Source organism: Mus musculus, chromosome 5, assembly GCF_000001635.26.
Source record: "Mus musculus strain C57BL/6J chromosome 5, GRCm38.p6 C57BL/6J".
In the NCBI taxonomy this organism is placed as follows: Eukaryota; Metazoa; Chordata; class Mammalia; order Rodentia; family Muridae; genus Mus; species Mus musculus.
In genome coordinates this window covers 64,687,672-64,759,588 of record NC_000071.6, presented here as the reverse complement: position 1 = coordinate 64,759,588, position 71,917 = coordinate 64,687,672, and the positions used below count along the sequence as shown (strand labels likewise).

Sequence of the window (71,917 nt, the reverse complement as noted above, 5' to 3'; positions counted from 1 at the left end):
CCGGGTGGGCTCTCCCTCCTCAGTATGAGAGTTAGCACCTCTCCGGAGATGCTAACGGGTGTGCTCAGAGTTGTGTCTCCTCAGTGGTTCCAAATCCAGTTGAGTTGTTGGTGATGACTGAGCATCATATTAATTATTCAGCTGGAAAAGTGGCAGTTTGTGCCTGGCTCGATGCTTTGTCTAAAATAATACCCCTTGTTCTTGACGTGTTTTTATTTTTCAGTTAGATCTTAGCGATTCGTATAACTTGATAGCCAGCATTCAGCCTTCCCCAGCTCTGAGTTTTAACCTTTGTTCCTATTTTTGTGATTTCGTCTCAATTTCAGTTCCTGAGACTGAGCCACTGTAGGGCACAAACAGTGCATTGGAAAGTTGTCGGGTTCATGTTCGGCTCTGAGTGCTTCTGCAAGCTCGGGCTGGAGGTCAGGTGTCTTTGTTTTCTGAGGTTTGGTTTTTTTTTTTTTTTTGCTTTTGATACAGGGTCTCATGTAGCTCAGGCTGGACTTGAACTCTGATTCTCCTGCCTGACCTCCCAGATGCTGGGATTTACAGGAGTGTTGTTCCCATGCCTGTCTTGGGACATCAGAGACCCTTGGTCACTGCTCTATTCCTAACCCTAAGGTAGCTGGAATTATAGCTTAGTGGTAGCATACTTGTCTGGTATGCATAAGGACCTGGATTGAAGCCCCTGTAGTGCAGATCAAGCAGGCAAGCAAGCAAGCAAGCAAGCAAGCAAGCCTCAAGAGAGTGAACAGATAACCATTACTTAGTAACTATTGCCTTTGTGAGTGCATTAAGATGCAAAGTCTCTATTTCATGTCTGTACGTCTCTGTCATCGTGTGTTTGATGTGCCCTTTGGCTGGCATCTACCCAGTTTAAAACTCGAAGAGCCTGGCGTTCCTCGCCCTCTCTTAATAACTGTAGCTTTGACAGTCTGTTGCAGAGTGCTTCCCAAGTCGGATGTCTATTCTCCACTGTGCTCATTTCCCCGTCAGCAAACATGAGACCACTAACTGGTAGCCAGGAGCTGGCCCATGTGTTGTTGAAAGTTTCTAAGTTTTCAAATCAACCAGATTTTACAGCTATCACCAAACAGCTTATTTTTAAAACACGCTATACTTTTAAAGCAATATTTTCCATAAGAATTGCTGGTTTCTGGTATGTGTTCCAGAAGTCAGAGAAAAAATGGTGATAATATATGCTAAGCTTAAAATTAGTGCGCTGCCTTTTAAATGAGAACTATGTCACTTGGGAGTTAGCATGCCGCTTAGGGAGGAGGCTCAGAATGGAGTTCTGTGCTCACTTACGCTACCTGTCCCCAGCTTTGTTTTTTTTTTTTCCTGCTTATCTTCCTTTGTTGATTTTTGAGGCAGGGTCTTGCTATGTAGCTGGTGTCTTGCTTGGTACTCTCAATACAGCCCAGACTGACCTCAGACCTTCAGCAATCCCCCTGCTTCTGCTACTCCTGCTGGCGTGGCAGGAACACTCCACCATCTCTAGCTTTGACTTCGGTTTCCTGAGGGAGCTACATCATCCGTTCCCTTTGCTACTTTGCTCTTTCAACTTCTTTAAATTAGAATCGTGTTTTGTTGAAAGTGGCCTCACGTTCTTTTCGATATGCGTAAAATTATCATTTAATGAGAACAGCTTAAAAAACAAAACAAAACACGGGTCTTCTCAGGAGCTTTGAAGGCCTGGCTCCCAACATACTGTCGCATCTTCTTGTGAGTCACTGGGTAGGAACCCTCTCAGGAGTGCCTTGTGCGTTATTTCATCAGTCCTGGGAAATAGGCAGGTCTTGCCAGTATCAGAGAGAGCTCAGAGGGTACTGGGTTTGGGGTCTGCCCTGCAGGTTCTTGGTATATTTTTTGAGCATCACTGGCCTGACCCTTCGCCTAGTCATTGTATCTCAGGATTATCTCTTCACTTAGGTGTAAAATCCGACGCCATTCTTATATCTGTGTTTTATGAAGATGAGAGGATGGATGTCAGCGAGGTCTATAAACATTACTGCTGTCCACGTGTGTCTTCCACAGATGTGTAATGAAATAACTGCGTCACAGATTTAAAATGTTGTATTGTATTTCATTTGTTCAGGATGCACATGTACAGGCTTGTGCCAGAGCACAAGTGTGGAGGTCAACAGATAACTTTCAGAAGGCAGATCTCTCCTTCCACCATGTAACACACCATGGAGGGTAAAGGGTTTGAACTCAAGCCCTCAGGGTTGAGGCACCTTACCTACTGAGCCATCTTGCTTGCTGCCTCAGCTATTTTATCTGTTTCCCCCAGACTCTGGTTTATCGACCTAAGCTAGCCAGTTTGTCCTGGAGCTGACTATGTACACCAGGCAAGCCTTGAACTCACAAAGGTCTGCAAGGCCTCTGCCTCCCAAGTGTTGAGGTTAAAGGCCTGCATCATCATGCCCAGCTGAGCAGACACTAAAGATGGCTGAGACAAGTCTTGTCATTTCTCTCAGAAGAGTGTTCTGCTGGTGGTTGTTCATTAACAAGCCAATTTATTGGTCAGCTAGCCTGAACTAAGACCCTCTGTGTACTCTCCAACATTGGGGTTGTCTTCGGGTTACTATGGCTGTGACGAAACACATGACGAAACAAAAGTTAGGGAGGAAAGGGTTTATTTGGCTTACTCTTCCATACCGTTTACTTATCTTAATGGAGTTTCTCTCCTCTCCGATGACTTCCGCTTGTGTCAAGTTGACATAAAACCATCCCACACAACTGATGTGTGATTTAACCTTTCCTCTCTCATTCATCCCCAAGATCACATGTTATTATCAATATCATAATATGAAACGTTTTACACACTTAAAAAGTCCCACAGTTTTTACAAATTTAAACACTTTAAAATTCAGTATCTTTTTTAAAAATCCAATGTAAAAAAAACAAAAAAATAAAAGCCGGGCAGTGGTGGCGCACCCCTTTAATCCCAGCACTTGGGAGGCAGAGCCAGGCGGATTTCTGAGTTTGAGGCCAGCCTGGTCTACAGAGTGAGTTCCAGGACAGCCAGGGCTACAGAGAGAAACCCTGTCTCAAAAAACCAAACCAAAAAAACCAACCAACCAAACAAACAAAATCCAATGTTTCTTTTAAAACTTTTAAAATTCAGTCTCTCAACTGTGGGCTCCTGCTTTTAAAAAAACAAAAAACAAAACAAAACAAAAAACAAAACTAAATACTTCCATACTTTAAGAAGGACTTTTGCAATCAGATCAAAGCAAAGCCAAATTCCAATAGTGTAAATTACTCAGTGTTCAATATCTGATGTTCACTTATGATCTTCTGGGCTCCTGCAAGGGTCACCTCTCTGGCTCTGCTCTCTGGAGCACACACAGCTTGTCCTCTAAGCTTGGGTGGGCTCCACTCTGCCACTGTTGCTGTACTTGGCGGTCATCCCATGATACTGTTATCTCCAAAATACGGGGGTCTTCTACTGTAACTGGGCTTACTTTCACTAATAGCCTCTTCTAAGCTTTTTTCATGGTGTTAAGCCTCAACTTCTCTATGTGACTCCTTTAAGTCTTGGCTTTCAACTACCACTGAGGCTTCACCTTTGTCAATGGCTTCCCCTGACCTCTCACAGTGCCAAGCCTCAGTTGCTCTTCATGACTCCTTCATGACTTCAAAACCAGTACCACCTGTGTGACTCTTATGTTACCACATTTGGCTTTCAGAATAAGGTACAACCTGGATTGCCTCTGGAACACACCTTCTGTGTGCCAGCCGACTCTCAGAAAACACTCTCAGAAGGTTTTATCTCAGTGAAGCTGGTCTCTTCTTAATAATTGCTAACTTCTCAGCTCCAGCTAGCAGACATCAACAATCTCAGTAAATCAGAGATTTCACTTTATTTATTGTTGTTTTTTTTTCTTTCCCCAGGCAGAGTTTCTCTGTGTGATAGCCCTGGCTGTCCTGGAATGGCTCTGTAGATCAGGCAGACCCAGAACTCACAGAGATCTGCCTACCTTTGTCTCCAAGAGCTGGGATTAAAGGCATGCACTGCCATGCCCGGATCTGCATTTCTTTCAACATTCTCTTTCTTCCAAGCTCCCAATGAACAGCTCACCAAGCCTTGAATACTCAATGGCTTTTCTTCCCCAAAGATGCCAAGTTCTTCCACAATCCTCCCCAAAACAACATGGTCCGAGTCTGTGTAGAGAGAATCTAATTTCCTGTGTTCTGTGTGGAAGCATCACCTGTCAATAAAAAGCTAATGGCATATTAGCTGAGGCAGGAAGCTCCAGCTGAGGTGGCAGTTCCAGCAGGGAGAGAGGAATTCTGGGAGAGAGGCAGGCAGAAGGGATTTGCCACAATGCTGATAGAGAGATGGAACTAAGGAGAGATAACCAACCATATGGCAGCATATAGAATAACCAGGTTAATTAAGTTACAAGCTAGCAGGAACAAGCCAAATCTTTAGGCCCAGATATTCATTTATAAATAATTCAGTTTCAAAGTCATTATTTTGGGAACTTGGGCATGGGCAGTAAAGTCCACAGTTACAGGTCTGCCATGTCAATACCCCACTTCTGGTACCAATTTCTGTCTTTGTCAGGGTTATTATTTCAGTGATAAAACACCATGATCAAAAAAGCAAGTTGAGCAAGAGATGGTTTATTTTTCTTATACTTCCATATCACTTGTTCATCTTATGAGGTTCCTTCCTTTCAGATGACTTTAGCTCGTGTCAGGTTGACATAAAACTATCCAGCACAGGTTGTTCACTGAGGAATAAGCACAAACAATAAACAGAAAAGTAGTAATACTGACATCATAGATCCAGCCATGCCAGAGGCCACACTGTGGAAACTAAAGGGCTCTGTTTGCCTTTAGATGTACCTTCCTTGGCTGGGGCACTAATATTCTCTGTGTGTTTGTATATGGAGGCCAGAGGTCAGTCTTGGGTATAATTTCTCAGAGACTTACACTTAGGCTAGGTTGGTTGTTCAGAGAGCAGCAGGGAACCATCTCTGACTCCCCAGCAAGGGACTTGCAGATGCACATCATGGTGCTAGTTTTTGATGTGGATATGGGCGTGTGTGTGTGTGTGTGTGTGTGTGAAAATATGCTTATACAGCAAGCACTTTACAGGACAAGTTCCTCAGCTCTTAATACTAATATTTTAAAGTGGAAACCAACTATTTAAAGTCTAGCGATCAGGAGGCTGGAGAGATGGGGTTAAAAGTGATTGCTACTCTTGTAGAGGACTGGAGTCTGGATCCTTACACCCACAACAGGCAAGGCAACTCATGAATACCTGTAACTCTAGCCCCAGGGGATCCAACCTCTGAGGACCTTTGCATATGCACACACACATAATACAAATAAGATCTTTCTCTCTCTCTTTTTTAATCTAGAGATTAGGATTTTGCCACTTGAAAACAGGAAGAACTGGTCACATTGGGCCACATTCCTTAAGGGGACAACTGGCCAGTATAGTATATCTGTAGCCGCTAAAGCACACCTTCTCTGATTACCACAGAGAGAGCCCCCATCTCCTTATGGTCTCCCAAACCTTGAAGCAGATGGGAACCAACATCTAATGTCACATACAATAGGACTTACTGTCCTCCGGGCACTGGTCTAAACACCTTAGCAAAGCATTCTTCCATCAATCCAGCCACCCGTCCACCCATCCATCTGTCAAATGCAAGGGAAGAAAGCAAATGCCAAGTGTCCAACTCTCTCCCTCTAGTACTCTGGGTTTTGCTCTTGACCACTCCATTGTATCACCTGGTACTGAGTATATTTGAGGTAGTGGGGGAGGAGGCAAGATACCCAAAATCAGATGGTACCAAAGTACAGAGGCTCATGTCCAGGACATTGTGTTTTGTTTAATTAGAGAAGGAGCCACACCAAAAAAGGGGGGGGGTGATTTTTGTAGTTTTAAAGATCAGAAAGTCCAGGCAGGTCAACCCCCCATGTGAAGGCCCTTGGAGAGCAATGCCTATTGGAGGAAAGCAGGTTGATGTCATCCATTGGACCGGATGCAGACAAAAGACATGCAATAGAAGAGGCCCTGCTGGGAGGTTGCCCAGGCTTGCCACGGATACCAGGGGCAGGGAGAATGACCTGGGTATTGGGGTCAGGAAGGTGGCCAGAGGTGTCTTTTGACCAGTGTGGTGTGGGATGAAGCCATCTGTCCAGGAGTCCCTCTGAACTTCATTCATTGATTTCACAATAGAAGAAAGTGGGTTTTGTAACCCGGGCATCCCTGTAGTGCTGGCCTGACTGTTTACTTCTGCCTCGGCCCCCGAGCCTATGAGCAAATACTTCAGGCACTGTTAACGAGCAGAAACTTGAGACAGAACTTATCTTGTAATGCTGGAGTTTGCATCATATCCAGGGCGTGGTGCTATTTTAGAAGGCAAGTTAAATAATTACATGTTTACAGGTTGAGCAAACAATGTGTGTGGCCCAAGAGGGCTCAGGATCTGTTCCCTGAATGCCCAGTGAACTAACTTGTTCAGCTGAAGGGGAGACTTGGAGGTATCAGGTGGTTTCAATGTGATACACATATATAAATGCACACGTATGCTTATATTACATAAGCATATATGTGTGTATGGGCTTATATTGAATATCAGTGTATCACCTTGTAATGGAGTAGGGAAGATTAGAGATATTATAATTCAACTGAGGCTAATTAGACAAGCTCAGGTCATTGATCCATCTCTGTACCATGTGTATTATATGTGACATACTCAATATATGACTTTATGGTTTTGGTGTTTCCTACATAAATGATAAATTGACAGAAGTTAACACTACCATCATAGGTCCATCATAAGCTCCACTCTTTTTAAATATTTTCAAATGTATTTAATCTTAATTAATTAACTAATTAATTAATTAATGTGAGTCTATGTGAGTATATGGCTTGTATGTATAGGTACCCAAAAATGTTAGAAGTGTGGGTCAGGGGGTTGTGAGTCACCTGATGTGGGTCCTGGGGACAGAACTCAAGGTGTCATGTAAGCCATTTTTCTAACCTCTAAACTACTTTCTTTAGAGAAAAACAAATAAACAAACAAAACTACAGTTAAACAACTATGTGCTATGTTCTCCTATTCCAGTGTTATGTCCCCTAGGAGAGGGGATAGAACCTTGTTTGTTTCGGTATTAGTGTGGTTTGGTTGTTGTTTCAGCAGACATGGTCTTGCAATGTTGTCTACCTAGCCTCAGACTTTTGTTGTTTGTTTGTTTCTTTGTTTGTGTATTTGAGGTTTCTCTGGGTAGCCCTGGCTGTCCTGGAACTCACTCTGTAGACCAGGCTGGCCTCAAACTCACAGAGACCTGCCTGCCTCTGCCTCCCAAATGCTGGGATTAAAAGTGTTTGCCACCACTCCCTGGTATGGTCTCAGACTCTAATATGCAATCCTTCTGTCTCAGCCTCCTGAGTAGCTGGGGCTACAGGTGCTGGACCATGCGGTGGGTTGGCTTTGTTTTGCTTTTGCTTTGCTGAGCCTGAGCATCAGGCCCGGGTGCTCAGGCATGCCAGCTTTCTTTCTCAGTTTGTCATCTACTGTCATTCAGTGAGGAGTCATGAGTGGCATTAGTCAGGAGCCACAGGTCACACCCTCACCCGATCTCTTTCCCTGGTTTGTTTCTCTCAGATGATCTCCCTCTCTCTTCTATGTTTGCTTTTCAGGGACAATGAAAACCCCGAGAGCGGTCCTCAGGCTGAGGACAGTTTAAATGCATTGGAAACAGGGCAGTCACTCATCCTTCCAGCTTGATAAGACAAAAAGGTGACTGCTTGGGGGCAGGGTCTCTCCTTTCTCTCCCTACTTTAGGCAGGCTTTAGGATGAGTTGCCCCTGGCGTTCTTAGAGGTAGGTAGCGTCAGGGCACAGGTTTGGTTTCCTGGCCTCCTTTGGGGTGACTTTAAATATGATGTCTTGTTAGTTTTGTGGACCAGGCTTCCCCCTTTGGAGTGAGGGGAAGCTCATTTGGGTGCCTCTGCTTCTATGACAATGACACCAGGGTTTGGCACTCCTTGTCTCTGGCCGTTCTGTCCTGGACTAATGTCACTGTCTCTCGAGCTGTTGTCACCAAAGCCTGTGTGGTGACTTTGGTGCACTTTGAGCCAGGGCAGCGTGGAATAACTTCCTGAAGGATTGCTTCCTTCCCCCGGGGAAGGGTACAGCTGTGCCAGTACCCTGTATCATCCAAGTCTCATTTCCTTATTTATAAATCAGCCTCTGATTGCCTCTGAAATGCCTCCTGCTTGCATAGCCTGTGAGCTAAAGGAGGCTAAAGCACAGGTATGCTGGTGGATATCTGAATTCCCAATACTGGGGAGGGAGTCAGAGGCAAGGGAGATTGTTGTGAGTTCCAGGCTGGCCATGAACATGATTTGATCCTACCTCAAAACCACGAGTAAGAAGTTTCAAAACCATGTCCATGGGATGTTTAAAGTGCCGTGTGTATGACTACCACAGATCAGTCACTGTGCAAATGTACAAGTTATTGTGAGGACAGAAATTTTTGGACTGTGGCCAGGAGGCTTGCAAAAGATTAGATAGATCCCAGGAAAATGACACTTGCTCCCTTCGTGTTTGTGTGTGTGTGTGTGTGTGTGTGTGTGTGTGTGTGTGTGTGTGTGTGTGTGTGAGAGAGAGAGAGAGAGAGAGAGAGAGAGAGAGAGAGAGAGAGAGATCTTTGAAGTTGATGAAGGGCTAAGAATGCCTGGTACACTGGAAGCAATAAGCAGTGTGTGATGTCAAGATCAAGGGCTCTGATGGGCAGGGCCCTTCATTTACCTGTTTCTGGTACTTGATGCTGGTATATGGGTTTTTGATGAGAACTTCTTATTATCAGTAAGTCTTGTGACTTGGCATTACCTCAAGGACACCATCATATGCTGTATGTAATAACAGTGTATTGATGACATACTCTTGTTTCCCATAATAGATTTGGGCGTGTCTGATAAGGACTGACTCAGGATGGGCAGGTCTTTCTCTATTACCCAGATACTGAGACTGGCTTTGGTCTGCAGTTGCTATACAGGTTCATCGCACCTGCCGTCTCTCTGATTCTATTACATGTGGATTCTTGGCAGTGCCATCTCAGTTTAGGGCTTCTCAATCTGGCTTCTCTGGGTCTCTCTGGGTATTTGAGAAATCCTTGCAGATCCTTGCAGAATTAGATATATATGAGTGCATTTCCATAGGAGCAAGGCCAGCCAGAACAAAGGGATAAAAGGGATGCAGCTGGAAGTGGTAACATGTATATAATCACAGCACTGGGAAGACTGAGGCAGGAGGATGGTTCTGAGTTTGAGGTCAGCCTGAGTTACCATGTGCTCCAGGCATCTTGGGTTACAGAGTAAGATCTTATCTCAAAGTGAACAACAAAACAACAATGAATAAAAAACAAAACAAAATGGCAAGAACAATGCCACCGAAGGTGTCCCCAGCTAGGGAGGAATGGAAGGGACTTCATAAGATTAAAATATAAAGGTTTAACCTTAACACAGACATCCCCAGCACTGATAGAGCGATCACAGCACTTACACACACACACACACACACACACACACACACACACACACACACCCGCTCCTCCGGTAACTAGCAATGCAATGGTTTTCATGGTTTCAGAGCAGCTGTCTAGGACTGAGCCCAGGGTAGCTGAGGCCTAAGCATGCTTGATGAGTAACTGTGAAGACTCGGCACGTTCTTTGTCCTTAGAAAGGGGGACTGTTTTGGTTTTCCCCCTCAAGAAACGTACGCGTCATAGGACAGTTTCCAGGGAAAGAGAGAAACCGACTTTAACGGCAGCAATGTAAGAGTATCAAGTCAAAGTTTCAGGGTGCGACTTTAAAATTATTTTCATTAAGACTTTTTTTTTTTTTTAAGGAAAAGGAAAAAGGGCTTCTTTCCCAGCTTTTGTTTGTGAGAGAATAACTCCTTTATGCCTGGCTTTGCCTCTAGGCTAGCACGGGGCTGCAGTGCCACACCCTAGGGCGGGTTTTGGCTCAGGTCAGTCTTCCTCCTTCTCTTTCTTTCTCTTCTTCCTTTTCTTCCTGCTTCTCCACCCCTCCCCCTCAAAACACTTCTCTCTCTCTCTCTATCTCTCTCTCTCTCTCTCTCTCTCTTTCTTCAATCTCCCACCCCCCATCTTTAACAAGTATAATCTTTATTTATCACTAGTGTAGAATCTGGAACATCTGAAGGAGATACTTGTCACCATGAATCTATCTGGGAAAGGAAGAGGACTTCCGATGAATCTGACTTTGACTCTACAGAACCTCTCTTTAACAAGGGTGACTGAGCTGGGCATGGTAGAATGCCTGTCACATGTTTAAGGATGTTTAAGGATCTGAGTTTGTATCCCAGAATCCACAAAAGAAAAAAAAAAAAGAAATGGCGATGTCTGTAATCCCAGTGTTAAGGAAGAAGAGACAGATGGTTCTCTGGGGGCTCACTGGTCAGAAAGCCTGGCTTAGTCTGGGAGCTTCAGGTTCAGTGAGAGATGCTGTCTCAAAACATTAAGGGGAACAGCAATTGAGAAAGACAGCCTAGAGCATGGCCTACACATGCATGTACACACACTTGCACATACATAAATGCACACACAGAGAAGGCAACAGGTGACTTATACATACATACATATCTAGACGGGTAAAGTGCACAATCTTGGCTGCTATTTTCATGAGGGAGTTAGAAAACCCAACGTCCACTCATCAAGATATAGTATGGTACCTGTAAGATGCTGGCCTGTAGTTTTAAAAACTTACCTTTTGGTGTTTGACATGCATGGAAAATTAACAACGAGAATCCATGGTCAGACTTCTGAAAAGGAAAGGCCAAAGTGACTGGGGGAATATACCAGATCATCCACAGAGTGATACTCACTGTCACTTAAAATACAGGTGGTAGGTCCAAGGGAAGCAATATGATACTGCTCAGCAGTCAAGTTTAATTGGGAACTGCATCCATTGGGTCTTCAAGGATAAATACCAACTTAAGTGCTAAATAAAGAAAACAAGTCTCAGGACATGCGCAAGATTTACTCTGTGTGTGTGTTGGCCCCTTAAAGTGCGTGTCTTTGCTTTTGATAATCTGGGGGGAAATACACGTCATAGACAGGATGACCATGAGAGAGACAGCCTCTGTGTTACCTGTTTGTGCTGGCTCTGTTGATGGTCTCTGGATGACCAGCTCTCTTCTAAAGAAACCATATGGCATTTTGTGAACATCCTGCCTTCTTCTAATGGGTCGTATGACTTCCCAGATCCAGAGAGCTATCTCTTCTCTTCTCTTCTCTTCTCTTCTCTTCTCTTCTCTCCCTCCCTCCCTCCCTCCCTCCCTCCCTCCCTCTCTCTCTCTCCATTTCAGTTTAATTATAAATAACTAAATACATAACCAAAAAAAAATGCAGAAATGCTAAAAGATGCTATAGTCAGCACAGTATATTTTCAGAATTTGGAATTTGCCCTTCACAGCGTATGAGTCCTCCTACCTCAGATCCCACCCAAAGTCCTGTGCCAATGGCCTGCCAGCTACATCTCTGCAGCTGGCAGCATGGCCCTGAGAGGGTCAGAGAAGGCAAGGACTGCTGCCCTTTCTCAAAGGAAGGTCTTCCTCCCAGGTTGGACAGGGGGACCTGTAGTTTCTCTTCTGCGGTGTAGGTCAGGCTTCATACCGTGCATTTGTCCTACAACAGGGAGTGAAGATAAAAATTTACCTTCCAGGTGGGTAGGGGAGGGGAGGGGGGGCCTGGGGGACTTTTGGGATAGCATTTGAAATGTAAATGAAGAAAATACCTAATTAAAAAAGATAAATAAATAAAAATCTTTAAAAAAATGTACCTTCCCAGCCATCTTCCCTGTGCTCAAAGCAGGGCATTTAAGGTCAAACAGTCTTTGAGGGTACACCCTGTGCCAGCTGGGCCCCACCCAGGAAGAGAATTGGAGCCAGATATATGGCTACAGTTTAACAGTCCTGTAAAGTGTTCAGCCATATTTGTTTTTAAAAGAAAAAAATGTCCAGCTCTAAGAAAAAGCTGCAAAGAGGCATACTTTATGCAGAACGGGAATCTCTTTTTCTCTATTGGAGGGAAAAGGGTGTTGGGCTAAAGTTGTTACTTGGGGCTTGGTGAAATTCCTGCATAAATGGCTATAGAAGTTAATTGCTTCAGCCAATTAGGAGGGCACTTTGGAAACCGTCTGAAGTCTTGTAGCTCCACCTCCTTTGTTTTAATATTCATTTATTAAGTTTCCGAATACTCTAAAGCATTCTCATTGTGAACCACTGGACGCTGTAAGGAAAGAACACATTCATTTCAACAAATATACCCCAACGCAACCACAGGCTAACGCACATTTTAGAGAATCAAAAGGCAAACAATAGAATTAGGCATCAATTTCAGGGACTCCAGAGTAGTAAATCCACGCTTGCACCAGAGCCCTGGGCAAGGTTGGTAGGTTAGCCATTTACAAATCCAATTTTCTCAGCTTGCGGAGAAGAGCTGAGGGTGACTCCCCAGACAGATGAACAAGGGGGAACAGTGCCTACTGGTTCCCTTTCCTTCTTTCCAGATCTTGGCTAAGGGCACACTGAACGAGCAGGTTCACCTGGAAGCTGATGGGCGCTCTCTGCCAGGTGCATTTCCTTTGTACAGAGTCATAACTTTTCTGAAGTTTTGATATAGTAGTGACACCGTGTTTTAGAATGTATTCCCCGGGGCCTGCTTTCCTCTGCTGCCATTAGATGGGTTTCAAAGCTGAATTTCCACTTTAGACAGTTCTCATGCTTTTAAACACGCCATGGGGACCACTGGCAACTGATAAAAGAAATCTGGAGGTGAAGAGAAGTTTCTTTGTCACTTGTAATTCCCAAATTTTGCTTTGCAGAAGAAAATGAAAAAATAAAATTGAAAATGTTTTTTTGTTTAGAGCAGACAATACTTTAAAATTACTGCTAACTCGTGGGGCTGGAAAGGCAGTTCAGTGGTTAAAACCACTTGCTCTCATAGAGGACCCAAATTCTATTCCCAGCATCCACACAGGACGGCTCACAACTCCAAGTCCTGGGGATCTCATGCCCTCTTTGGACCTCTGAGGGTACCTATACCCATGTGTACAAATCTGCACGCACGCACACAAACACACACACACAGAGGCACACAAGTTAAGAATAAGAACAGATCATTAAAAACTATTTCTAATTCAATGTTAAATTCTGTTTAACTTTGGACACATTAAAAAAGTACATAAATGTTGCTCCAGCAATTCTTTCCTTACTTTTTTTTTTCTTCTTTGAGACAGGGTTTCTCTGTGTAGCTCTGGCTATCCTGGAACTCACTCTGTAGACCAGGCTGGCCTTGAACTCACAGAGATCTACCTGTGAGCACTGGGATTAAAGAAGTGCACCACCATCACTGAGACCAGCAATTATTTCCTTATAATAAAGACTAAAATCCGACCACAAGCTGTGTTGTTGTTTGCTCCTTTGTCACGAAGCCATGCAAGGGTTAGGTACCCTGTCCTCTCTCCCTCTGTGCTACTTCCTCCTTTTTCTCTCTTGTTTTCCTTTTCTTTTTCTTTTTTTCTTTTTCTTTTTTTGAGACAAGGTTTCTCTGTATAGCCCTGGCTGTCCTGGAACTCACTCTGTAGACCAGGCTGGCCTCGAACTCAGAAATCCGCCTGCCTCTGCCTCCCGAGTGCTGGGATTAAAGGCGTGCGCCAACGCGCCCTGCTTCCTTTTCTCTTTTAATTCGAGACAGGGTCTTACGTTTCTATTGCTGAGATAAAACACTGTGAGCAAGGCAGCCTATGGAGCAGTGGCTCTCAACCTGCCTAACACTGTGACCCATCCTCACATTGTGGCGACCTCTATAAAATTATTTTTTGTTGCTACTTCATAACTGTAATTTTGCTACTGTTATGGATTGTAATATCTGATAGGCAGGATGTCTATTACACGAGAACAGGGGTCACAACCCACAGGTTGAGAATGCCTCTCTAGAAGGACAGTTTCCTAGAGCTTCCGGTTCCAGAGGTTAAGATTCCATGATGGCCAAGTAAAGGTAGGATGGAGTCGCTGAGGATCAACCTCTTGAACCACAAGACGAAGCAGAGAAAATGAACTCAAAATAGCATGAGTCTTCAAACTCTGAAAGCCCACCTCGAGTGATACCCTTGCTCTAAGAAAGCCACATCTCCTAAAACTCCATAAACAATGTCCTCAGTTAGGAACTAAGTATTTAAATCCTGGGACTAGACGGCGCCATTTCTCATTCAAAACATCACATTCACTGTTAGAAAGATGCAAAACACCTTCAGTCCAACTTTAAAACTCCCCATAGTCTTCTATAGTTGCAACACTGTTTGAAAACCCAAGGTTCAAAGTCTCTTCTGAGACTCAAAGGCAATCACTTATCTATAACCTCCAGCTAAACAAACAAACAAACAAACAAAAGTTTCATGCTTCCAAAGGTACATTGGCATAGAATATACATATTAGCATTCTACAAAGGAGGAATGGGGCACAGTGAAGAAATACTGAAGCAAAGAAAGACTGAAGGCCAGCAAGGCAAACTCTAAGTCCTGTAGCTCCCTGTCTGGTGTCAACAGGCTTAGATATTTTGCCTGAAAGGCACTTCAGGTGTTGTCCGCTGTAACACTACTGTGCCCAGCTCCCCTTGGCAGAGATCTCAAAGCTCCTGGCATCGCCAACATCTTGGGGTCTTCCCTTCAACCAGGTTTCATGTCAACAGTGTGACTTCTCAGGGTCTCTCTCTATGTAGAAATTCCCCCCTACCCCCCAGACCCCCATTATCTGGCCTTGGGAGTTGTCAAAAACATGGATGGAGAGTTCACCACCTGTTTACTTGTGCTTGCATTCTTCCCACAAGGTTAACAGTGCCAAGTTCAGCGGCCAGGTTGAGATGGACCCTGGCCCCCTTGAGTCACGTTTGCAGCAACTTTTGTTTGTTGTTCCTTTCTAGGGACAGGTAACTTCTCAGATCTTCCTTTCACAAGGGAGCGGGTTAGGTGAGTGGGGTTTTGCCCGGAGGGCAGCCTTTTCTTTATTTTTCTGCAGATTTGGTCTTTACTTATCGACAGTAATCTCATCAGCTGCAGCCTCTCTTCCAGAATGAACCTTGGCTGTAACACTAAGCTTAGCAGTGTCCCTTTCCTTTCCAAACAGTACATATTGTATTTTTCCTTCTCCATTTGTAGTTCTCACTATAGACCTGTATAACAGTGATTACTAATAACCACATGACATAGTCAGTCCTAGGCTTTCTTAAAATCTCCTCCACCAAACAGGTTAGACTGCTTTTTACATTTAGTCTCAGACATTCTTAGGACACTGGCAGAAGGGATCTGTATTCTTTGCCAAGATTTCACAAGAACGGTCTCTCTCCCCGTGGCTGATATCGATCTCTATGAAGCCTTCTGAGCTAGCCTTGGCTCTCAGCAAGCACTACTGTATTTCAAGCTCCTGCTATGGCGGCTTATTAGGCTCTCTGTGTTGTGCCCAACTGGTCTTTCTAGTTCAAGGTTCCAAAGTATCTTAGAGTTTCTACTGCTATATTAGAACACCATGACTGAAAATCAGTTTGGAGAGGACAGGGTTTATTTCACTTATCTTTCCAGGTACTCTATCACGGAGGGACTCAGGACAGGAGCTCAAGCAGGGCAAGAACATGGAGGCCAGAGCTGATGCAGAAGCTATGGAGGGGTGCTGCTTACTAGTGCTCAGCCTGCTTTCTTTCTCTTTTTTTTCCCATAGTACTTGCTTTTTATTTTTATTTGTCTTAATTTACATTTCAAATGTTATCCCCTTTCCCTGCTTCCCCCTCCCAATCCAACTTATCCAATCCCCCCTCCCCCTGCTTCTATGAGGGTGTTCCCCCACCCAGCCACCCACTCCTGCCTCCCCGCCTCACATTCCCCTACACTGGGGCATCAAGTCTTCACAGGACCAAGAGCCTCTTCTCCCATTGAAGCCTGACAATGTCATCCTCTGCAACATATGTGACTGGAGCTATGGGTCCCTCCATGTGCACTCTTTTCAGCCTGCTTTCTTATAGTGCCCAAGACCACCATCCCAGGGTTGTACTGACTAAAGTGAGCTGGGCATATCAGTCATCCATCAAGAAATTGCACCATGGGCTTGCCCATAAGCTAATTTAGTAGGGGCATTTTCTCAGTTGAGATTCCCTCTTCCCAAATGACTTCACCTTGTGTCAAGATGACACAATTAGCCAGCACAGAAGACCTTCTACATTCCTCCTAAAAAACACGTGGTTGGGTCATCACAGCAATAACCTACCCTCTGTTACCAACTTCTGTATTAGTTATTTTCTGTTGCTGTGGCAAAAAATACACTGTCATCAAATCAGCTTACGGAAGAAAAGGTTATTTGGTATACTTCTCTTCCAGAGGTTTAGCGTCCATGGTAGCTGAGCATAGGGCACAGGGTCAGGGGCAGGAAGCTGAGGCCTCACATCTTGAGCCACAAGCATAAAGCTGAGAGAGAAAATATGAGATGGCGTAAGTCTTTAAATTCTCAAAGCTTACCTTCACTGTCATACCTCCTCCAACAGGGCTGTTTCCTAAATCTCTCAATCAATTGGAAACCAAGTATTCAAATGTCTGAGACTATGGGGGACATTTCTCACTGAAACCATTATGGCTACCCAGGCTGCCTTGAACTCCCTGTAGCCCAGGCAGCCATTGATCTTCCAAGTAGTAGGGATTATGGGTATGTACCTCCAGGTTTGTCTGGCCTCACCTCACTTTGACAAGGTTCCAGTCAATACCCAGTGGTACATTGTATTCTTTGTGATAATAATATAGTTTGTGAATATATGGGGAGGGCTCTCTGAATGTGGCAAAAAAGAATCCTATAAATAAGGGCTTAGATCTTGTCTCTGCCTTTTGCTAGTTGTGTAATCTTGGGAGCATTATATAGCCACTCTGAGCTTGGGTCTATCTCTGTAAAATAGAAATATTAATACTCTATTCACAGTGCTGCTATGAGGGTTACAGGTGTCTGTAAGAGATCCCAGGAGGGCCTATATGGCTTGTAATGGCTTAAGGATTTATTAATTCATTTCTCATCTTCCTTCATTTATCCCACCAGTACAAGTCAATCTTGGAGATTAAAATAGATAAAAACTGATGTGACTTCAGATGGTGTTGTTTCAGCATTAGAGTATTTCTGGGCACTCCATGTGTTATGTGTCCTTTTCACATACACATTTCTGAAAATATTCCTTAACCCAAATAAACCTGTTTTTATTTTGATGATCACGTGACTGACTCAGATCTATTTGGAGAACTCAATTATTATATGCAGAAGAAAGTTGTCTTAGTTAGGGTTTCTATTGCTGCAATGAAACCCTGTAACCAAAAAGCAACTAGGGTGTGGGGGAAGGGTTGATCCAGCTTACACTTCCATATTGCTGTCTATCACCAAAGGAAGTCAAGACAAGAACTCAAACAGGGCAGGAACCTGGAGGCAGGGGCTGATGCAGAGGCCATGGAGGTATGTTGCTTACTGGCTTGTTCCCTATGGCTTGCCCAGCCTGCTTTCTTATAGAGCCAGGACCATCAGCCCAGGAGTGGAACCACCCACAATGGACTGGGCCCTCTCCTGTCGATCACTAACTAAAAAAATGTACCACAGCCAGATCTTATGGAGCCATTGTCTCAATCAACTTTTTCTCCTTTCAGATAACTGTGGTTTGTGTGTGTGCTGACATTAGACTAGCCGGCACAAATGTCACTTCTGGAAAGCCAGCTCTATCTAGAAGTGTTCTCCTTAAGAAGAAAGTAACATGCGTTCAGCATTTTAATCAACTCCTGAAGAAAACAGCCACAACTCTGTTTTCCTACCTGAAGGCTCCTGTAAAGCTTGGACTTCAACTTTAAACCGTGTTCCTTCAGCTGAGATTTGATGTGTCCTTGGCATGTGCCCACCCCAGAACTTCTCACGGGTGAGCAGCACTGTGGTACCTCCAGGCCTTGCAGGTAAGGATGCTGGCAGTGTTCATCGAGATGCAGGAGGGGGCCTTGGGATGCTGCAGTTTCTTCTGTAGCTCTTTAAAAGTGTCTCTTCCCCCCAGTGCTGGCAATTCACCCTTTCTCTGAGGGCTCTAAGAGCCATGGGAAGCCTGGGGCCTGTCATTTGCATTTTAGTTGGAAAGAAGCAGAATTCTCTTTTCCTCCTTTTCTGGTGCCATGACAAACAAAAGGATATGAGGCGGATTTTTTCCCCCACTTTGGAAAAACACACAAATGCCAATTCCAGAAGCAGAGTTTCCCTCATTTTCACTTGTAGTCATTTTTGTGCAGTGTCCCCCACTTTAACAGAGAATTATTTAATCAGATGGAGGATGGTGCTTGTCTGTGGCATGAAAAATATACTTTTTTTTCCCTCCCCTTCGGCTTTCCTCAGGCATTCAGCTCCTGTACCCTTACAACAGCCGGTAAAATTGCTTGGTTGGGCCAGCAAGATGGCTCAGTGTGTAAAGGTGGTTGTGGCAGAAGTTTTACTACCAGAGTTCAATCCTGGGGACCCACACAGTAGAAGGAGAAAACCATGTTCACAAGTTGTTCTCTGATCATACATCCACCATGCCCCCAAAGACACTTGGCCTGGACAAAAACTAAAATGTAATAAAAACTTTTTAAAAATTTAGTGTTCAGGGCCTAGACTGTGGTCTGTGTGATGCAGGCCTCTGGAAGTAGCCTTCTCAATCTTGGCTTCTGGGGTTCTGCCCCCTGCACAGTACACACACTCCAGGTGACTGTGGTTCCTGAAGGAAAGTTATTTGATGAAGACATGCCGGCATATACCTGCAATCGCATCAGTCTGGGGGCAGGGAAAGGAAGACTGTTGCGAGTTTGAGGCTAGCCTGGTCTACAAAGCAAGACTCTGTCTTAAAAAGAAAGAAAGAAAGAAAGAAAAGAGAGAGGGAGAGAGAGAGAGAGTGAGAGAGAGAGAGAGAAGGAAGGAAGGAAGGAAAGGAAGGAAGGAAGGAAGGAAGGAAGGAAGGAAGGAAGGAAGGAAGGAAGGAAAGGAAGGAAGGAAGGAAGGAAGAAAGGAAGAAAGGAAGGAAGGAAGGAAGGAAGGAAGAAAGGAAGAAAGGAAGAAAGGAAGAAAGGAAGAAAGGAAGGAAGGAAGGAAGGAAGGAAGGAAGGAAGAAAGAAAGAAAGAAAGAAAGAAAGAAAGAAAGAAAGAAAGAAAGAAAGAAAGAAAGAAAGAAAGAAAGATTCGGCTGTTATGAGCACTGGCTGCTCTTCCAGAGGACCGGGTTAAGCTCTTAGCACCTATACAGAGTCTGACAATTCCAGTTCCAAGGGACCTAGTGCCCTTGTCTTTACAGAGCTGTGTGGAAAGTTGTATTCAGGAGAGAGTCTCAGCTAGATGGGCAGACTGTACTACTGGCGGCCAGAGGTGCGTTTCCTTCGTGTCTTATATTTGTTCTCTGACTCTTACCCAGGAAAGCCGGAGCCTCCCAGGCTAGTATACTGCTGAGTCTGCAGAAAGGCCTCATTATCAAGAAATCAACAGCATACTTAGCCCTGCAGCCCAGGGCAGACCTGGGCCCGGGGGTGGGGGTGGGGGTGGGGGTGGGGGTGGGGGTGACAGGACTGTTTCTTGCAGGCTTAAAGAGGACAAGCCAGGAGTGGCCGGAAGAAGAAAGGTGACTCCCAGGGCCTGGGCCAGAGAAGGGTTTTGGACAGGAAAGAGGCCTCATAACACAGCACACTTGACAGGAATTGTTTAAGGCTTTAAACCTTTGCCAAGTAACGCGAGACAGGCCCTATAAGTATTTTAGCTATATATAGGGTGTAACCTGAAAGTGCCTCCCTCTGCAGAGGCTTTTGAACTGACAGTGCCTCCCTCCTGGGAGGACAGAGTGGGGGGAAGGGGTCCTGCTAGAGACACACAAAAGTAGGGGAGCACTGCCTTTGAAGAATTTCCTCCCTTTTCATGCCTGGGGTGTAACCAGAGACCAGTGTCAACAAAGAATCCCGCTTGGGAAAGCTTTTGTGCTCTGCTCTCTTTCGGGGGGCGTGACTCGGTTTTTCAGAGGTCAATGAATTGTAAATTGTATAAGTTTATGTTCTCCTGGACTCCGGTGGGGGTGGGGGTGGGCTTCTGAGGGTGTGTGAGTGGAAGAGGGGTGGGTGGTGTCACTCCAACATCCTGGAAACTTGCTGTATGGTAAGACCAGATCTGGCCGCAAGAAATCCTCCCACTTGGAAGAGAGCAGGAAGCGTATGTGGGTTTGGATGCTCACATCTGAATTTGCTCTAGCAAATAAATCCATAGTAAAACTTGAAAATAAGGTACCATAGCACGTGCAGAGATGGTGATAGTAATACAGTCAGTTATTTGGTTGGTCTGATTGCTTTCCTGCACTTAGGACTACTTGTGTGCCTCCCAGTAGCACCTACTCTGTGCTGTGCTCTCATAGGTTGGGGCTAGTTGTTAATCACTTTGTGTGTGTGTGTGTGTGTGTGTGTGTGTGCGTGCATTGATATCTCCATTGTTCTTCTCCTTATTCACTGAGGGTCTCACAGTTGAACCCAGAGCTCGCTGAAACGGCTAGTCTAGTTAGCAAGCTTGCCCCGAAGTTCCTTTCTCCCCTTTCCAAACGCTAAGATCATACTTAGGCAGGCCCCCATGCCCATCTGCATTGACCTGGGTTCTGAGGAGCTGAAACCCAGTTTTCCAGCTTTGCACACACAGCAAACACTTTGTTCATGAGCCACGTCCCTGCCTGCTCCGTGACTCGTTTTGATCGATATTTCTTATCCCTCCAAACTCCTACAACCCTCTGGCTCTACAAAAACACATTAGTGCTTGATGGGTGCTTGTCCCATTCCAGACCCTGTACTGAGTAGTGGACAGAGTGAATGGGCTTTCACTTTCTCAGAATGTGTAATCTGTGTTGGAGGAAAGCAGACACTGAAACGAGCAAGTGATGTAATGTATCGGCAGTTGATGCATAATAAAAAGAAACATTAGGGACACCCAGGAGGCAGCTGGTGGCGTCTCTCAGGAAAACGGGGCTCCAGGGGGAGCATGTCTTGCTTCCCACTGAAGGCTGCTCTAGACAAGGTGGGTGGGGTGAAGGGACAGGGGCGGGAAATATAGTTGATGGGAACCCATTGCTGCAGACCTGGGGGCCTTGTGGGTCACTGCAAAGTCTGAATTTCCTTGTGGGTGAGGTGGGAAGCCTCTAGAATGTCTTTAGAAGTGAGACAAACATTCTGGCCACTGCTTTAAAAATAAATCCTAAGGGCAAAGGTGGGAGCCGAGAAACACGATCCGGTGATCTGCGCAAGAGGGGATGGTGGCTTGCTGTAAGGATTTTCCAGACTTGAAGTCTCTGGGAGGGCCGGAGGGCTGGCAAGATTTCCTGCTGAGTGGAATTCTAGGCTGGAAAGAGGCAAAGGTACGCAGCCTTCTTCCCCTGGGCCCTCTGAGCAGAGCAGGGTGGGGACTGACCCCTACAAGTTGGTCTGGGGTGGTATCCTTTTTTTGTTTTTTGTTTTTCCTCGTGGTCACTGGCAGCAAGCCAGTTTCACCCAGATCTGGAGAAGAAAATGAGAGCAACATTTGGGCTAACATGGTTAACTCATGCACTGTTCTGGGTGAAGAGAAGCCAATTTGTGTGGCCCAGGCTCTGGGCTTCTTCCTGCAAGGCTCAGGAGGAATTTGGAGGCATCACAGGGAGATCAGGCCAGAGAGAACTGTGGGGAGGAGTCCCGGCTTCTGCAAGCAGAAGCATGTCATTTCTTCTTCCGTCTGTGCATCACTTCAACATTTATTGAGTGTTTTTGTGCTCGTCTACTATGCTAGGTGCTGTGCTCAAAGATGAATAAAGTCCTGTTTGGTAGAAATTTATATCATAGGTCAAGTGATAGATATATAGGATAGACAGAATGTTCTGGTAGTCAAGATTTAAACCCACCCTCCCCACTGTGTATGTGTGTGTGTGTGTGTGTGTGTGTGTGCTGGGGAGGGGGCTTGAATATGCCAGGTATGCAGATGGAGATCAAAGGACTGTCTTTGGGAGACCAGTGTCTCCTTCCACCTGGAAGATGGCCCCAGCTCCACTGGAGACAGAGTTGATTATTCTACATCCAGATCTGCAGGCAACAGAGAGAGCAGAGAGGAGAGGGAGAGAGAGAGAGAGAGAGAGAGAGAGAGAGAGAGAGAGAGAGAGAGAGAGAGAGAGAGAGAGAGAGAGAGAGAGAGAGAGAGAGAGCTGCTAGGTCTGGCTTGGGCCCCTAAACCTTAAAGCACCTCTTCCCCCAAGTACTTCCTCCAACAAGCCTACACCTAATTCAACATGGCAGCACCTCCTAAGCTTTTCAAATACTGCTGACTAGGCATTCAGATATGTGAGCCAATTGGGGGGGGGGGGCACATGTTTTTATCCAAACCATCACACTGATATTCAACCTTGCTGGCCCACCAGCTTCAGGGTAGTTCTGTCCTAATTTACTCCTATAAAAATCTGACCCACTGTACCAATGTTTAAACTACAGTGGCCTCATGGTGTCTAGATTCTGGGCATGGCACTTGGGTCATCAGGTGTCCATGTTTTTATCTGCTGATCTATCTTTGGGGCCCAATATCTGTATTTTCTTGGTTTTTACTCATATGGTCTTGGTTTCTCCTTCTCCTTTTCCTTCCCTCCTCCTCCTCCTCTTCCTCCTCCCCCTCTTCCTCCTCCTCCTCTTCCTCTTCCTCCTCTTCCTCCTCCTCCTCTTCCTCCTCCTTTTCCTTTCTCCTCAACATATTTATTTGGTTCTGATCTATACAGTGAGGCAAATTTAAATAGTTTGAGAGGATACCTTAGTAGCCAAGTACTTTGCACAAAAGTATAAGGTCCAGGGTTTGGGTTCTACTACTGACAAAAGTTATGTATTAAATTAGAGATCTGGAATGATGTTATCTATCAGAGTGTATTTATTCTTGGATCTACTGGGTTTCTGGGCTACTGGTACTATGGAATGACTTTAATTCAAGTTCTGGGGCTCTGAAGCTGACTTTCTAGGTCCAAATATATTTGCCATTGTTCTTTGGCTGTTTCCCTCTCATGTATCATCCTGAAGCAAAACAGTTGCATCAGTCCTATCCTGGAATGCTGGTGTTGGGTCCGATGATCGTGCAAGGCTCTATGAAGTTCTCTCTCTCTGTCTCTCTATCTCCCTCCCTTTCCCTCCCTCTCTCTCTCTCCCTCCCTCCCTCCCTCCCTCCCTCTCTCTCCCTTCCTCCCCCCTCTCTCTCCCCCCTCCATCCCTCCCTCTCCCTCCCTCCCTCCCTTCCTCTCTCTCTCCCTCTCCCTCCCTCCCTCTCTCCTCCCATCTATCTCTCTCTGTCTCCTCTCTCTCAGACAGGTTTTCATGTAGCCCAGGTTAGCCTCCAACTCAGTATGTAGCCAAGGATGTCCTTGGAATACTGCTTGCCTAGTAGGAACACAAAGCCCTTCAGATTTGACTCTCACCACCACCTAAACTGACCTAGATAATTGGAAAATATCTAATATTGTATGATTTTATTGTCAAAAATGTGTTCGGCATGTTCCTTTAAAGTTCTTTCTGCCAGGTATACTGATACACACCTTTAATTTCAGCACTTGGGAGGCAGTGGCAGGCAGATCTTGAAGAGTTTAAGGGCAGTCTGGTCTACATGGCAAGCAAGTTCCAGGCCAGCTGAGGTTATATAGTGAAACTCTGTCTCAAGAGAAAAAACCCAGGGCTGGAGAGATGGCTCAGTGGTTAAGAGCACTGACTGCTCTTCCAGAGCTCCTGAGTTTAAATCCCAGCTACAACCTGGTGGCTTACAACTATCTATAACGGGATCCAATGCTGTCTTCTGGTATGCATGAAGGTACAGTAGTCATATATATATTAAATAAATAAATTGTAGAATTATTAAAAAGAAATAAAAAAACCCAAATCACCAGATCATTCAAATGAAACCAAACCAAACCAACCAACAAACCAACCAAAGAAACAAAGAAACAACCCCCCTCCAACCATCCACAAAAACCCAACCAAAAAAAGTCACTCAAACCAGAAAACAATGTAAAATCCTTTTATTTAACTCTTTTAACCTTAAAAGATAAGTAGTTATTACTTAGGACATTTTAAAAGAAGATTTATTTTTATTATTTTTAATTATGTGTCCACATGTGGTTTGTGTCTACATATGGGTGTGTGTCTACATATGGGTGTGTGCAAATGAGTGTAAGTGCCTGTGGGGGCCAATGCTGTGTGAACTGGAGTGACTGATGGTTAGGAGATTGTGTGGGAACTGAACTTGGGTCCTCTTTGAGAGTACTAAGTGGTCTTAAATACTGAGCCATTTCTCTAGCCATTTTTCCCCAATTCTAGATTTTGAATCAATTTTTTGTTTCTCTGACCTACTAATTGGCATTTAGACAAGACAGAATCTTTATTGGAGTTTTTACTTGAGGGGTAGGATTGAAAAACAGCTATCAGATTTTAGTTGTTTTGATCAAGGTGGCACTGAGAGATTCTCTTCTCCGTGTTTCATAGCTCTTAAACAGCAGGTCCTAAAACAACTAAATTTAGAACCAGACCTCTTGTTCACAAAGTAATTTATTCACAAACAGTAATTCAACACATTCAGTTTCTTAGCTCTCATAATATGTCAAAAGAGAGCAAACTTATATTACTTTTTCCAATGTAATATTTTATTGATTCTTTGAGGGTTTCCATATCATTCACCCTATCACTTTCACTTCCCAGTACTTCCCTGTCCACCCCTGTGACCTCCTTCCAGCAAGACCAAAACCCCAAACCAAACAAACGAAAAAATCCCACTTGTGTTATCTATATTGTCACTGGGGCATGGTCAAACTCTCAGTGGCCTGCCCCTTAGATAGAGCTGAGTAATTCCCTCTCCTCACCTTTGCTGGAAGCCATTTATTGTGGAGAGTGACACTTAAGGATGCTACCACAGTTTTTAAGAGTTTCCTTTCATGGTTTCCTCTTTAGGATTTTTTTTTTTTAAGATGGGAGTGATTGTCACAGAAGTCTTCCATGTTTCTCTTTCTCAACTGTCCGTCTGTAGTCATGGATATCACTGCCAAAGGGGCTTATTTGCTCTCTGCGGTCTATGGGAGTACGGCTCATGGGCTCCCACATGGTTTCTGGTGTCAGCACAGACCTGGAACAGGGTTTCCAGTTGAAGTAGGGCCCTGGATCCAGACAAGGCCCTTCAGTGTAGCTGGGATCATGGATATCAACATGGTTTCAGGCTGCATCTTAGACCAGGGACATCCTCCTGGCTTTCTGTGGCAACACTGGCCATGAACATCCATACAGACCCTGCCCACAGTAGGACCATGGACCCAGACATGGCCCCGTGGTAGCATCACAGATCTGGTCATTATCATGGAACCAAGTGGCAATTACAGGCCACCCACATCAATGTGACCCTCAGTGGTAGCATGGCCCATGAATACAGAAGTCCAAGTGGCATTTAGTGGTTGCATGGATCACAGACATCAATACAGACCTGGCTGAGTTAGGATGACAGACCCAGTCATGGCCCTCTGTGGCAGCAAGTACTCATAAGTAACTATAGCCTTGAGGTGACAGTGCAGGACACTCAGATCAATATGGATCCTGGTGGTAACTTGGCTTATGAATATCAACAAGGTTGTAGGCACTATAACAGGCCAGGGACTTCTGCTTGGCCTTTCATGGTAACATGGTCTGTGGATATCAACTTAGACCTTGGCTGTAGCAGAACATTGAACCCAGACATGGACCTAGGCCATAACCTGTACCCAGACACTACTACAGCCTCAGGTGGCAGCCCCGGGAGCTGGTCTCATGGGCAGCACAGCCCACAAACATTAACATGGATACAGGCCATGAGCATTAGCATGTCATTAGGTGACAACGCAGTCCTTGGACATCAACCCGGGCCCAGCCATATCAGAGCCATTGACACATCCATGGCCCTCAGTGGCATGTGGGACACAATGGTCCTTTGAGGAGGTCCAGTTCCTCATATGGGGTCTAGGGTGATCCTGCAGCCTAGAAACTAGTTTGGAGGTTGAGTCTGTATCTGCTTAGGCTCCAGGGTGCTGCACACCTCTGATCGATCCCACTGGGCAAGGGCATGATCCACCATTGACCTCCACCCTCTCTCATGCCTGTTACTGCTGACACTTCACCAGTCACACCTCTCTGCACAACACATGCTCCTCCATCACTCCCATCTCCATGACTCTCCCCTTCTCTAAGGGTCACCTGGTAGGGGGAGGGGGCTGGGCACCTGGGGGTGGGGTCTGGAAAATAGGGGTTTTTTTGTTTTTGTTTTTTTATACCATCAATCAAAAGGCTAGAGTTTTTCTCTCCTAGTTTGTCTTAGCTAGGGTTTCTATTGCTATGAATAGACACTATGACTATGGCGACCCTTATAAAGGAAAACATTTAACTGGGGGCTGGCTTACAGTTCAAAAGTTTAGTCCATTGTCAAGGTGGAAGCACAGTGGCACACAGGCAGACATGGTGCTGGAGAAGGAGCCAAGAGTGACTCTAGGCCTAGCTTGAGTCTCAAAGCCCACCCTGGATGACACACTACCTCTAACAAGGCTACACCTTCTACTAGTGCCACTCCCTATGAGCCTATGTGGGTCATTTTCATTCAAACTGCCACACTCTCCTAGCCTGTGGCTCTCTCAAGGTGATGGCCAAAGCTCATATACAAATGCCACCTTCTTAGAGAGGCCTTTTCTACCTCATGGGGGTATATTTGGTCATGTTTCCCACTTGTCTGATTGATTCTCTTTCCACCTCTCATCATGCCCAACAATGGCCTTTTTTGCTCTTTGGGAAATTCCAACATAAGACACCCAACACCTTTGGTTCTTTGCTGTCTCTAGCAGCTGGAGTGGTGCCTGGTATGTGGAAGGTGCTCACTAGATAACGCTGGTTGGAAATGTGGGTGTCTGACTTGGGCGTCTTACTTTATGACTTAATCTTTATGGGGAAATGAACAACAGCAGAAAGGACCATGGGAGCCTGGGGGACACAGATCCTCCAGGCCCAGTGCCCTTCCACCTGTAGTAGCTGCTGAGATCCTGCGTGCCTCTCAGTGTGACAGCAAGGGTTTATATTCTCTCCTGTCCCCTGCTGTGCCTTTACACCCTTAGTTACCTCATGGAAGACTTACACAGTGACTTGGGCACTACCTTCTACTCAGGATTCCAGAGCGTTGTTACATGACTCGCTTTTTCATGCCTCTACATTTGGAACATTCTGGACTTGTATAGGTTGATTCTCTTACACTAGCTAGGTTTTTTTTTTGCTTTTTGTTTTTTTGTTTGTTTTTGTTTTTTGTTTTGTTTTTTGTTTTTTCCAAATTGGCCTCAGTTTACAGAGAGAGGGAGGAAAGTTGCTTCTCTGTTTCTATTGGATACCAGGTCAACTTTGTCTGTGGCCATTTCCCAGTTGTATCCTGCTGTTTGAGATCAAAGGTTAGAAGAGGACCTGTAAGACAGAAGTCTAAGGATGCTAAAAGGAACAAGAAGCAAACCAAGGACTCAGAATCGTCACAGTTGTAATCTGTTTTCCTCATTAAGAGTTGAGCATGCGTGCCAGCGCTGGCTGACTGCATGGCTTCTCTGCACACAGTTGTTGGTAGTCTAAGCTGGGTCACCTTCAGGCCTTACCTCCCATCACTCAGCCTTTGGCTTCTGAGCTTGGGAGGCTGGGATCCTTACAGTAATTTGGGCTGCTGCCATGCACAAAACCACCAGGATCTTCACTAGGGAATTCGGGAGCAAATCTCATGGTGTAGCCTCTGGCTTTGGCTGCTATTTGCATGGAGCTGGTGGAGGATGCTTTTCTAAGGACACTTGAGAGTCCTCCTGAAGGGGATGCTCCAGCCTCTGCAGCACAGGAATTGGGAACGTTTGCAGATCCACATCAGCTTTATCTGTCCTTCAGATAGGACATTCTGTCTGTACTGACTGCCTTCTGTTCTGTCTTTCATCTGTGCCAGAGCCGTTTAGAGGCACTGATACTCATTGATGTCGTCGGTACTGCCTACATACCTTGTTGTGCCAGGAGCAAACTGAAGATGGTTTTGACAAGAAGCAAAGGTTGTGGGTGGAAGACTTGACAGCTCCCAAAGGAACCTCCTTGGGACTTTTGTTAGGACAACTCACCCTCCTCTAGAATGTTTTATTGTTTGTGTAGGAGCTTGGGCCAACAACTTGTTACACACTTCATACCAGGTCCTGTTAGGTGCTAAGAATGCCCAGGGCAGCAGTTCTTAGCCTTTTTAATGCTGGACCTTTTAATGCAGTCCTCATGTTGTGGTGACCCCCAACCATAAAATAATTCCATTGCTACTTCATAACTGTAATTTTGCTATTAGAAGTTATAATATAAATATGCAGGATATCTGATGTGGTAACCCCTAAGAGGTCCACAGGTTGAGAACCTCTGACCTAGACGAACAGAATTTTGCCCTTGCTGTCAAGAAATTCAGAGCTTTGTTGAGACAGGGACCTGTAGGTTGGCTTCAAGGTGGCCACTAACGCTTCCTATGTCTTCTCTTGAATCTGGTCTTGTCACCAGTTCTGACCAAGGGAGGGAGCGAGGAGAGAAGCCATGTTGTATAACTTCTTTTGTCATTCTGAAAATGCTCTCTGTAGAGGCATTGTCACCTTAGAAGAAGTATGACTTGTAAGGAGGCCATCATGTTGTAAGGAAGCCTAAGTTAGTCACGTGAACTGAGACTGTAAGAAGAAAGTAACGACCATACACAAGCAAGCAGACTCCACAGGCCTTTCTTTATCCCAGCTGCCAGCAGCAGGAGACTAAGCAAGTGACATCCTCTCATGTCATACAGAGAAGACATTCCTCAAGCAAGCCTTGCTGACATTCTTAATCCAGCAAGTTACAATGAACAGATAAAAATGGCTTCTTTGAATCCACAAATCCTGTGTTGTTACAGAGAGTGCAGCAGGCAAGTATCTTCTTAGATAAAAAGAGGTATAAGATGCTGCAGGATCCCAGAGGAAGGGTAATCAAGCTGGCCTCCCGGAGATGACAACATCGGGTGGGGTGATTCCAAAGATTTGCTTGAGACCCATATCTTGTTTAAAGACCTGGGTGTGAGCCAGACTCTTGGGCACAAGAAGGTTCTCTAGGCACAGCAGAATCAAATAAGGAAAATATGAAGGGGGGTTGGGGCGCTGGAGAAATGGCTCAGCGCTTAAGAGCACTGACTATTCTTCAGAAGGTCCTGAGTTCAAATCCCAGCAACCACATGGTGGTTCACAATCATCTGTAATGAGATCTGACGCCCTCTTCTGGTGTGTCTGAAGAGAGCTACAGTGTCCTTAGATATAAGAATAAAATAAATTAAAAAAAAAAAAAGAAAGTATGAAGGTAACTCAGGCATGCTATGTGAGGGACCGTAAGCAGGTGTGAAGCAAGGACTGTGTGCTGAGTGTTCATAGTGACACTGGTGGGGACAGAGGGCATTTGTTGGCTGCTATATGATATACTATGTGATACATGCTGATCTAAGGTTTTCTCTGTGTGAACACATTAAATTCTTACATTATCTGTTTACATTAGGAGGAAACAAGGCACACAGAGATGTAGTAAATTGCTCAAGGGCACCTACCTGACAAGTGCAGAATTCAGATTCAAGTTCAGAGAGAACTTGAATTGTGTTTGCCTCTAAAACAGCTTGAGGCTTGTCCAATAGGTGATGGGAATTGACACAGAGATTTAAAATAAACTGAGAGGCATGTCTCAGACAAAGATTCTGCATTTGTTAGGCCTGGTGGCACAGGATTCTAAGTCCCATCACCTGAGGCTGAAGCAGGACATTGACTCTGAGGACAGCTTGGGCTACATAGCAAGGAGCCCGTGTCTGAACCAAAGCTAACAACAAACACCCACTGCCCACTCTCCTGCATTACTGCCAAACCGAGCAGAACAAGGAAGCTAAGCTCCATGATTTTGAGTTGCCCACTTCAGTTTTCTTTGCCTGTTGACGATTCCTCTATAAGGCAGTGGACTCCTTGTAAGATAAGGAGACAGACAGGTAGATACAATCCAAGGTTCAGGGGATGTTTCCCACTTCATAGTGGGCCATGGTAGTACAAGGGAGATAGGGGTATGGCAGCCACCAACAAAGGAAGAGTGACCACATCCTTCATAATAGAGATAGCGTCTGGTATGTTTGTATATTTTGTAAGCTTCCTGGCTTTGCAGACAGTCTACATTTCTCTTTCCTTCTGCCTGGGGCTCTTCAGATCATTCATATCAAAATATTAAAAAAAAAAAAAGCTGTTGGGATTCAAACAGCAATTTAGCAAAGAAGATAAGTTCTCCTCTGGTTGTGGCCCTGGCTGAAGGAGCGCTCAGGGGCAGGCCAGGGAATCGAGGCTCCCTGGCTGAAGGAGCGCTCAGGGGCAGGCCAGGGAATCGAGGCTCCCGTATCGTATCCACCCATGTTTTCTCTGCCTTTTGTCCTGCCAAAGTTGTCTAGGGGCATCTGAGCAGACTCAATAAAGTCTGAAGTTGTATGCAGACTCATTGTACCTCAATTTCAGCCGCCCTCTATATGAAGAGGGAAGTCTGGCTTAGGGGAGAGGTTAGATCGAGCCTCTGGCTGACGCTTACTTTGTGATGACATGGCCAAATATCTGGACTTTTCTAGTATTCTTGTCCCCGGTACAGGTTGTTGGTTGGAGATTAACTTCACGACATACAGTAAAAAGAACTGTAGCATAGGTTTACTGAGTGACAGCCAAACCTTGACAACATGCTCATTTTTATTTGAGACAGGATCCCATGTGTCCCAGACTGGCCTTGAACTTGAGATGTAGCTGAAGATGACCTTAGACTCCTGATCTTCCAGATCCCGCTCTGCAAGTGCTGTGACTGCAGATGTAGCAATGTCTGGCTTTGTATAAAAAATTCTATATAAAATATGTTTTTGTATAAAAATTTTGTTTATATTTGTATAAAAATATTAAAATAACCTAAGCTCCATGAAGCTCATATCGTCTCTTATCCTGTCAGAAGCTCTCTGTATTAGTATGCTATTGTATTGCTGTGTAGCAAACCCAAGAAGCTGAAAACATTAGTAAACGTATAGTATAGACTGGCTGTATAGCTTAATGTAGAACATCTGTGTAATATACACTAGGGGATAAGTTCAAGACCTAGCATCATAAAAATAAATAAATAAATCAAGTGCATAATACATAAATAAATCCCACAGTTTCTGTGTGTCAGGAATGGCTTGATTGGGTGGTTCCAACTTAGAGTCTTTTATAAGTTTGCTAGAGCTGTAGTCATCTCAAGTCTTGCCTGCAGTTCATGGGTCACCTTGAATATGGCAGGTCAGCTTTGGCTCTGCCAGCAGGGTTTATTCATCATCCCTTCATCACAGGATTGGTTGTCCTTGAGACCACTGGAATGCTCTTAAGGTATGTCAGCTGGCTTCCCCTTAGTGAGTGATCTAAGACACAGTAACAGCTGCACGTCTTCTATGACCTTGGGATGCATGTCCCAACATTTCTACAATGCCCCATGGTTACATGGCTCAGCCTATTCCACATGAAGAGAAGCACACTGGGTCTCTCCCCACTGCCCTGGCACACACACACACACACACACACACACACACACACACACACACACGGCATGACTGTGACCAAAGATCATTGGTGCTATCTTTGAGGCTGCATGCTACATCTTCCCCCATATATTTCTAGCACATTACTGCGTTTGCTTTAATAATGTTTAACTACAGCTATGGGTTTTGGTTGTTTGATACTTCCTGCTCAGTAGATTGTGGCCTTTCCAAGAGCAGGGTTTTTGTTTGTTTGTTTGTTTGTTTGATTTTTCAGTGCCTAAAACAGTACCAGGTACATAGTTGATACCCAGTATTGAGCACAAGCTGGGCTCTGTTTTTATAACTGTTTCAGCCCTGGACAATTGTTTTGTCCTAGAGTAGAGACTATACTTTGACTTTATTTTATTGGCTTCTGCATTCTTTGAAAAATTTGTCACTAAGTAACCTTATTAAAAAGACTGAGCACATTTCCTTTAAAAGTCCCACATGCAATTAAAGCCATTATTTGACTAGTGAGCATCTTGCTAAATTACACATGGACTGCTAACTTGATTATGTTTGCGGGAATTATCCATTTTCTGGATTATTTGCTAGAAAAAGAAAAGTACTCGACCGGCCACCCACTCTTCATTTTCCTTCCCAACCTCCTGAGGGAGGGGCGCTGGTATTCATCAGACACACAATGGGGTATCCATAGAACAATGCCTCACCCACACTCTCCTGGCTAGGGAGGAGAAATTTGGAGCGGGCATGGAGAAAACCGGATGAAAGTGTCTCTATTATTCCCCCTTCTCATGGGTATTCTGGGTGCAGAGTTTTGGAGCAAGAGATGCTATGGGGGGTGGGGGTGGGGTGAGTTTTGGTGTTTGAGAAAGACCAGAATGAGTGAGAGCCAGGAGAGGGGCCACCAAAGTTGAATGCTAAGGCTGTTCTGATCTTGCCTCTAATGAAAGGTGATGACGGCTCCTGATTTTCTTCAAGGCTCAGCACAGTCTCCCCCACCCAATTCCCCAACCATGTAAGAAAGCAAAAGGACACCTCAGGGGAAACCAAAGGAGTTTGCCTTTAGTTGGCATCATGTACAGGACCCTGTGGGTAGCTGTGGATAACTGGACATGGGGGAGACCCCACAAGCAAATGGACACATTAGCACCTTCAGGTGCCTCTCTTCACTAACTGTGGCTAGATGGCTCTGTGTGAAGGAGGACTGAGTTAGAATGTATTCGGGATGGATTCTCCTGGGGCCTGCCTTTCCTTTCCATGACTCTCTCAGAGCAAAGGCTTTACTAGTTATCAAGTACCAAGTACCTGCTTGCCTCAGTCCAAGCCCTTGATCCAGTACTCAGAGGAGGTGACCTTACATGAGTCCTTCCACTTTTCTGTGCCTCCATTTCCTCCAGTGTGGAGTGAGGATAATGATTGTCCTTTATGAGCAAAACGACTACACTGGGAGAAACCATGAAGTACTAGAACATTTGGTCATTATATTTTATTAAAGGATTCATGCCATAGCCACATATGAAGCAGTGGATGTTGATATGTGCTAGAGTAAGGGAACAGTGAAAAGCTCCTAGATGAGACTCTCATGAAGCTTCTACTTGTACATGTGAGTGTGTGTGTGTGTGTGTGTGTGTGTGTGTGTGTGTGTGTGTGGATAGTTAGGAATTGCTCATCCCGGATGTCTTTGTAAGGGTTTTTAGTGCTGTGAGGAGACACCATGACTGTGGCAACTCTTATAAAGAAAAACATTTAGTTGGGGCTGGCTTACAGTTCATAGGACTCTTCCTCCAACAAAGCCACACCTTCTCCAATAAAACCACACCTCCTAATAGTGCCACTTCCTATGGACCTACAGCGCCCATTTGTATTCAAACTACCACATTTCATTGTTTGCCCTCCCCCATGCTTGTAGACATATCATAATGCAAAATGCATTTAGTTCAACTTCAAAAGTCTATAAGAGTATCAATACTGCTTATGCAATCTCTTAACTGTAATCCCCTAGAAAATCCGAATCTAAAAGCCCTGAGATGACTGCTCCCTTTATTCCATTTAACACCAGGCTTTTCTTTAATCTGTTAATCTCCTTGAACAGAGGATTCAGCTCCATTCCACTTCCTGGTACTCCTTTTCTCCTCAAATTGTACATTTTGTGTTTTTTCTTGTTCAGCTTGCTCCTTTTCATTATAGATCTTCATAAAAGTGAACACAAAGCCAGGCGTGGTGGCACATGCCTTTAATCCCAGCACTTGGGAGGTAGAGGCAGGTGGATTTCTGAGTTCGAGGCCAGCCTGGTCTACAAAGTGAGTTCCAGGACAGCCAGGGCTACACAGAGAAACCCTGTCTCGAAAAACAAACAAACAAACAAACAAAAAAAAACCAAAAAAAAAAAAAAAAAAAAAACAAAAAAGAGTGAACACAAATAATCACACAGGATAGAGTCAATTTGAGGCTATTTTGAGATTTCTTTTGCCAATGGAATTATTCTAAAACTCTTCAATTTACCTTTAGGTAAACTTTTTAGGCAGGTGCAAACAGCCACATTCTCTGTCAAATTATGAGAAGAGTAGTCTCTAGACTACACCTTCTTCTCTGAAGCCTCTTAAGCCAGGCCCCCCCAGTTCAGATCACCCCTAGTACCACTGTCTTCTATGTTCCTACTAGGATGGCCCATTAAACCCAACTTAAAGCATCCAACTGCTTTTCTCATTCAAAGTTCCAAAGTTGACATTCCTTTAAACAAAAGTGTGGTCAAGCCTATCTCAGTAACACCCCAGGGCCTGGTACCAATTTTTGTCTTAGTTAGGGTTTTTATTGCTGTGAAGGGACGATTAAGGCAACTCTTATAAATGAAAACATTTAATTGAGATTGGCTTAGAGTTAAGAGGTTAAGTCCATTATCAACATGGCAAGAAGCATGGTGGCATGCAGACAGACAAGGTGCTGGAGATGGAGCTGAGAGCTCTACATCTGGATCCACAGGCAGTAGGAGGAGAACTGAGACACACTTCCTCCAACAAAGCCACACCTCCTAATAGTGCCACTCCGTATGGGTCTATAGGCGACATTTTTATTCAAACCACCACACCCAATGTCCATATTCTGATACCTGAAACCTGAGACTATGTTAAATTACAAAGCACAGGGGAATTAAGGTTGCAGATGGAAATAAGTTCACAACTCCCCTGGCTTTAAAATAAATATATAACCCTAAGTTATCCAGGTAGGCCCAATGTCATCAAATCCTTACATGATGGAAGGGGATCATAAGAGTGTCCAAATGAGGCTGCGTGATCCACTATTGCTGACTCTGACTCTGGAAGGAGGATGATATTCAAGGCGCACAGAATCCTTTCCATTGTGACAGAAGTGAACTGCAAAGGAATGAATTGTATACTTAAGTTTCTGGAACATAAACCAACTAAACTCTTGAGTTGTAGCTCAGTGAGTGCCATTTTAGACTCCCACCTCCAGAACTGTAAGACCATAAATCAGTTCAGGCCACCATGTTTGTGGTAATTTGTTTCAACAACAGTAGGAAGGAAGAAAAAGAAGAAAAAGTTAGTGAGTGTCTTGGTTAGTGTGATAAAACAGCGTGAACAAAGGCAACTTGGGTAATGTGGTGGTTTGAATATCCTTGGCCCATGGGAAGTGGCACTATTAGGAGCTGTAGCCTTGTTGGAGTAGGTATGACCTTGTTGGAAGAAGTATATCACTGTGTAGGTGGGTTTTGAGGGCTCTTAGTGTGTAAGCTCTGCTCAATATGGAAGAGAGTCTCCTCCTGGCTGCCCCTGGATCAAGATGGCTCCTCCAGCACCAAGTCTGCCTGCATGATGCCATGCTTCCCACCGTGATTATAATGGACTGAACCCAGGAAACGGTAAGTCAGCAGCAATTAAATGTTTGCCTTTATAAGAGTTGCCCTGGTCATGATATCCCTTCACAGAAATAGAACCCAAGCTAAGACAGGAAAGAAAGGGTTCATTTGGCTTATGCTTCTACATCACAGCTTATCAAAAGAAGTCAAGACAGGAACTCAAACAGGGCAGGAACCTGGAGGCAGGAACTGACGCACAGGCTGTGAAAAGGTGCTGCTCACTGGCTTGGTTTTATATATATATAACCCCACCCACAATAGGTTGTATCTCCCACATCAATCACTGAGAAGATGCTCTCTATCCCAATCTTATGGAAGCCTGTTCTCAATTGCTCCATGACTCTAGCTGGGATCAAGTTAATCGACAACTAGCTAGCACAACAAGTGAGTAATTCCAGGCAAGAGTAATGGAGTCCCATGCTGGGTAGCTTTTGTCAGCTTGACACAGAATGGAGTCACCTGGTGTGGTAGTTAGAGTGTAATTGGCCCCAACAGGCCCACAAGGAGTAGTACTATTAGGAGATGTGGCCTTGTTACAGTAGGTGTGGCCTTGCTAGAGGAAGTTTGTCACTGTGGGGGTGGCCTTTGAGGTCTTATATGCTCAGACAAGGAAAAAAGCAGTCACTTTCTTCACCAAAATATCATATGAACAATTTCCAGAGTTCAAATCATCTTCAGCACTAGTGTCTCCTATATTCCTACTTGGATGGCCCATTAAAGTCCTACTTAAAGAATTCCATGGCTTCCCAAATCCAAAGTCCCCAAATCCACATTCCTCCAAACAAAAATACGGTCTGGTCTATCACAGCAATACCCCAGTATCTGATACTAACTTCTGTCTTAGTTAGGGTTTCCATTGCTGTAAAGAGACACTATGGTCAAGGTAACTCTTTTAGAGGACTTCATTTAAATGGGGCTGGTTTACAGTTCAAAGGTTCAGTTCATTATCATCATGGCAGGAAGCATGACAGAGTCCAGGCAGGCATGGTGCTGGAGGAGCTGAGAGTTCTACATCTTGTCCTGAAGGCAAACAAGAGAAGACTGGTTTCCAGGCAGCTAGGAGAAGGGTCTCAAAGCTCATTCACACAGTGACATATTTCATCCAACAAGGCCATACCTCTTAACAGTGCCACTGCCTGGCCCAAGCATATTCAAACCACCATAGATATCTTTTCAAAGTATGATTAGAATTCCATGTTATTAAAGAACATTGAGACTCTTTATAACTTGTTCCCATTTTGCCATATAAAAATCAATCCTGCCAGGTGTGATGGTGCAGGTCTTTAATCCCTGCACTTGGAATGCAGAGGCAGGCAGGTCTGAGTTTAAGGCTAACCTTGGCTACATAGAGTGTTCCAAAATAGTAGGGTTACAAAGAGAAATTGTGCCTCAAAAAATCATCCAATAAATAAACAAATAATAAGTAAACAAATAGAAACAGTCTTACAACATGATGACTTAAAATAACATTATTTAACTCTCCCTCTCTTTCTCTCTCTCTTTTCAGTTTAGTATTTGAGCTGAGATCCCTTGGTAATTCTGGCCTGGAGTAACTTGGCTGAACTTGTCTGGGCCAACTTGGAAAACTGGGTTAATTTCCACAGGGTCTTCTCTGTGGTTTTAGCCTGGCCATCTTTATATGGTGGGAGAGCCAGATGAGTGAGAAAGGAATTACACAATACCATTCAAAGCCCTTATTTTGAACTTTTCCATGTTACTTCTGCCTCAAACTATTGCACAAGGGAAGTCACAGAGATTGCCCAGATTTAAGAGATGGATAAATTGCCTCTCATTACAGGAATGAGAAGAAGCAAAGTTAATTGTACAGATTGTAGGAAGGGGCAAGAATGGTGGCTGCTTTAGCAATATGTCAGCATGAATCAGGACACTTTTTCCCTTAAAAACCAGGAACACTAACAAGTTGTTTAAGGAATAGAGATACCTTTTTTTTTTTTTTAACAAAATAAGCAAGAAGTTATTCCATTTTTAAGAAGCAGAATTGAGGTTTATTAAAAGGCGTTTTTAACTCAAGATTTTAAGCTTGGGAGTTAAAAGAAGAAAAGAGGCTCTGGGGAATAAAGCTGAGAGGTTGGATTTTTATTCTATTTCCCACTGTTATTCTCAGCATATTGGTTGTGGTCTTAACAAGATGTCTCTGACAGTTGCTGCTTCACTTACAGATGGTGAAGTACAGAGGAGGAAGATGGAATGCCTGCCTTTTAGAAATTAGGGAGATCCATCTAGAGCAGTGTAAACATATCTTTTATTCATCTGATGTAATTGTTATCTTGGAGACTTACTGCTGAGTAAGATCATCTTTTCTAGCTCTTTCTAAACTCTGACTGGCTGGTTCAACTAAGCTCTTTTAGCTCAAACTCCTTTCCAAACTGACTGATTGAATCTGCCTCCTCTTGGCTTGTCTCTGAATTGCTCTGCTTGGTCTCATACTAACTTTGGCAATATGTTCTAATCTTCTGGCTCATTCTCTTTCTCTCTGGCTTGTTCTGTCTTCACCTATGTCTAGTTTCTGGATCCCCAGTTCTCGAAAGTGTTGGGTATAACCTATCTCTAACTCACTGTGCCAAATCTTTCTTTGGTCACTTTGTTTGCCCCTCAGTTAGGCATCACTTTTAAGCATGGCTGCTTCCTTCTGAAAACTAATCCATTGTTAGGAGTTAAAGGTGTGTACTAAGGGTGTGTCTGTATTCCAGCCAGAGGACTTAAAGGATGCCATTCCAGCTGGATTATACAGGCCTAGAAGGTCTTTGGATATGATCCCTTGCCAGAACAGCCATGTTGTTAGATTAAAATTCCTCTACAGAGCAGTGGTTCTCAACCCTCCTAATGATTCAACCCTTTACTACAGTTCTTCATGTTGTTGTGACCACCAGTCATAACATTATTTTTGTTGCTACTCCTTAACTGTAATTTTGCTACTGTTATGAAATATGTAATATATATGTAAATGTACTGGCTAGTTTTGTGTCAACTTGACACAGCTGGAATTATCAGAGAGAAAGGAGCTTCAGTTGAGGAAATGCCTCCATGAGATCCAACTGTAAGGCATTTTCTCAATTAGTGATCAAGGGGGAAAGGCCCCTTGTGGGTGGAACCATCTCTGGGCTGGTAGTCTTGGTTCTATAAGAAAGCAGGCTGAGCAAGCCAAGGGGAAGCAAGCCAGCAAGGAACATCCCTCCATGGCCTCTGCATCAGCTCCTGCTCCCTGACCTGCTTGAGTTCCAGTCCTGACTTCTTTCAGTGATGAACAGCAATGTGGAAATGTAAGCTGAATAAATCCTTTCCTCCCCAACTGCTTCTTGGTCATGATGTTTGTGCAGGAATTGAAACCCTGACTAAGACAGTAAACATTTGATATGTGACCCCTGTGGGGGTATCGACCACATGTTGAAAACCCCTGATCTAGACCATTCTTGAAGGATTCCTATTTAGTGTTGGTGCATTCTACCCTATGCTTGAGCATTGGCAGGTAGAAAGTGCTGACAGCCAACTACTAACTGCTTATATAGGTAGGAATCACCAGAGGAGATAGTGGCCCTCATGCATAGATTTCCTCACCCAAAGTAGAACAGCTTAGGAATGTCAAGAGTAGGGCAAGTAGCCTCACCCAGGTAGGTGGATTTGGGTTTATATTTCTGTATGTTACATAATTGTGATTATTTGTGTATGCTTGGCCTAGGGAGTGGCATTATTAGAAGGTGTGACCCTGCTGGAGTAGATGTAGCCTTGTTGGAGTAGGTGTGTCATTGTGGGTGTGGGCTTTAAGACCCTCATCCTAGCTGCCTGGAAGCCAGTCTTCTGCTAGCAGCCTTCAGAAAAAGATATAGAGCTCTCAGCTCCTCCTGTACCAGGTCTGCCTGGATGCAGCTATGTTCCCGAGTTGATGACAATGGACTGAACCTCTGAACCTGTAAGCCAGCCCCAATTAAATGTTGTCCTTTGTCTCTAACTGCATATGTATCAAAAGATGGCCTAGTCGGCCATCACTGCAAAGAGAGGCCCATTGGACTTGCAAACTTTATATGCCCCAGTACAGGGGAACCCCAGGGCCAAAAAGGGGGAGTGGGTGGGTAGGGGGTTGGGGGGGGTGGGTATGGCGGACTTTTGGGATAGCATTGAAAATGTAAACGAGGAAAATACCTAATTAAAAAAAAATGTCCTTTATAAGACTTGTCTTGGTCATGGTGTCTGCTCACAGCAGTAAAACCCAATTAAGACAATAGTTTGCAATGTTTTCTGTAAAAACAACAACCACAACAGCAAAAATGATAGATGGAAAGCACTTTTGGCAGGAGGCGATGTGCATACAAGTTTGTCAAGTTACAATAAACAGTTTCTGAACAAAGCCTGGGGACCCAAGTCAAGACAGAGGGGAGAACCAACCCCACAAAGTTGTCTTCCGGCTTCCACATGTGCACCGTGAGTCCCTCAACACTAATTATAAACTTAAATTTTTTTTAATGATTTATTTACTGATTTATTGTTTTGCCTACGTGTATGTCTGTGTGAGGATGTCAGATTCCCTGGAACTGGAGTTATAGATAGTTGTGAGCAACCATATGCGTACTGGAAATTGAGCCCTGGTCCTATGGAAGAGGAGCCAATGTTCTTGACCTCTGAGCCATGTCCCTAGCCCAGATAATAAACCTTTAAAAAAAAAAAGTCCATAGAATTCTATTTTGACTCCCTGTGTTTGCTACTTGAGCTATGTAATAGGAAACACAATTCTTTAAATGTGAGAAAGCACTGTGGGCTGAGTCTCACAGTTTTTGTACATACACTGCTCAATTGTGCAACACAATGTAAAAGCAACTGGAAGCTATGCAGTTCTAACTCCCAGAGCTGGTTTGTAAAGGTGAAAGACCCAACTTCAACACACAGGGATTTTTTTTTTAAGGCAAAGTGAAGAAGTTTGCCTGCGGGCCAGTTGGAAAGTTGCACTGTTCTGTTACAAGTATCTGTTTTACCAGTTGCATTATTGTTACAATTGAAGTATCTGTTTTCCGGTTTTTGCTCTTTGTGAACTGCTTACATTTCAAAAGCCTTCCTCTTTCTGCTGTGAAATGGAAGGTTGTGGGTAGTGAGTTCCACACTCTGGCTCTCTGGGAAATTTGCATTGCTCCTGATGATTGGACAGGATTTGCTTATTAGTATGAGTGTGAGTGTGGGTGGGGTTGTCAATCATGTTGCCTATAATGTCTTAAATACCCTCCATCAGACTTTTAAAAACAATCCCATAATGCTTTTAGAGAAAAATCAACAGAGTGTGTAGTTGGACAGTGTTCACATATTGGTAATAAAAGTAGACATTTATTTCACAGGCTCTGGAGGAGGCAACATTTTGCTCTGTTTGGGCTATGCGGCTGTGGTAGAGGTGTTAGTGTATATAATTAATCATGTTAGGCAAATGTCAACCCCATCTTGCGATAAATGTTTTGAAATGCTGCCTGTAGGATAGTGAGCAATGCAGGCACTGTGAAAGTGCCACCAAACTAAACAGAATTACCATATGCACTGGAAAATTCCACTCAAACATATGCTCAAAAACAAACAAGACAAAACAAAATCAAAAAACAAAAAACAAAACAAAACAAAACCCTAGAAGCAGACATCTGGATAGGTGTGTCTACGCAGTATTCTGAGCAGTGCTGCTCACCAACCTCTGAAGGCAGGAGCAAGCCAAGTGTCCTCTGACTGACAAATAGGGAAACAAAATATGGTGACTAATAATAATTTAAAAGCCAACCACCAGGGCTGGGGCTAGAGCTCGGAAGATGGCTCAGCAGTTAAGAGCACTGGCTGCTCTTCCAGAGGACCTGGGTTCAATTCCCAGCACCCATGTGACAGCTCACAACTGCCCAGTAACTCCTGCTCCTGAGGATCTGACACCCTCCCACAGACATGCATGCAGGCAAAACACCAAGACACATAAGATAAAAATAAATAAATTATTAAAAATCAAACTGCCTTGCCCTTCAGCAGGAATGATGATCCAGCCACCAAAAGACCTAAACTATGATCCATCACCTTTGCTATCCTTAGGTAGGAAGTCATATGTAAATTTTTCTATATCCTATTGACTCTAATACACTCATAACTTAATAAATATTATATGTAACATTTTTTTTGATACAGGGTTTCTCTGTGTAGCCTTGGCTGTCCTGGAACTCACTCTGTAGACCAGGCTGGCCTTGAACTCAGAAATTTGCCTGCCTCTGCCTCCCAAGTGCTGGGATTAAAGGTGTGCGCCACCACTCCTGGCTTATATGTAACATTTTTAACTAAACAGTGTTCCCATATTTTTGTTCTCAGAGATGGCAAGAAATGAGAAAGAAAACTTGGTTGTAAATCACATCATCCCTGAACAGAACAAAATGTCTGTGGAATGGACAGAAGTTGGATAAGAAAAAAGGAGAAAGTATGTGGGTTTGGAGCCCCACCCCCACCGCAGAACATTCCCCTTGGCTTAGAATTCCCTTCGTGTACATAGTCAATATCGCGTTCTTTATGAAACCACTCTAGGCAATACAGCAAGCTCTCAAAGAAGAATTAACAACTAGCTGGGTGTGGTGTTGAGGCTAGCCTGGTCTACATAGTGAGTTCAAGGACAGCCAAGGCTACACAGAGAAACCCTGTCTCAAACAAAACAAAACAAAACAAAACAAAAACAAAAACAAAAACAAAAACAAAAACAAAAACAAAAACAAAAAGAGTTAACAACTTCTTCCATGTTTTTAGGGCATAGCATAACTTCTCTGATAATCTTTTCATCATCATGATGGCAGTAATTGTGCCTCTTTCTCTTCTCTCCCAAGCAGAGACCACTGAGCTTAGAAGAAGCTGAGTCTCCTTGTGTCTTATCACAGCTGTAAAGAATACCTCCCACAAACAATGCAGGTGGCTTAAAACAAAGGACATAGGCTCTTCTGCAGTTCCGGGGACTATTGAAGTCTGAAGGTAAGATGTGGGCAAGGTTGGTTCCTTTGGAAGACTAAAGAGGCAAATTGTCACAGACTCCTCTCCTTGTTTTGGGTGGCTACCCCAAATCCCTTGTGTTCCTTGGCTTGTGGACATGTCCTGCCCTCTTCCTCTCTGGACAGTTTTCTCATGTCTGTCTTCTTCCCTTATCTTTAAGAACACTTGCCATTTGACTTAGGGCCCAAGCTAAGTCAGGATGACCTCATCTCACAATGCATAACTTAATTGTGTCTGTGAAAGTCCTTTGACCAAACAAGGTCACATTCCCAGATTCTGGGTGTATGTTTTACGGAAGTTCCACATTCAACCCGTACGTTCATTGTGTGTTTCTAGCTTCTTCCCCTTTCTTGTCTCTGCTGGGAGTGAGTCTGCCTATGGGAACATGCCAGAGTCTTTCTCTCAATCAGGAAGCCCGATACTTCTAGGAATCCCATCAAAGAATGGGTGAATCAGCCCAGTTCTGCCTGCAGGATTAGAACTCACAAACCTGCAATGTGCTCTTCAGTCCTAATTCTTTGGACAGGAGCAGTCTCCATTGGCTGCATGCTTTGATCTTTACTTCTCAATTGAACATTCTTCTGAGGTTAAAATGGCTATTTCTTTCTTTCTTTGAGGTGGGGGGGGGGGTCACTTGAAAATTCAATTACTTAATCTGTGGCTTGGTCTGGTGAATGTTGGAAATCCTCACCACCATACACAATGATGGAATTAACATGGCTTCCAGGTCCTTACATGGATTTGCCAATCTTTGTCTGTTTCATTTTATCTCATTGTGTTATAGTTGTCTGAAGGCCCTCCTCTCTCTCTCTCTCTCTCTCTCTCTCTCTCTCTCTCTCTCTCTCATTCGCTGTATAAAACTGTACTTCAACAACCCAAGTGTCCTGTTAGGACCTACAAGTGCAGGATGCACGAGGTGAGCCCAGCATGCCTTTCTGTGCTGTGCTTTTACTATCATTGTCCGTTTTCTTTGTTATTCTATTCACGATAGGGAAAGAAGTCTTTACCAGAAATGGGGTCCAGAGTGATGGGGTTGTTGCTGCTGCTGCTGCTGTTGTTGTTAAGACAATGTATTAAAGGCTTTTCCTACTATCAAAGGATGGTCTTGTATATTGTCCTGTGGTCTTATAATTAAGAAACTGTTTTTGCTTTTGTCCTTTTGAAAAGTTAAGACATAAGACATAAGAAAGTAAAATGCAAAGGAAGTGTAAGAAGGGGTATGAGATTCAAGTCCCTGTCAGCTTCTTTTTCCAGTTTACTTATTCTCAATTTTATGAGTATATAAATCCCCTAGCAATATATAAGATAGAGTGTATAATTTTTTATGTGAGCATGATATATAATAAATGTAATATGTAAGTATTTACATCATATGTATTACATATGTGATGTGACATCACATAAAATATATGTAAATATGTAAAATACAAATAGCTATATTTACCTTGTGTCCCTATTGAAACCTTTTACATTTATTTTACTGTGTGCAGTCCTGCCACAGTTCGCACGTGGAGGTCAGTGAACAGCTTACAATTCCCTCCTTTCCCAAGGCGACTTTGAACTCAGCTCTTTAGGGTTAGCAGCCATGGGCTGTATCCACTGAGCCGTCTCCAGCTCATAGCTACTGGTTTTTATTTAATACCATATTGGAGAACTTTTTCTCTTATCACTTTATTTTCCAAGTCATGATTTTTGGTAGAAATTTGTAGAATGTGTATTGTTAGAGACATACCATAATTCAACTGGGTGTAGAGGCTCCTGCCTGTAACTTCAGTAGTCAGAAGGCTGAGGCAGGAAGATCACTCTGAGCTACCTAGTGCAACTTTGTCTCAAAAGCCCCAGCAAACAAACAAAACCCATACCAGCAAGAGTAGAATCACCATTCAAGCATTTTTCCTGTCAGATTGTTTCAGACTGGGTTATTTTTAAATAACTTAAAAAATGCCCTTTTCAAAAATTTGTGACTGTGTCATTATTTATAGCAAAGCTAAAGGGTTGACACAGTTAAAGTCAGGATGGTGAGCGACATTGTGGGTTACAACAAAAGCCGCAGTAGGGACCAGTGGCCTCTGCCTCACCTCTTCCCAGCTGCTGTGCTCCGCTCTCTGTACTAGGCCTCTGCTTCCTGGGCTACAATGGACTACAGTTGACTACAGGCCCCACAGCAGGGCGTGGCCTATCAAGTGGCCAGGGAGGCAGACTGATACCAGAGCCCCGCCCAGTGCGTCACTGGATCTTCATGGCACCAGGGGTCAAACAAAGCCTCTTTCACACAATTTGAATTTGAGATCCTTTAGGAGTCTCAGGCAAAATATTGCATATTTTTGTAGGACGTGTGTGGAGTCACGACGGGGGTGGGGTGGGGGTGGGGGGTGGGGGGGGTGGGGCAGGATTGCCAAAGGGGCAAAAGCACAGGCAGGGGGAACCTTGCAGAGTGTCGCTGTGCTGGCAGAGCGTGCTCCATCAGTAGCAGCAGATGCCTGCTGCTGAAGCCATGTCAAAAAGAACAGGTGCTAGAGGTCCTGAGCGGCATTCCCATCGGCCCGGCCCTGCCAGGCAGCTGCTAAGGCTGCTTCCTGCTCCTCCTGCTTCCTCCTGTGGCCTCACAATGAGCCACATTGACCCAAGTCACCAGAGCGTGTCTCTTTTCATCTTGACCCGAAAGAGCCTCAGCGGCACCATGTAATATTCATTCATATTGCTATCATAGCATGGCTCAGGGGGCATGAGGGTGGGACTGCTTTGTTGTGCTCCTCTCTGGCTAGACTCCTTGAGGACAACGACTATGTCTTCTTTAAAGGCATACCCTTGGCAACTGGACAGGGTAACCCCGTATACGGCTTCTAAAGGAAGAGTAATGAGGACCAGGAGCGTTCCAAAGGAGATGAGGTGGGGGGTTTTTGTTGTTGTTTGTTTGTTTGTTTGTTTTGCTTATAGTAAAGTATATAAAAATGTCTATTAAGTTTTGGGTTTTATTTTGCATGTATATTTGCATGTGGTATGCATGTTTATATACACATGTTTGCATGTGTGTGCATATGTGTGTGTATACATGCATGTTGAGGCACAAGGTTGAAGTTAAGTGTATTCTTCCATCACCTTTCACCTTAAATAGTGAGGCAGGGACTGTCACTGGGCCTGGAAGTCACTGTTTTGACCAGCCTGGCTGGTCAGATCGCTAGGGATCCACACCTCTAACCCCCATATGTCGGGGTTAGAGGTGGCTCCTACACTCACTCACCTTACTTTTTCTTGGGTTCTGGGGGTCTGAACTCCAGGCTTCATGCTTGTGGGGCAAGCTCTTTGCCTAGTAAGCCATCTCCCAGCCTCCTAATAAATTTGTTTGAAATAATGCCACGGCAATTCTTTAATTCTGGTATAAATAAAACATATTTTAAAACATATTTATCAACCCAACATGAGCAAACATGTCAAACATGAGCACTAGCATATTATTCAAACTAACCTCTTCTTGTATGTTACAGAGTTCAAGGAGAAAGCACAGAAAACTCTGTATCAATGAGGCTTTCTTCTCCCCTCCCCTCCCCTCCCCTCCCCTCCCCTCCCCTCCCCTCCCCTCCCCTCCCCTCCCCTCCCCTCCTTCTTTTTCTTTTTTTCTAGTTGTGCCTTCCATACTTAGAAAAACAAGGCCATGTGGAATACTTATTTGCTACAAATCACTGTGGAACTTTGTAGCTGAAATGTAACTTTCAATAAGACACCACAAGCTGCATAGAAAGACATGTAGTAGCTACTGAGGTGAAATAAGTGTCTTTCACAGTGGCAGGGGGCTGACCGATGATAGCTCAGTGGTTTAAAGTACTTGTTGCACAAGCTTACAACCCAAATTCAGATCTCTAGAAACCATGTCCAAAGCCAGATGCTGTCACACACATCTGTGACCTCAGACCTTTAGAGATACGACAGGCTCTGCCTCAGGTGGAAGATGGGAGCTGATTCTGGAGGGCGACCCTCTCTCTGTTCTACATGCATTCACATACACCCGTGCACAGTGCATGCACACACACACACACACACACACACACAGAGTTAGTACTCCCTATAGAATCTCCATTTAATAGAACACAATCTTCAAATTTTAGACTCCTTTAAGTTTTCTGAAGTGTCCTGTGGAGTGAGCTACAGAATTAATTTTTACCTAATAGTACATGTCACCCAGTCTCAAAGTCTCCTGGTTCACACGAGACAAGAAATCGCTGATAAATTTTTCCAAAACAAGGCTTAGCAAATGGCAGAGTTGCATCAGCTTGCTAATGTTTTTTTAATAAGCTGTATGAGTTCAGTTTGGCAATGGGGAGTTACGCTATCACCTTGATTACACTGAATATACATGATAGCAGTGACCTGAAACTTTACTTTGCAGCTCAAAATGTATGACATTTATTTTGCTGTGTTCAAATTTTGAGGGATGTTTCCCCAAACATCTCTACTTTAAAAATATACCAAGATTTTCATCTATGTTGAAGATCAACTTAAAGAATATCTTTCTAGTGGATGTATACATTCTTTGAGGAGCCTAGGTATTGTTTATAAAATGAACATTTGAAATACAATTTCCTATTATTCAAGCTCTCAGTCTGCTCTCAAAGCTTGGCATGAGTTTACCTGTAAAGGGGTCTAAGTCTATTTTATTTTATTTTATTTTATTTTATTTATTTTTTATTAGGTATTTTCCTCATTTACATTTCCAATGCTATCCCAAAAGTCCCCCATACCCGCCCCCTCACTCCCCTACCCACCCACTCCCACTTTTTGGCCCTGGCGTTCCCCTGTACTGGGGCATATAAAGCTTGCATGACCAATGGGCCTCTTTCCAGTGATGGCCGACTAGGCCATCTTCTGATACATATGCAGCTAGAGACACGAGATCTGGGGTACTGGTTAGTTCATATTGTTGTTCCACCTATAGGGTTGCAGATCCCTTTAGCTCCTTGGGTACTTTCTCTAGCTCCTCCATCTAAGTCTATTTTAAACAATCATGTCTCCTGGGTTTGGGCCCTAGCACCGTAGAAGAAAATCAACACACACACAGTCAACATTGCTGGCAGTTTCTCACCTCCATGAGTAAGAATTTTCTTAATGCTTTACAAATAAAATAAGACACAGAAACAAGTCAGATGTTAAAACTGATTAAAAACAACAACCCGGGAATTATCTCTTTTTCTTTGTGCTCTGTGCTCAGCCACAGCAACATGGTTATGATGGGGGTGTGAGTGTTGGTTCTAGGGCTATGCTGGGCTTAGTAGGGGAGACTCACGTCTGTAAGGATGTGATGAGCCCCAAGACACTGGACTGCCCATGAGGGTGCTTATCTAGGAAATCTAGCAGCCTTCCTAGAAAGTTTTCAGCAGAAGGACTTCTTATTGCATGTATGTGTATCTGTGTGCATGCATGTATGTGTCAGGGTGCTTGTATGCAGATCAGAGGACAACTTGAGGGAACCAGGGATCAAACTCAGGCTTGGTGGCAAGAGCCTTTATTGTCTGAGCCATCCTGTCAGCCCAAAGGACAGCTATATGGCACTTGTTGTGAAAGCTTTCCCTAGATTGAGGAGACGTGACTGCTTTTGGTTGTGCCGTTGCACAGCCTGGTGTGCGTTATTATTGTCAGGACTTCTCTGCCACGCCCCATCCTTCCTACATCTCTCTCTTCTGCATGTCCATTATGTATCCTGTCAAGTAATGGGCATCCAAGACAGATGTGTCATAGAAAGTTTCCCCATGTTTTGAGACTGCTTCTCTTTTTGTTCACTGTCCTAGCTATCCTCAGACCTTCTCACGATATCCACCGACTTGTCATCCTGATAGCATTCGCAGCCATCAGAAACCATAAATGATCCACTCACACAAGGAGCCCCAGTCCAAGGGTGAATTTTTATGAGCTCTGATTATTGGCCCAAATATAAACTCCTTGATTTTAATGGAACCTTGAGCCAAATATAGTACACCACAGTTCAAAGAGGCTCCAAGGCGATTCCTCTGTGTGGGTATTTCTGTTCTTTGTAATTCTCCTTTCTGTTTAGAGTTTTTTTCCTATGGTAGTTTCCACTTATCACAACAAGAAATGCTCACCTAAGGAGTTTGCAAAATCCTCCTTGGCTAGCAGGAGGCTTGCTTTGTAACCAGCCATACAGGCAGGGCATGTCATCTTCTTTGAGCATCACTCATGCCTCGTGTCACTTCCGTGGCCCTGCTAATTGACTTGCATGCCTTGGGCCAGCTGATTTTGTACTGATACCCACTCCTGATCTCCCGAGTGGCTAATAACATATATTCTACCTACAAGGATTAACCACTCCCAATTTCAGTTTGACTCGTTGGACCACATTCAGTGACTGATTTCGCCTTTCCAGATGGACTTTCTGTTGATGAAGTTGCCTCCCTTGCTCCCTCCCTGTCAAAGACCATCACTGTAGGGACTTTGCCCTGTATCCTGGTCAAGCCTCCCTCTTACCTGGAACAGGATACTTGCCTTTTAGTTGTTGACAGTTGGCAGAGATGTCCTAGTTCCTACCTCACTGTTTGAGAAGTTCCCCCTGCCCCCCAGTGTAACAATGGGGAGTGTGAACACCAAGGCCAGGGTTATTTGTTGGGTTGGCCTAGGTCCAGTCCAGAGGTACGAAGTCTAAACTCCTATCTTTGAGGCTGAACTCTGCCGGGTTGATGGAGGGAGGGGTGAAGGGTGAGGTGACAAGGTCCTACGCCCATGGGCAGTCCCTCTTTGTTGGACTATGCTAGCAAATTATAGGTTGGCAGACACTGTTTGAGACATGTGCTGACATGTTAAAAAGAAAGGGCTACTTTGGTTTTCCAGTTTTCACGCCCCCCACCCCCACCCCTTCATGTTTATCTTCCGTGTGCGTTTGGTCATCCCTGTCAGCACGTGTGTGGTTTCTCTAATCGCTCTCTCTTAGGAGCTGGGAAATAGCACAGGAGTCAGAAAATCAGAGGAGTTCCCATTTACTGCTGTGCTGTTCTCTTGCTAATGTAGAATCTCTGTCTCCTTCTCCCTCCCCCCTTCTTTACACACACACACACACACACACACACACACACACACACACACACACACATTTTAGAATGTAGAACAAAATAATAAATGACGGCTCTCTCGTTTCTGGAATCCTTGTAGGAACCATCTGTTGCTAAGGAAGAGTCACAACCTTTGCAATCTGTTGAGCCAAGTTCGAATCCCAGCACTGCCTCCTACTAAAGTGGATGCTATGGTTAGTGGGGAGTTCAGAGACAGAATGTGTATAGAAGACCACTAGTCCTGATCATGTAGTTTAGTGTGCCATACAGACATTTTAAAAGGCAAAGTTAAGTGGAATTGGTAAGTATCTGTGCCCCATGCACAAGCAAGCTATCTATTATCCCCAGAGAGCCTGTCATTTGTTATTGTTGTTGTTGTTTTACAAAGAAGGTCTCCATAGATGACACCTCATTTGCTCTCAGACTTCTCCTTCTCGTATTTTGATCTTGAGATTTCAGATGTCTTCCTGTATCCTCAAAGGACTATGGTTCAGTGGATGCTGAGAGTCGCATCCACTCGTTCCTGCAGATATTTGGAAACAAGGGGCTTATTGGCCATCTCTCCCACAAGAAGGAGAAAGAGGAAGTCAAGAGATTTGGGAGTTGGAAGGGCATGAGTGCTCTCTGTATCTGCTTGGCAGAGTGGAAGCACTGAAGCACAGAGCACACAATGGCTGCCTTTGTCTGCAGGGAGGTTGGGAATGCCTTTGGTTTCCGAGTTTCATCAAGCAGAAAGCAAGAGACCCTGAGTTCCCCGAAGTCTGGCAACATGGAGCACCATGATATTTAAAAAAAAAAAAAGTTTAAGTTCATTGACATGAAACTTTAGGAGGAAAATGTATTGTTGCATAAATGTATGCTATTTTTAAGCCAACAAACCAAAGCATTATAACTGTGAGGGGGGAAAACCTCAATGTGTAAAACAAGTTAATACCATTAACCTGGCAAACATCTTTTTTCCTTTTTCTTTTCTTTTCTTTTCTTTTCTTTTCTTTTCCTGTCTTGTCTTCTTTCTTTCTTTCTTTCTTTCTTTCTTTCTTTCTTTCTTTCTTTCTTTCTTTCTTTCTTTCTTTTTTTTTTTTTTTTGAGACAGGGTTTCACTGTATAGCCCTGGCTGTCCTGGAACTCAAACTCAGAAATCTACCTGCCTCTGCCTCCCAAGTGGTGAGACTAAAGGGGTGCGCCACCACCGCCCAACCCTGGCAAAGTCATCTTAATCACTGAATATGTACTGAAAATATGGATTTCTCCCACCTCCACATTTTCACCACAGGAGGAAAGATTTTCTCTCCTCTAGTCCATAAAATAACCAGGCAAGCTTGGTATCCCTCACTGTCGCACAGGTGACCTGCCTCGGTTGGAATACCTTTTAATGCACCCTTAACCTTTCCATGCAGGTTTCTTGTCATGCAGGGTCACTGTAGGAAGGGGTGAGCAAGCAGAGGTGAGACACAAGGTTCGGCAATATGGAAGAATTCTTCCTCTTTTCCCTCACCAGCAGGCTGCCCTCATAAATTTCATGGAAAGGCCAAGGAGGAACTACTTAACATCTTCTGGCTGACAAGAGCTCACGGTGATGAGAATGCTTTTTCTGTGATCCACTACGTCCTACAAACGTGAGATTCAGAGCTAGCAAGAGGGCTGACAACCTGAGTTCAAGCCCTGGGACTCACATGGTGGAAAGAGAGAGCGAACTTCTGGTACCTATCTTCTGAGATCCCCCGTGCATGCTGAGACACAGCCCTCTCCCCTTTCCCCAGATAATAATTGAGATATTAAAAATTTAAAAAAGCAACATTCTCAGGCCTGCTAGCTTTCCTCTATACCTGCTTCTCTTTTAGCAGCTGGTATGCTTAGCCTTTTCCTGAATATCTGAGAAGTGGGGTGAATTAAGACATAATTGACTATGTCTGGGCATTTTGTTTGTTCTGTTTTTTTGTTTGTTTTATTTTATTTTATTTTATTTTATTTTATTTTATTTTATTTTGTTTTATTGAGACAAGATCTCACCACTCGGCTCAGGTTGACCTGGAATTCACAGTCCAGCTGGGAGTACTGACTGGAATGACACCAGCGGCTCGCCCTTGTTCCAAAATGTACTGATCGAGTAAACAGAGCAACAGTGGATTCCGAGTCCAGTGACAGTTGGTTAATGTTGCCCGGTGTAGGGTCAAAGCCATTCAAACCATTGGATAGAAGAACTCTTCTCACTCTCTAGAGTAACCCCACACAGTAACCCCCCAAAATAATAGCCAGTATTTTTGATTAGATGAAGATAATTGGTGTCTGAACCATTGTCGCACCAAGTTCAATAACTCAGTGTGAAAAGAGAGGGCCACACGCCCAAGGCTCTCACACCAGTCATGCTGTTACAAACGATGCTGTCACTGGAGAGGATGCTTTGCACAATCCGAAAGTGTGTGTAATCGTAGGAGAGGAGCGTGTCAGTAGCACGGGTTCACACTACAGCTATCGTTACTTCTTATCAAGACTCCAAGAGCTGAATCATCCGCACAGGTCCTAAGCTATACCAACCGTGCCAGGGAACGAAAGTCAGGGAGAAATCCCTTCATTTTGTATCACTTTTTACCGAAGGCTTCTGGAGCAAATAAGAAAGTAGGGAGAGTGGTGTGGCTTGTGGGAGGCAGACTGGCAGCGTGGGTTGGCGGCACACCGTGGAAGCTAAAGGAAGGTGGGCTACCAAAGCTGTCCGAGAAGTGCTTGTTAGACATTGAGTCCACTTGTGGCAGGAATGTTTGTTTTATTTCTTTTAAAATTTTAGCAATGAATTCTAAGTCCTTTTCACAGAATTCTGTAAATCTAAGGAGAACCTTAGATTTTATATGCCAATTTTGTCAGAGTCTGCCCCGCCCCCATTAAATAGGTGGAACTCAGAGATGCTCACTAAGTCTTCTGATGTCACTCAGCAAGTTAGGCACAGCAAGTTAGCCAAGCAAAACTGTGGCTTTGAATCCTTTCTTTTTTTTCATTCCTCTGAAAGTATTTGATAAAGGAATGAGTGTCTGTCTGTGTGTCCCACTGTGTGTGTGTGTGTTTGTATATATGCATGTATGCATCTGTGTGCATGTGTGCCTCTGCTTTATTCCCTTGAGACAGGGTCTCTCACAGGACTGGAAGCTGTGATTTAGCCTAAGCCAGCAAGTCACACCCATCCCCCTTTCCCTTCCTCCCCAGCCCTGGGTTACAGGCTTGTGTGGCCACACCTGGCTATTAACCAGGGTGCTGAGTTTTGCAGCTCAGCTTCTCTTGTTTGAGCCGGAGTGTTCTTACCCACAGAGTCATCACCCTGACCTCCTTACACTTTTTGTTTGTAGCATTTCTGCAGAACTGGGGGTGGGTTGGGAGTGGGAGAAAGATGATCGTGTGCTTTATAGCCGGGCATGGGGTTTCTAGCTCTGGTGCTCAATTAGGGGAAACACGATTCCATTTCTTTTCCATTTTTTTTTTCTATCTGCCAAAAGGAGAATTCATTCATCAGGGATGAATCTGATAGTCTTGTAGTAGCGATCCCAGGAAAACAAGCTCCCTTGACAGTCTCCCAGGAGCTGTAGGGCTTCCCCGAAGCTTCCTCGGCCTCTCTGCATGCAGCACGAGGCTGCCTTCCTGTTCAGGTGCCCGTGAAGCCGCAGACTTGAATTTTGGAACTTTGAAGGAGAGCGCATAGGGCGTCATACGTGAAGAACCATCTAACACATGGCTCGTGGGCACGGAGGCTGGTGGAATCTTAGATTCATTTCTTCACTCGGGGAGTATGCCTTACTCCCCTGCGCCAACCCCTAGCTTCACAATACCCCTTGATATTGAACCACATTTCCAACCTTCAGACAAAGGCTTTTGAATATGAATATTCAGGTTGGAGAGATGGCTCAGAGGTTAAGAGCACTGACTGCTCTTCCAGAAAGGTCCTGAGTTCAACTCCCAGCAACCACATGATGGCTCACAACCATCTGTAATGGGATCTGATGCCTTCTTCTGGTGTGTCTGAAGACAGCTACAGTGTACCCATAGAAATGAAACAAATAAATCTTTCTTTTAAAAAAAAGTCTTCTTGTCAAAAATAAGTTCATTTCTGTTTAATTAAAAAAAAAAAAAAAAAAAAAAGCCGGGCGGTGGTGGCGCACGCCTTTAATCCCAGCACTTGGGAGGCAGAGGCAGGTGGATTTCTAAGTTTGAAGCCAGCCTGGTCTACACAGAGAAACTCTGTCTCAAATAAAATAAAATTTAATTAAATTTAATTAAATTTAAAAATAAATAAATACAGTAAAGACCCCTATTTGTTTTTTAGAAAAGATAAATATTCATTTATTTATTCCTTCATGCTCTCCCTCCACTCACTTTGTGCATACAAAACATAAATGTGTGTAACATTCAACTCCACTGCATTACTTGACCTGTGGGAAGACTGAAGAAAGGACTGATCAGAATTTTCGGGGAGGGGGAACTGCAGAGATGGCTCAGCGGTTAAGAGTACTAACTGCTCTTCCAAAGGTCCTGAGTTCAATTCCCAGCAACCACATGGTGGCTCACAACCATCTGTAATGGAATCTGATACCCTTTTCTGGTGTGTCTGAAGACAGCTACAGTGTATTTAAAAAAAAAAAAAAACTTAAAATTTTTTTTTCTGGGACTGGAGAGAGAGAGTTCAATGGCTAAAGGCATCTCCTGCCAATTCTAATAACCAGGGTCCACAGGGTAGAAGGACAGAACTGACTCCAAATTCTCAGAAATCCCCATACCACTGTGACATGACCAACACACACACCCACTTTCACCTTCTCACAGTGAGTATAAATGCACAATACACACACACACACACACACACACACACACACACACACACACACACATGTGCGCGCGCGCGGCAGCAGGTAAATCCCTTGGCACTCTTCTGATTTTATTTGCTGAATCCTGGATGCTTAACATAGAAGACTGAGGGAAGGGTACCAAGCATGCATGCCTGGTCAAAGCAGGCATGAGTGGATGGTTGTTGTGTCTTGAAAAATTCCAGCACAAGAGTAACTCCACCCTTCCTTCTGCCCCTTAAGAAGCAAAACAAAATAACAACGGAATAAATAAAACTAACCAATCCTGGCTTACACAACCTTAGCTTACCAATTAAAAATTGGTTCAGACATCAATTCCTTCGAGAGCTATCAATAGCTTCAGCAGGCTGCTGGCTCTTTTTTGCATCTCTGGTCCGCGTCTTCTCTCTCTATTCCCCATCTTTCCACTCCCAGATTGCCCTTGCCTCCCTCGCACTCACAAGTGGACACATAGTGGACACAGACTATAGTCTTGCATAGGTCTCTGTGAGCATTTATTAAACTTGAGCTTAATCCTCCTGTAGGCATTAGGAGGAGGCCTTTGGACACAGAGAATGGTTGGTTTCCTGAAGCAATACCTTGGGAATTTGTCTTGGGATCTGAGGGGGTGATATCCGAAGTTGTTATGTAGATCCTGATCTTAGGGAAATTGCTGGAAGCCTCTAGTATGCACAGGAAGCTTGGGCTCTTGGCCCAATCGGCTCAGAGTCTAAATATTTGGAAGACGAATACTTGGAAATACATTTAAACATTTAAAGCATTTTATTTGTTTTTGCAGTGATTCTCATTGTGAGTGTGATACGATCCTTCAGCAAGGCTGTAGCTGCTGCAGATGCAAGCCCGGGCACAGGCTCCAGCTCAGGGCTTGGAGGGGAGCCAGAGGCGCATGGCTATTGGCTAATGCCCACACCCGGGGTTGTTACTCCCATCCCTTGCCTTCAACACCTGCATCTGAAAGTCATACTAAGGGTCTGAACCAACTCGGCAGTAAAACTGGGAATGGACCACACACACACACACACACACACACACACACACACACACACACCATTTTTCATACCAATCATTACATTACACATTCTGTCAGTGCTGAATGTGTCCTGTTGTCACCAGTTGTCCTCCCAAAATGTCCTGTGGTCACTCTTTCTCTCTGACCAACCAGGTGACACACTTTTCAGCAAGTAGATGTTAAGAGGATGTAAACTAACATGAATGCATTAGGTTATGTAAAACATAATTAGGGAGAGAAGCAGCCCGCATGTTTACAGGACTCAAGCAATGGAATTTTCCACATTCTTTTAATATCTACTTGCACTGTAGGACTTAAATAATATGAACTGTTGACCTGGACTGATCACATTATCTAGATAGTAGCCAAATATCTCCTTTGCCTACTTTGCTGTATCATACATGGGAGTGGGTATTTGGCTTCATTTCTGAAGTTTGTAGAAAGGGGTGGGGCAGGCAGATGGGCTGAGGTGACTGTGGGTGTGCACCTGGCCTTGGTAATTGCTGTGGTACTGAGGTGTCTCAGACAACAATGATAATAACCATCTCTATAGAATTGGGGCTGCAGTCTCAACAGTAAAAATTATATTAAACTGGGCTTCATGCCCAGACTACCGGCTTCAAATAAACAATGTGAGGAAAACATTTTTTTTTTGGGAGGAGCTAAATCAAGCGCTCAGGAAGCCAAGGGAGACAGAGAGGTGCTCCAGTCAAGGAGAAACACTCCCCCCTGCTCACAACACGCCACCCAACATTTGCATGATCAAGTCAATTGACTTGAAAGTCTAACCAGAATCCCATTGACTGTCCCTTGCGCAACCCCTCCTATTGTCAGGCTGCTCAGGGACCTTCTTACTGCTTCCCAAGCCGAGTGGAGCTTGCAAGCGTAATTTCCCAGCCCTCTGGGTTGAAGGCTCCTGGTAGAACAGTGCATGTCAGTGTCTCTCCCAGCACGGCTGTGTGACGTAGATGAATGCGGGACAGGCCATCTGCTGTTGAAGAGGGTGACAGACAGAGTCTGCTCCATTGTGGCAGATGACTCCCCCAGTGCTGGCCAGCTGGCTTAGAGTAGACCAAATTGGACAAGGTAACTGATGTCCAGCAACTCTCTGAGGGAACTCTCTTCTATGTTTGTATTTATCTCTGCTTTCAGACACACACAGACACACACGCACACACACACACACACACACACACACACACACACACACACACACACACACACACTTTTCAAAATGAGAAAGTGTATTCTATTGACAGAGCAAGAGCAGAGACCATGGATAGCTCCGGGCTATGGAAGAATTGGTGGCACTGCGGACCCTGCGGCTAGCTAATGGTTTATCTCTTAATCCCAGCACTCGGGAGATAGAGGCAGGTGGATTTCTGAGTTTGAGGCTAGCCTGGTCTACAAAGTGAGTTCCAGGACAGCCAGGGCTACACAGAGAAACCCTGTCTCAAAAAAAAAAAAAAAAAAAAAAAAAAAAAAAAAAAAAAAAACCAAAACCAAAACCAAAACAACAAAACAAAAAACCCAAAAATACCCCAAACAAACAAACAAACAAACAAACAAAAGAGCTAACTGGATCATGGTTTTACCCTCTCCCCTCCTCCTCTCTCTAATTCTAGAATTTTCACAATGAACATCTAAGACACTTGTCATGCAAATCTTCCAGTTTGGGGACTTTTCTGTTTTTGTTTTTTCTTTCTCTTCTCAGTATTGGATAAGGAACCTAAGGCCTTGAACAAAAGGGGCAAATGTCCTACCAGAGTTCTAGATGTGTCTTCAGGAGGCAGAATCTCACTAAGTAGCTTAAGTTAGCCTTGGACTTGCTTCATAGTCTAGGCTGGTCTTTAATTTTTAATCTTTCAGCCTCTGTCCCCTGAGGGCTGCAGTTTTCAGTGTGTGCTACCATGCCTAGCTGTTCCTAGGACCATCTGGCTCAAGACTTGACTCTTTTCCCTTCCAGGTCTCTAGACTGAGGACCTGTCCTTGCAGGCTCCAGCAGCCTTCAGACTTGTCAGCTGGTTTCCGGGTGGGTCTAGCCAGTGTGAAGCCCAGGACCTGGAGAGCAGCAGGAAGGGAACGGGCATTTCCCCTCTTCCTTTGTGCAGGGGTGGGATCCTTGGCAGCTTCTGTGGCTCTTCTATGAGCTCTCACCAGCCCACACGATTCCAGCTTCCTGTGAGCGATGCCAGCCCCTGGGCTCTCGTCCCATGGCTTCCCCTCTTTGTCCCTCCCTCCTAGGAGTGGCAGCGACTTCCTGCTGTGGCTAGTCTCAGGATTGCTTCATCCCCTCTTGTTTGCCTTCTGGGTTTCTTTTCATCTCCCTGCATTAAATTTCCTCTGTTTTAAATATTCAGAGCGGCTTCTGTCTTCCTGGTTGGGCTCTCACACAAAGAAACAAAAATGTACTTAAAACAAAGGCGAAGGCGGCCAAAGAATTCAGGGGAACAGGAGTTGAGAAGAAATGGAAGAAACAGGATTTCACAGAGCCTGGCAGAACACTGGATATCCAGCAGCCGGAAGGAGTTCTGTTTCGAGGCATGCATATTCAAATACAGATACTTTCCTTGAGGTCATCAGCTCCCGAAGTAAAGGCGAACCATATGCTAGATAAAGGAAAGAAGAGCAGGAGAAAGGTTTTGGGTCCTAAGACACAAGTGCCAGTCCACGGCTCGTAGTGGATGCTGTGGATGGCTACAGGCTCCGTTCTACCCCGTCCCTCACGGCAGAGCAGCTGTGTTTACATGGGACTGGTCCTGCCTTCAGCTTCTGGGTTGTGGCCTTGATTGGCCCTGGTCATGGGCTCACATGTGGACATGTAGGTCCGTGCCACTCAGTGTGTGCCATCCCCCTGACCCTCGGTAAAATGAAAGCGAAGAGGTAATGCCCCTTCAGAAATTAACTTTCAGTGGCCACCTTTCCTGTTTGTTTTTGAGACAAGGTCTCAAGTGGATACCTAAAGGGGACCTTGGCTTCTGATCCTCTCACTTTTGTCTCAGAGCGCTGGGATTACACGTCATCACCGCACCTCATTTACATGGTGCTGAGGGTTTAACCCAGGGCTTCATGCATGCCAGGTAAACTGTTACCAACTGAGCTACTTCCCTAGCCTCGCTTATTGCTTCTAATTAAAAATCAAACAAGCAGACAAACAACAACAACAACAATGAAACCCCACAAAACAAAACAAGATAAAAACACTAAAAATTAAAAGCTGGCATAAAAATAAAGGCCAATGGGAGACAAACAATGTAGAACAGAGACGGCTTTCTGGTCAACCTGTGCCTGAATCCCGCCCCACCAACAGACTCTTCCTGTTACTTGAACATCTACATTCCTTTTGCCATTTAGTATCATTTGATATGAATTTTGATTCTCTCCACAGAAGATATACAACAATGTGATTTATTGGCTGTGTGTCTTTGGGTCAGTCACTTAATCTTTCTGATCCTCAGATTAGTTATCTAAAGGAATAGGAGGAAATTGTTTTGTAGACTTGTTTGAGGGGTGCTCAATATGAAAATGCTCTCTGTACACTGTAAGCTATTATTTGAATATTCTTATGACTGCATGCGCACTATATTTCAAGTGTTAATGTGGTCCAGTACACACTCCCCCTACCAAAAAAGTGTGCCAACTCTCATGAATGCAATTCTGTTAGATCCACCTCAATGCCGGATTGTGAGTGTCTAAGATGGGGCACCAGCTGCCATTATTCCTGTATGGACAGTTCTAAGTAGTTTATGTTTGAAGTCCCAGGGCCATCTATCTAATCTTGAAAAGGTTTATTTTAAACCCCCTGTCAAGTGGAGGTGACTGGCTAACTCTCCGTGTGACACTCACACATTTCCTTGTAAAAGTGTGTGGTTTGCGCTGCCACCTGGAGCTGCTTCGGAAAGTGGGTGTGTCACATTCCTCTCCCTGCATGAAAGTTCAGGTGTGTCCAGAAAAGACCTGCTGGCCAGCTCTGCCCTCGAAGCTGCTCAGAGTTTCTGCTCAGAAGTGGCTTGAGAGCCTGAGAGAGGCACGTAGGTATGAACTTTTCAAAGGGTATAGCTGAACTTTTCAGCTGGGTTTGTCATGCAGCTCAGTTGATAGAATACTTAACCAGCACGAACACAGCTCTGGGTTTGATTGGCTGTGCTGAGTAAACCAGGCGTGGTGGGATGAGCCTGACACTCCATCACTTAGAAGGTGGAGACAGGAGGATTAGAAGTTCAAGATTATCCGTGGTTGTATAGTAGGTTTGAGACCAGCCAGCGCTATATGAGATCCTAAGTCTAAAACAAAACAAAAATCAAAGAGCAGCAAAGGACACCTTGGGAAGTAAAAGGATATTTAACTTTGTTAAAGACCAGCATCCCACTGTAGTAATAGAATATTAAAGGTAACCATTTGTCTTAGGGTTTCTATTGCAACAAAAACCCACCATGACCAAATAGCAAGTTGGGGAGGGAAGGGCTTATTTGGGTTACACTACCACATTTGCTGTTCATCACTGAAGGAAGTCAGGACAGGAATTCAAGCCATGGAGAGATGCTGCTTTCTGGCTTGCTTCCCATGGCTTGCTCCACCTGCTTTCTTACAGAATCCAGGACCACGTGCTCAGGGATGGTACAACCCCCAATGGACTGGATCCTCTCCCACTGATCACTAATTGAGAAATTGCCTTATAGCTGGATCTCATGGAGGCCTTTCCTCAACTGAAGTTCCTTTCTCTCTGATGACTAGGTAGTGTCAAGTTGACACACAAAACCAGTCAGTATGCCATTTATCCAGCTTGATAAGTTCTCAAAGCACAAAGAAGTATCATGTGCACATTTCTTCTAATCACTGGGGTATCTCACACAGGCCTGGAGCTGGGGTTGCTGATGGTGGTCTATTAGGGCAGACAGAAGATGATGGAATGGAGAGCTTGATCTCTTCCATCCAATGACTGTGTGTGTGTGTGTGTGTTTGTTTGTGTAAAACTGTTAGAGATTATTTACATTGTGAATTTCTAAGTCATATCCTGCTACGGTTCCACCCAGAGGGATAGGGCTTAAATCTGAACTTTGCTAAGAAGATTGGCAAAAAATGCATAGGTAGTCCTTAGAGAAACTGTGTGTTCACCCTCGTCAGTCACACAGCTGTCCACCTTTGTCCTTTCATTTCTGTCTCCAGCTAGAACATCAGGCTCGGCTCAACTCTGCCTCCACAGGACCTAGTGTAGCTCTCTGTGAGAGTTCAGGTAAGTATATCAGGGCCTCCTGGCAAAGCCCATATCTTGAGGCCATGGTGAGGCCAGGAACAGTCATGGGCCAGGTAGTCAGCACAAGAATTGGCTGGGCCAGAGTGCAGAAGTTCAGGGCCAAATCATGTTGGAGATGGACGTTGCATCGAGGGAGTGGTCAATAGCACTTTGGTCTCAGGACACAATGTTGAAAGAGGATCTTGTTCCATCAAAGCAGTGGGGAGGAAGGTGAACAGCAGGCCCATCTAGGGAGGGGCTCATGCACAAGGAAGGAGGAAGGAGGGGGCCAGGGACTATAAAAGGGACCAGGAAGCACTTGGCTTTGTAACAAGCACTGAACTAGAGAAAAGGGCAACATGGTCCCTAGTCTCACCTGACTGCTTCAGAGCAGAGCAGTTGCCAAGTTTGTCTGCAAACGAGATTTACCTGGAACAACACTTTTGAAATCATCGTGTCTCAATTGAGAGTTACTGAATACGACAGTGGGTATGTGTGGAGAATTTTCAAAATCCTTTTGTAACAGGAATTTTGGCATGCTTCCCCCATACCCCAATGCTAGAGCATGATCTGATCACACACACACACACACACACACACACACACACACACACACACACACACTATGTGATTACAGTGAGTGACTGAGGCCCACCCTGATTCAAAAAGAATCATTTCTTGATGGAATGTGCAAGCTTTGTGTGCAGAAGTAGGGCGAAACTACTGTTACCACTTGTGGAAGATACAGTCTAACTATAATGGGCCATTATGATATTAGAGCTTCATTGTTATCATTTAGAAGTATGTGTGGCAAATTTTCTTTTTTAAACCCTTTTTGTTTCAGAGCCAGAGTCAAACTAAGCCTGAAAGTACAATATATTGATGCTGAACATAAAACAAGCCAGACAAGATGTTGACTGTTGTTGAAGCAGGACGGGGAGTTGGTTGCTTCCTAACATTCTTTAATTTGTGTGTGCCTGCCGTTTTCCTACATGGAGGATGGAGGGTCTGTTCTGGCTGCTGACAGATGATGGTCTTCATGCCCAGCATATGTGGGTGAGACCGAGTCCTGAAGCTAGCTGGGAAAGCTAGCCCAACAATCTCAAGGCTTAGAGCTTCCTTCCCTCTTAGAGTCTCAGTTCCCTGAAGGTACCTTCCCGTATCTCACAGCCATGGCGTACCCCTCTTCTGACCTGAGACACAGCCTTGCTGGTCTGCATCTTAGCACAGAGGAAAGAGGGAAAAACCTGCCAGCTGGGTCACCAGGTTAGTGGGTTAATTACTTCTCTGGTTGTAACAAAAATGCCCGCCCAAAGCAACTTCAGAAAAGAAGGGTTGATTTGGGCCTGTAGTTTAAAGGTCCAGTTCATCGTGTAAGAATGGCCTGGGGTGGCTGGTCCAAGCCAAGGTATAAAAACAGACAGCTGACAGGAAGTGAGGCTGGACTATCAAACCTCGAGGCCCTCTTCTATTGGACACATTTCCTCCAGTGAGGTTCTATCTCCTAAAGATTCCACAACTTTCCAAAAATCACTCCTCCATTTGGGGACCAAGTGTTCAAAATCATGAGCCTAAAGGAACAGTTCGTATCCAAACCACAACAGCTGGGTTCTCATGGTCTCCAAGCGGCCCCACAGCTCCTCCATGTTCTTTGCAAGTCACCTCTGGGTTTGGCTCTCAGGTCTTTCCTGGATCTGATGGAGAATAAAGTTTTGTTGTTGTTGTTGTTATTTGTTTGTTTGTTTTGTAAGCCTGTTTTTCTCTGCTTTCTCTATTTCAGGGATTACTAGGGATTTTTGATCTGATCACCACACACCCACATGGTATACAGACTCAACCTTCCCAAGAGAACTAATTTTGTTGAATCTTTAGAGATGGTGGTTATACCCACTCAACCATTTTGATTCAATATTATGTTTCTGCAAGGCATTACAGTCAAGCAAGTATACCCCTATACACATGTGTGTGTGTCAGTGTGACTGTATGCTGCTTGTGTGGGAGGGCCAGTGGAGGCCTGGTGGTGGTGCTAGGAGCTAAACTCAGGTCCTCTGGAAGAGAAAGAAGCACTCCTAACCACTGAGCAATCCCTCCAGCCCACAGTGCATCTCTAATTTTCCACTTTGCTTTATGAATATAGTTATCCAGGTGTGACAATACACACCTTTAATCCTAGCACCTGGGACTCGATTCAGTTGCTGGCATCTGAGGGCTACAGAAGCCCCTCCAAGGAACCTGAGAGATCCAGGGAAGTTTAGAGTGGAGATGCAGATGAACGCGTAGAGTGCACTGCATTTCCGGAATAACTAAAAAAGGCAGGTTTTGTTGGAAGATGCTTTTAAAAAGTGGTTTCATATAACTGGAGAAAAAAAAGATGGTGCAACAGAGTCCCCCGCAGCAGAGAAAAGCACAACTAGAAAGAAACGAAGCAGCAGGGATAGGCATGTGAGCATGGGACACACAGAGAAGCATGCTGTTATGGAATGGGGCTTGTCCACGGGACGACAGGACCGTGATGAAGCCCCGGCTGCTGTGGCTTATATAGCCCTCCCTGCTGGGCAGAGGAGAGCATGGACCTCCGCGCTGCCTGTGGGCTGCAGACACGAAGGTGATGCCCGGGGTCCTGGCAGGGCGCCAAGGGCAGGATGGTGGACAGCAGGCTGTAGCTTGAGTAGGCCCTGTTCCCGGACATGCTACCCAACTGCATCATCACCCTGACTCTGAGCAACAAAAAGTTGTACTGAGATGAAGAACGGTTCATTTTCTGGATCAAGCCTCCTCAAAAGACCCTCCTAGGAGACACGGACCATGCTGCCGCCAGAGACCATGTTGATGTCTGTGATTTGTGTTACCACTGGAGGCCGTGTTCATGTCCGCGATCTAGGCTATCACCAGAAACCTTGTTGAAGTCCTGTGGTCTGTGTTTCCGGAGACCATGTTGAGGTCTGTGCTCTGTGCTGCTGCTGGAGGCCAGGTTGATGTCAGTAAATCCATGCTGCCTCCAGAAACCATATTGAAGTTCATGTTCTGTGCAGCTGCCAGCTGGTAGCCCCCTACCTGGACCCCTCGCCAGAAAAAAAGAAAAAAAAGGAGAAAAAAATTATGATAAAGATGCTGAAGTGCAGCTCTTCTCAGCTGATGGCTTCCAGCAGGGGTGGGAAAAGGCGTGGAAAGTTCTCAGTTATCTTTAGGGGGCTAGCCATTGAGAGTCTGACCATGTTCCCATGAGTATTTGTGCAACACAAATTAAAGCTGGTGAAATTTTATTTGGGTGGGGGGAGGTGAGGGGCAAAGAGGGTATGATCTGGGTGAATTGTTTGAAATTCCCAAACACTTAATGAAAATATTATGTTAGGGGAAAAAAATCCTAACACTTAGGAGGCAAAGACAGGTACTTTGTGGTGTTTGAGATCAACTTAGCTCTGTGTTTCAAGTGGGGAAAATGTAATTAGAACATATTTATTTTCCATTGTATTAAAAACTATGTTATGATCATGACAATTGATTAATGTGTCCCATTTTCTTTAGTATAAATTTTATCTTACTTTACTTCTTGAGACAGGCTCTCATGTAGCACAGATTGGCCTCAGAGTCACTATGTAGCCAAGAATGACCTTGAATTTTTGATCCTCCTGCCGCCACCTCCCGAGTGTTGGGGTTATAGTCCTGGGTCACCACACTCAGTTGGTGCTCACAATCTAAGCCAGCACTCCACTAGGCAAGCGTGGAGTGAGCCACACTGAGCCACACTCCAGAGACTTGAATCTTGTGTATATGTGGTCAGTTCCGATCTCTAAACATCGACATTGAGAGCACTCCCAGGTTTTTGTGTTTAGGCATATTCACTGGATATCTTGCTTTGCTATTTACTTATTTGCTTTTGTTTCCTTGGAATGACTTCCAAGTTGAGAATTACAGCGAAAGGGCATGGCATATAAATTGACTATTGACGGCCACCGTCAGGTTTATTTAGAAATAATTCCCTCCTGGCTGTGGTCTCCTTCCCATCCCACAATTTCAGCGTGTCCACTTCATCTCTCCTCTAATTACTGGAACCGCTTTCATCTTCCCTGACTTGAAGACAGCTAATGACAGCCCATTCTCTTCATGCCCTCCCATTATTTTTTCCAAATGAGCTTCCTTCAAAATCACTGGACTGAATAAGAAGGCAGGCGGCACCGAAAGAAAGAAAAACCTGTAAGTAAGTCCTTGAAACCTTTAAAACTTCACCCCCCCCCAAAAAAAAGTCCGAGAGATCTAAATGCTATGTATGTAATTAGTGAGTGAGCTTATTTAAGAAATCAAATGACTCAGAAGTATATGAAAGAATTAAAATTAGCCTCTTTTTGTGTTCATGGTGTCCTTATCTCTTCAATGGCAAAATATTTTGTGCATGTATATATATGGCTTTCAAAAAACCTTTAGGGATTCACACTGACACGAGCAGTCTAGCAGCAAGGTGTATAGCCCACTGGGTTGACTGTTCTGTTTGTGCCGATATTCTATCTTACCACAGTGCTCTTACCTTGAATGAAACCAGAGTGGAGTCCTTCCCGTAGGAGAAGATTGAAGCCTTAAGCAGGTTTTTCCTGCCCCATCTTCTTCATTTTCTATCGAATAGAAATAATTCCATCCCAGGTTGGTTCGTTACTCTTTACCTAGAGGATTGTACTGGAAAGCAATTACTTGTTTGATTTTTAATTCATAAATAATTATTAGTTAATTGTTTTGTTTCCCAGGGGTTTGTGCCTGCCACGCTCCTCTGTTCCATTCTGCTGACTTGCTTTCTCAACTGACTCTCTCAGAAAGGGTGAGGAGGACAAACAATCTGAATTCTTCCCCAGTCAAGAAAGTGTCCTGTTCTCACGTTCAGGTGCTGCTTCTATCTTAGCCCAATTTGTGCTGCTACCGTGGAATGCCTGAGGCTGCGTACTTTATCAGGAAAAGGGGTTTATTTGGCTCATGGGTCTGGTGGCTGGACGGTCCAAATAGCATGATGCTGTCACCCCGCTGAGAACTTCCTGGCAGAGAAGAATAAGGAAACAGTTCCTTGCACAAGCGTTACAAACATGTAAAAGCAGGAAATGAAGCCAAGGAGGGGCCAGGAGACTAAGCCACTCCTATCAGACTTGACCAGCTCCCCGAGATAACATTCACTATGTGTGAGGGTAGAGCCCTATGATCTAATTACCTTTCCGTAGACCCCATCAACTAAAGGTCTCATCAGCCTGATACTGCTGCACAGGACCAAGCCTGTGAACTTCTGGAGAATAAATCATACCCACGTTATGACAGCTGGGAATAGGATTTGAAGTTTACAATTCTTTTATCTCAAGTGGGATTGTGGTAGTGCATGTCTTCAATCCTAGCATTCAGGAGGCAGAGGCCGGCAGATCTCTGAGTTCAAGGCCAGCCAGGACTACATCAAGAAACCCACCTTGTTTTGAAAAAAGCAAGCAAGCAAACAAACCAACCAAATAAATAAAAAACATTTTATCTTAAAATACTTTAATCTTTTTTTTTCTGTGCGTGAGTTGTTGGGGTTCAGGAAGGAATCGCCATAGAAACTACTCCGATACCAATCTCAGTTAATCAGGGCTGGTTTATTGAACACACACCCCAACACTGATCAAGCAGGGTCACAGGCTACAGTAGAGAGCTAGACTGGATCTTGGACATTTCTCAGGACCAGCTTATAAAGGATTCCTTCCCCTGCCCCCCCCCTCCCCCAAATAACCTAAAAAACACAATGAGCTCATATATAGCACGGCAGGGTGGTCAGCCCTGACTCAAGTTATTTTGGCTAGTTAGACAGAACAGTTCTAAATGACCTTTATTCTGATTGGTCTGAGTGGAGCTTGTAGTTGTGGAATTTCTTAAGATTAACATACAGAACACAACAGGGTATGTGGGTCAGCATGACCCTGCTCTGAGTCAAGGTATTTTTCCGAAGCAATAACTGGCAGGCATGAAACAAAATGGCTACAGCTATGCGGGGGGGGGGGGGGGGGGGTAGGCCTCAACAGAGATTTTACTTGTATGTGTGTGTGTACAGCACATGTGTGCAGTGCCCACGGAGGAGAGCCGAGGGCATCAGACCCCCTTGTAATTGGAGTTACAGATGATTGTGAGCACTCCATGTGGGTGCTGAGGATTGAACCCAGGCCCTCTGAACATGCAACAAATACTCTCAACTATATGAACACACACATACAAACACACACACACGCACACACTAGTGGAGGATTTTCCTTAAGAACCCACAACTTCTTCCCGTCTTTCTCCCTGTCTGTCTCTATGAACAGTAGATGCTCTAAGAGGGAGCTTCCTTCCTTCTGTCTCTGTACCAGGGGTTTCCTGGGCACACACCGTGGTTGACCAGAGATTAGGAACGAGGAATAGATAACGCAACGGCCACGGCTTCTACCCACAAGGAGATCGCATTAAAGTGGGACTGAGAGGTGAGACTGTAAACAAATGAACGAGCAAACACTAGAAGAAAACAGAAAGAAATTGTTGCCATGCTAGAGCGGGAGAAACTTGGTGTGCAGCCCCCTAATGATAAGGAGATACTTAGAAATGCCGAGACTGTCTTTCTTTTAAATTATGATGGACAGATCACGTTAAGTTGAAGACTTAGGACTATCTTCAGATCTGGGCATTTTCCATTTTCTCCATGATATATATGGCTTTATGCTTCTTAGGACTTATTGGTAGCCCCTGTGATTATACATGAATATTGAATAGAAATCTCCACGGTGAGTTTGTGTCTTGGTTTACCTTTTGTATTTCTAACTTATCTTTCTGTTGTTGTTGGTTTTGGAGATCACGTTCTTTAGATAGCCAAGGATGGCCTTGAACTTCTGCGCATCCTTCCTCCACCCCTCTAGTTCTGGGATTACAGACACAGGCGCAGCTACCATGCACAGTTTATATGGTGCTGGGGATCGAACCCAGGGCCTCATTTATGCTGGGCAAGCATTCTACTGACTCAGCTACGTCTCAATCCCCACCTAGTCTCACTCTGTAACCTAGGATGGCCTGGGATTTACTATGTAATCCAGGTTGGCCTCAAACTGTCAACAGTCTGCTTGCCTCAGCCTGTGAAGTCCTGGGACTCTATATGTGGGCCACTACATATTACTCTTGTATTTAGTTCACTAGGCCTCATCTAATTTGTGAGAATACCTGGCCAAGTAGGCTTTTGACCTTTGAAAGCTCAATTTTGCTGTTTTTTTTTTTTTTTTTTAAGATCTAGGGTGTGTTTTTCTTCATTTTCTTTCGTTCTCTTTGTTGATCTTCGTAAAGTTCTGAAGCTTATCTCTGAACACCATAAATGCAACTGTTTTCTACTCTATGTGTTTCATCTCTTCCTATCAGGAGTCTTTGTGGACCTGCTGCTGATGTCTGCTTTTTCTGCTGATTCTTGTCAGGAGGTTTTGTCCTTTCCATGTTCACGGCCTGTCTCTCTCCTCTCCTCTCCTCTCCTCTCCTCTCCTCTCCTCTCCTCTCCTCTCCTCTCCTCTCCTCTCCTCTCCTCTCCTCTCCTCTCCTCTCCTCTCCTCTCCTCTCCTCCCCTCCCCTCCCCTCCCCTCCCCTCCCCTCCCCTCCCCTCCCCTCCCCTCCCCTCCCCTCCCCTCCCCCATTCTCTCTCTTTCTGTCTCTCTTTGTCTCTCCCTCTCTCCCCCTCTCCCTCTTGTTCCCATCCATGCTTGACTGTATCCCAAACATCTAAGAGAGGCCTGAAATGACGTCACCTCTCCCTCAGACAAGTTTCATTTGCCTGTCCATCATCACATCAGTATCTTCGGCAACGTGGGAACACTGAATGAGAGGCAAGTAGAGCAAACCTTCTAAGCACAGCCTGGTGGAAATTGGAGTATTCTTGGACTATGGAACCTGGACTGTCTCTGGGTGAAGGCCCTTTTACCTTGAGGATCCTGACTCAAGGCAGATTTGGGAGTGTTTTATCTTCTCTGAGCTAATCTTATCCTCCTGGATTCTAATTGTATCTCTTATCTTTGAGAGAAAATGAGCAGTAAACAGCCTCTCACCCTTTCTTCCTTGTTGACAAATATCCCCACCACAAAAGCGCCCTGTGTGTTAGCCTTGCTTGGGTTCTTGAATTCTGGACAGGCCCCTCAAGTCTCACTCTTGCGCGGTCTGCACAGGCTTTCTCTGACAAGTCTTGTTTAGAAAGAGATTTCCTCTGTGTCCCACATAAGGATCACAAACATCTCTGACTAATATGGTCAGCTTTTAAATAGCCAAGGATGGCATGTGTGCCCTCCACCCCAGCCGGGAAGGGCTTTTTAAAGGTCCGTGACATGAATGGTTTTGAAGTGACTTACACACCACCAAGGCCCACCATTGTGCTTTGCTAAGGAACTGCCAGTCCTGCTCAGACTGATAGAGAAAAGCAGCAGACTTTTGCCTTATACAGCTCTGCAGAGCCCTAAATGAAGCCACGGGAAATAGTGATAGAGCTCTTACCGAGCATGCACTAAAGAAGGCGTTCCGCCTCTGTGCATGCCAAGAGAGGGTTCAACCCCTCTGCGCGCAGGTTGAAATGAGGGTATTCCCCCAGTTTGTGCAGGTAAGGAGGGGGCTCCACCTTTTACAGAAGATAGGAAGCCTACAGAGCTCTTTCAACAAACCCAGACTGATACTTGCAAAGTATTCAGAATAACCTTGTATTTTGGCTCAGAAGGACTTCAAAGAACAGAGAGATATTACCTCATAGAACTCCTGCTGTTCTTTCGGTCACATATGCGAACACATTTGATTTAGTTACTATGTAGAAAAAAAAAAGGAATAAGTGATCCTGTCCTGTTGATGAATACTAATTACTGTAATTAATCACTAGTACTGTGTTTAATTACATCAGCACATTTTTTGTTAATTTTATTATTTAAATAACTTAGTCAATTAAGTCATTATGCAGTTACATGATTAATTACTACTTAGAATAAACACCAGCTTCTATTATTTTCCATAAGCAATTTCTACTAGAACTCTACTTTCCATGTCTGGTGTTTTTCAAACTTTGTTGGATGTTTCTAGACACATTTTTACAGTAATAGTATTTCAATCAAGAAGAAACTCCCTTTGGCACTTAGGAAAATGTAAAAATTAAAATGCTTTTTTTTGGTGGCAAAGTCATTCAAAAGGATTATCCCACAAAAGACACAAGACAAAGATATATTTCTATTAAATCTCTCCAGACAAATAGAATGGACATCTGCGTTGAAGGAGAAAAAGGGACTAATGTAACATTAGTCGCTATTCAAGATCCTTCTGCCTTAACTGTGCTTGGTTGTGCGAGCCTTTGACAGGGTATTAGAAAGCACTGGGTACACAGGAGAGAAGATTGCAATCATTTTAATTTGAAGTAGCAACACTGCAACATGCCAGAACTTATACATGACTGAATTAGTCAGTAAATGTATGTGTCCAATTACAAATGTTTGAGGGATAGCCTGGTCTAATGGTCTCGGGTGTACACATTGGAAACTGCAATACCAACTTGCAGAGACTGAAACCCAGCAGGCTGGACATGGTGGTTCATGCCAGGAATCTCAGCACTTGAGAGCTAGAAGCAGTGGAATCAGAGGTCTAGGTTACCCTCTGATACACAGCAAGTTTGAGGCTAGCCTGGGCTACATAAGACACTGGCTTTTTTTGTTTTTTGTTTTTTTATGCCCAGCAGAGTGGGATCGGCTCCTGTTATTTATGCCTCTCTGGAGTCCTGATGACCAGCTCGATGAGGGAGATTGTCACTGATGTAAGTGGGTGTGGCACTGCCCCCTCTCTCCTTTTGCTTCATTTCTTTGCAGTCTGTCACATCTATTTTTAGCCACTTGAAGCTTGGGTTTGTCAAACCCCCTGCTCTATTATAGGTTACTCATAATTAAACCTCTTCACACAGTCGTCACTCATCAAACTCATTTGAATTTTTCTCCCCAGGGCGTCTGACTCCTAGAAACTGCTCAGCTGGTCTTTGAAGGATAGTCTCCAAAGGGCAATATCAAGGAAGGGTTTTAGACAAACTTCTCCACATTCCAAGAAGGAAATCCGTGCACAGAGCCCCTTCCTTGGGCGCCCTCTTCGGGGTCTCGGTACCTTCCCTTCTAATTGGCTCTGACTGTAAATGCTTGTTTACTGCACTGTGATGTAAGAAGGCCCAGTGCAATGTTTGAATGTACCTCCTCGATCCTAACCAGGTTCACGGGTCAGCAACAAATGTTGAGAGTCACTGTGGTGGTTTGACTAAGGTTTGGCCCTTATAGATTCATGTGTTTGAATGCTTGGCCATAGGGAGTGGCACTATTAAGAGGTGTGGCTTTATTGGAGGAGGTGTGGCCTTGTTGGAGGAAGTGTGTCACTGTGTAGGTGGGCTTTAAGGTCTCTTATGCTTAGGCGCTGCCCAGTGCAGAAGACAGTCTCCCCCTGACTGCCTTTGGATCGAGATTTAGAAGGCTTAGCTCCTCTAGCATCATGTCTGCCTGCATGATGCCTTGCTTCCCACCATGATGATAATGGATGGAACCTTTGAAACTGTAAGCTAGCCCCAATTAAATGTTTGCCTTTATAACTGTTGCCTTGGTCGTGGTAGGGTCACAGCAATAAAACTAACTAAGACAGTCAGTTTGGCTCACCAGGAATCCCCACCACACTCGTGTTCTCTTGTCATGTGATGCTTGTCATGGGGTAGCCTAGCACCAAAGCCCTTGCCTGGGGCCAGTGGGTGCTCTTGAACTTTTCAGCCCCAGAGCTGTACACCAAATATGTACTTTTGTTCTTTGCAAATTGCCCAGCCCGTGGCTGTCATAACAGCAGCAGAAGAAGGAAGACACCCACTGGATTCTGCAGCCCACATCTGCATTGTCTTCATTGGAGAGAATTAAGGAACAGGGATGTGGAAGGACATGTTTTAGGTGACCACGGTCAGAGTACACAGGAATGCACCACCATACTCAGCTTTTGTTGTTTGTTTAGTAGCAAAGGATAGGGTTATTCTAGAAGGCTGAAGGACCTTAGGGCAGGAAGCAGAGCTGACATGTGGTGCACAGCATCCCTACCTTAGCTGCTTTCATCCTGGTTTAGTCCTGGGGAAACTCACGCTTCAGAGGTGCTGGATGCTCTATCCAGGGTCACACATCTGGAAAGTGTAGGCACTCAGATTGGAAGGCATGTGCCTCTGGTTTCCAGGCAAGAGCTTTCCTCGCTTGTCTATGCTTCCTTCCTTC

At 44.5% G+C, this 71,917-nt stretch overlaps 2 long non-coding RNA genes across 12 annotated transcripts; both read left to right on the top strand.

The window, feature by feature from the left end:
• The first annotated feature begins 17,651 nt into the window (after positions 1-17,651).
• On the top strand, positions 17,652-51,380 carry LOC105244755. Of its 9 annotated transcripts, XR_868441.2 has the most exons (6): positions 17,652-18,015; positions 42,374-42,515; positions 43,414-43,449; positions 45,334-45,422; positions 49,686-49,886; positions 51,084-51,379. It is a non-coding gene; the product is annotated as an uncharacterized LOC105244755 (long non-coding RNA). The 9 variants fall into 9 exon arrangements; XR_868438.2 differs by lacking the exon at positions 43,414-43,449 and having other exon boundaries at positions 42,377-42,515; XR_868437.2 differs by lacking the exon at positions 43,414-43,449.
• Positions 51,381-60,180: 8,800 nt separating this feature from the next.
• Gm26761 lies at positions 60,181-66,156 on the top strand. Of its 3 annotated transcripts, none has more exons than XR_376976.3 (5): positions 60,181-60,671; positions 61,516-61,937; positions 62,452-64,865; positions 65,185-65,306; positions 65,408-66,156. It is a non-coding gene; the product is annotated as a predicted gene, 26761 (long non-coding RNA). The 3 variants fall into 3 exon arrangements; XR_376975.3 differs by having other exon boundaries at positions 60,181-61,160; XR_868446.2 differs by lacking the exon at positions 61,516-61,937 and having other exon boundaries at positions 60,181-61,160.
• Positions 66,157-71,917: the final 5,761 nt, after the last annotated feature.